Genomic DNA, 72,089 nt, shown 5'->3' with positions numbered 1-72,089 from the left:
ACTGACACTGGAGGGCTTGAGTGAGGGGAGGTAAGGCTCTCCTCTCTGGGGTGGCTGCTGTAACAAATGACCACAAACGACCACAAACTTGGGGACTTAAAACACAGAAAGTAATCCTGTCACAGCTCTGGAGGCCAGAAGCCCAAAATCAGTCTCAATGGGCTGAAGTCAAGGTTCAGCAGAGCTGTGCTCTCTCCCAAGACTCCAAGGGGCAATCCATCCTGGCCTCTTCGAGCTTCTGCTGACGGCCGGCATTTCTTGGTGTGCGGCTATCACTCCCATCTCCAAGGCCAGCATCCTCAAATCTCTCTCCGCTCTGCCTCCACATTGTGTTCTCCTCTTGTGTGTGTGTTACATCTTGCTCTGCTTCTGTCTTAAAAAATTACATGTGATTGCATTTAGGGCCCACCTGGATAACGTGGGATAATTTCCTCATCTTAAGATCCTCAATTTCATCACATTTTTTACCATATAAGATAATATTCACGAGTCCGGGGGTGAGGACCTATTATCTTTGGGGGCCATTATTCAGCCTACTACAAAGGGAAACAACGTTCTCCTCCACCTGAAACGTCCAGTTGTACCTGTCTCTCTCTTCTGGCCTTGACTGATGTTGCACAACAGTGGTATAGGGTCACAAACCCTTGTCCACAGTTCTGAAATCCTAAAAACTCTGAAAGCTGAAATATTTTTCCATAAATTTGGTACGAATTCAGTGGCAGTGAAAGCTGATGTAAACTGATGTGAGACTCTTTATGCTCTCTGTTTATCCCCTTAGCACGACTATTCATACATTCACTATGGAAATATTAATTTCTTGTGTTACTGGATGTACTACTAGGGATATTATGTAATTTACATTATTACTATTCTAAAATCTAAGAAGATCTGAACTCTGAAATATCTTTGATCCCAAGAGTTTTAGATAAGGGATTGAGAACCTATGGTAAGATAGGAGCTAGAAATAACCCCAAAGGGTTTCAGAAATGGTGGAACCTGTAAGACAAACTGAAAATTTCTTAAGGACCCTAGAGTACAGCAGGAGCCTTCAGGGACGCAGGGAACCAACACATTTAGGAAGCCCTAAGGAAGCGGTTAAAAAATGATTTCTAGGAAGATAATAAGTGTCATAGATAAATATGCGAGTAATGGAAAGAAAGACAAGGTATTCAGAGTGTAACCCTTTCATCCCTTTATCTCCCAAATTGTTCGGATCTCCCAGACTCTCCCCAAGTACCAGGGTTGGAGCCCCAGTCCCTGACTCATAGGCAACATCTCCTGCTGTGCCCATGAGAGAAGGTGCCAACAACGGGGTGGCAGCTGGTCTGCCTGGCTTATGTCCTGAAACACCAGTGAGGCCACTGCCTCAGGCTCTGCACAAAGCCCATCAGAGAAGGGCTTCCCCTTGTCCACTTGAAGAGCCTCTTCCAAGCTCATAATGAGATCATGGTTGTTAGGGCCAGGAGAATCTCAGATTTTTACCACCTGATGGACTCATCCTTTCCCTGCTGCCATCACTACCACCACCGCCATCACCACCGCCACCACCAGCACCATTCTTTCCCTCTTGAATATTGTTCAGTCTCCCTTATACCTTCTAAAAATAGGCCCCAGTACACCTAGTTCCTTGCCTCCAAAACACACACACCTTGGAGAGGAGATGCCCTCAGCACCTTTGAGAGGATGGTCTCCTTGTAGATAATCACACAATCAAACACCCTCACTCACATTTACCTTCCTTGGAATAATCTAAATACAGACCCTTAAAGGTTATTACCAACAAAAAAAACCCTCTCATTTTTAATCTCTAGTGAGCTCCCTAACATTCTCTTCTTGGGTCAGCCATTTTGAAAATGCATAACCTTAGTCAAGGAGAACTTAGATGGCTGAAGAGAACGAATCCATCATGTCAGAAAGAAAAGAATCAGTCAAAAAATGTGAACTACTTTGGAAAGATGAAAAAAATCTAGTAGCATCATTTCCCTTTGGAAAAGATAATATATTGTTTATGGAGATATCCAGAAGGAAATTATACTATCTCACTTGGTGATTCACTCAAGTTTGTCATAAACATTCTTCTCCTTCTGTTTCCACTTATCATCAATATAAATGACATCCCTTCATGGTCTGGATGTGATTTTAAGTTGGCCTCCAAACTCTTTATTGGTATTATAAAGGAATGAGAGATTCCACACAAGTAAAATTTTCAAAGAAGTGAAACATACTTTTGTAAAAGTCAAAAGTGGAAATAAAATTGTACTCGTGTTAATGGAAATATTTGAGGTCCCTTTCACTGCTTTCATAAGGAAGGGATAGGTGGTGCTGGCTTCTGGTGATCTGACGTGCAGCAACTCCTAGTAATGGAGCTAGCTTGCTACACCCATAGGATCAGCCATTAGCAGAAAGAGCAGGACAGTGACAAACAAGTGGCCCCAAGTGATTCCAGCAGCAACCTAAGAGGCTTCACAAGAGTTCCCTGAGTCTAGACTGAGACTCACACTCTGGCTCACGTATCCACAGACTCCCCCTGCAGATCTGCAACAGACAACAGATAGCAGCACTGAGCCCTTAGGGTCTGAGAGGAAGACCGTGGAGCTCAAAGTAACGAGAAAAGGTGGAAAATGTTGAGACCAAGGTTTCAGTGTGACTGAGAAAACACACCTAAAAACAAATTTTTGAAAAACGTTTTGAGCAATTACACCAACATTTGAATAAGTGTACAGCATCCCAAGGGAATGGAGACTGCTCATTAGAAGGGACAGCCTCTTGGGAAGAGCATCAGCTTAGGAGTTAGAGGACCTTGGTTCTTGTCCCTAGTTCTGTCCTTATTAACTGGATCTGTTGTTCAGGGAAAGACAGTCAGTCTCATTGATCCTCAATCTTCAGCTGTAACAGTTAAAAAATAATAATAATAGCCCTGCTATTATATATGACAGCACTTTGAAACTACAATGAGTTAATATATAGGAAGTGTTTTATACATTCCAAAGTACGACACACATAAATCTTTGCTATTATAAATAAGAAATGCTCATTGTGTATTAAAACAGCAGTCTCATTTCTTTACGATTGTATAGGACACACCTTCTCTAAAGTTTCCATTGGAAGGATCAAACCTCTAGTGATTGTTGAGATTCACTAAAACTTGCCACAGACCTGGATCAAATTTAATTTTGATAGAGTTTCCTACCATTTAAGTAATGCTTTGAGCCTCTGCTGACATTGTGAAGAGTAGCAAGATGAGAGAATCCACATTTTTAAATGTAACTTATATGTGGGTCAAAGTTCGTATTCCTTGAATAACCTCAGGGTGGAAGGGAAGGGTGAGATGGCAGGTCAGGAAAACAGAAAGCCTTTATTCTCGATGGTGGCTGGAAAGGCAACATCTTGGCCTCCATGACTTACTATGGAAACCATGATAAGAAAAAGAGGAGAACAAAAACATGGTCCATGAGCTCTTCGTAAAGACGGCACGCCACCCCACCAGCCTCCAAAGTCTTCTCAGAATGTCTGTGGAAACTTTTCCAAAGGATTCCTCCTGATTCTGTGACGCCAAAATTCCCCTCACTTGCCAATGCGAAAAAATGTCAAGAAATAAATTAATAACTTTGTTTAATATTTATGCTATTCCCTCATATTAAATATAATTTATGTGATTGGTTTTTGTATTGTCCCGTTTAATTATGTATACTTGAAGAGGCTTTATATTATACATGGTTATCATTTATAATTAATTAATTCAATATGGAGTTTGTGTTCATGCCTATAAAACATTGGGCACAAGGCCCTGTGTCAAGAGCGTAATTCTCCTCTATATCATTCTCGCTGCAAGAAAATCAGGCTTAATTTACAGCATATTTTCTGGAAATATCTAATCCTAAATGCAAGCATACTTTCTTTGTTCTGAACATAATTTAATGTTTTCTTGATGAATTGGGGAGTTAGGAAAGAGCAGGTAAAATGTGGATAGGGTGTCACCAGTGCTGATTTTTGTAAGTCAGGCTACCTGAGGTTAGTTTTCTCATCAAACTGATGTCCTAAAGGTCACTAGTAAACTTCAAATTACGAAAACCAAGATTTTACTTCTTTTCTCATTCTGCTTAAGATTTCTATGATAACCTCTTCCTTCTTAAAAATATTCCCTCCCTTGCTCATGATACTGCTTGCTCATAGTCTTATGGGTATCCCTCTGGCTGCTCCTCCTCACTCTCCCACATTGGCTTTTCTTCCATCACTCACTCTTTCCTGTACCATGCTGGGCCAACCTGGGCCTGGTTCTCTTCTTACACTACATAATGTCTTTGAAAACTCCCAACCACTGTCATGGATTCAAGTATTCTCTATATGATAGCACCCAAAACTCTAGCTCTATCCTTAACAGCTCTCCACATACCCTTATTTGCACATCAGTAGGATATTTCAACCCAAATTTTCGATTTATCTAAAACACAAGCAATTAATCTCTCTCTTCCTGTGAACCACGGTTAACAGCTTCATTATCCCTTCCCTCCCAAGTGTCATCAACTTTGAAGTCTTCCTTATCCAATCAAATCCCAGTCGTCCCATGCCTATAATATTTCATAGCATACTCTTCATTCCACTACTATTTCCTTTGTTCAGTCTCTTACCTATCAACTGAGAGAAGAGAAGGAACATTTTCAAGTGCTCACTAGACACTCTATATACATTTTCTATTCATTCCTTCAAGAACCATATAACACTGCTATTATTTTCATCATCATTTTTCTGTGGAAAAACTGAGTCTCAGAGAGATCCAAATGTTTGCTAAAGTTTACAGAGCTAAAATGGAACTGGAATGTAGGTCTGACTAGAAATCTCAGTGTCTCCCTACCTCCCATCTTGGCATTTCTTCATCTCAACCAGACTCCCCACCATTGGTCTCTCTTCTCCCCTAGACCAGTCTTTTCAAGCACTGGTCTCCAACCATTTTCGATGGAGCAGCTCAGTAGTCCAGAGGCCAGGTATAACTTTTATGCCCTCACAGTGTTTTGGTCAACATTCTAAAATTTACAAATCCTACCACTCCAACAAAAAACCCATAGTCTCTCTTTTATTTAAAATGTCAGACAGTCCTGGAATGCTAGGCCCAGTTTCTCACACAGTAATAATCGATTGATTCAACCTAAGTGCTGGCCTCAACCTTTTGACCTGGCTGTCACTCTCCAGTTCACCAGGCTCCATCACTCCCAGCTATCTGTCAAACATGGCCAGTATCAGTTTATTACTGAGTTTTCTTCATTAAGTTTATATTATTGCATTTCTAAGAACAAGTTGTTTCATTTAACGATGTTACTTCTGTCATTTGAGTTAGGAATCCCTAGTCTGTAAGTGTAGTAGTCAGCTCGAGCTGCCATAGCAAAATATCCCAGACTGGGTGGCTTAAACAACAGGAATTGATTTTCTCACAGTGCTGGAGGTTGGAAGCCCAAGACTGGGATGCCAGCATGGTCAGGTTCTGGTGAGAGCTCTCTTCCTAGCTTACAGATGGCCACCTTCTGGCTGCGTGCTCACACGGCCTGTCCTCAGTGCATGAATGTGGAGAGAGAGAGAGCTTTCTCTTCCTTTTCTTACAAGGTCACCAATCCTATTGAACTAGGACCCCACCCTTATAACCTTATCCAACCTTAATTACCTCCCAAATACCTTATCTCCAAATAGTTACTTTAAGAGTAAGGAGTTTAACATATGAATTGGGGGCAGATAATTCAGTCCATATCAAAAAACTTAATAACAATAATTGTTGAGTACCTACTATGTACCAGACAGTGTTCTAAGTACTTCACATGTATTACTTCATTTAATCCTCACAATAATTCTATGAGATGGGTATTGTATATCATTTCCTCCATTTTCCAAATGGAGAGGAAGGAGGGAGAGGTCATGTAATTTCCCCAAATCCCAAAACTAGTAGATGGCAGAGCCAGAATTTGAACCCAGCTAGTCGTATTCTTAACTTCTATTTAGCGTTGCTTTTTTTAAACTCCCCAGACTTTAAAAGTGGAGCTTTCCTTCTCAACCCCAGCATTAACTGACTCCTCAGGTAAATGAAACGCTAGTCGTTTTCTGGTTGATCCTTATGGTTGTCATCCCTTCTCTTAGCTCATGCCCGTCCCTTCCCTGAGACCCTTCCCTCCCCTTCCCCTGAGGTTGTACAGACTTTTCCTCACCCTCCAAGATCCTCATCAAGTTCCATCTCCGCTGTGACCTTTACCTGACTTCTGAAACCTCTGACATATCTGCACTCTCTCCTCTCACTGCTCGCCAACCCTTGATTCTTTATTCCTGCTGTGTTACAACCCTGTTAATTCATAAGGGGTGTGTGTGTATGTTTCCAATCAATGGAAATGTATATGTATGTGAAAGCGAATCCAATGACTTTTCATCTTTGTCTCCCCAAGACTGACACACAGGGAGGGTTCGAGACATGTTTGTTATAGTAAATTGTATTGAAGTGTTTTTACATTTTCCCCCAGTTTTACTGAGACATAATTGACATACAACACTGTATTCATTTAAGGTGTTCAACACAATGATTTGATGTATGCAGTCACCAGATGACCCCTGAAATGCCCTCCAGTCTAAACCCTGTCCTTTTCAGATACATGTATATGAGGCATACGCCCCTCTGCTCAAAATGCCCTCATTCTGTTGAACTTTTATATGTCATTCTTTTTATCAATTTTTTTGATTTTTAAGTTGTTGTTTCTCCTCCTTTATAATCAGGGGAATCATTTTTCCATTTGATGTGGTTTTGATTTTGGGGGAGGATGGAGGTAGGCCTAAATAGGGCTCCTTTTTTCTGGATACTCTCATAATCTAGGTGCTTGAGCTTTCTGGAAGTCTTACTTTCACCTAGATGAGATATTGCTTGTCCTTAATTTTTTCTCATATCACTTTGGATTTTTCTTTTTTCACCTGTAATGGAAACAGAAGGCCAGAGCTGGCCTGGAGTGGATGCACTTACTGCAGAGACCTCACTCAATAAGGAGTATTATCCCGGCTGAGACAAAGTCCCATATTAAATAAACTAAGTCTATTTTGTTCAACAGTATCTAATGAATCAGCTTGTAAAGCGTGTTGGGCTGAAGGCTTCATGTAATGGAGTGCTTACCTGCCCTGGTCACAATTTCATATGTATTTCTCTCAGGGGGCGGATATGAGTATGCAATGAAAGGAGAGAAATCAGTATCTGGGGAGGAGGTAGAACAGCAGAAAAAAGGGAAAAGCCAAAGGTTTGTGCAATGTGTCAGCCATTTGTTTTAACTTGCAATTTCACCAAATGTCTCATCACATAATAACTGATGTTGGGTAACACTGCATTTTTCAGAGCGCTATCATGTACACTATGTAATTTCATCCTCAGTGTGAGTTTATAAAGTATCATTATTCTTATTAACGTCCTCATTTTATAGAATCTCAGAGAGGTTTAAAGACCCACCTGAGGTCACAGAGCCAATAAATAGTGGAGTCAGGATTTGAATCCAGATCCACGAACCTCAAACCCTAGACCTTACCATGAGACTACAGCGTCTCAGATATACTCAGTCAGCTGGTTGGCATTTCATTGTCAGTTACACCCCTTGCTCTCCTACTGGCAGCAGGCCAACAGGACGAGCAACAGAAAGATTCAGATCATCCCCAAGCTGAAAAAAACCAGCATCTGAGGAATCCAGAGCTAACTGGGTAATAATCAGGGACAGTGGTGGCGACAACCAGAGAATTTTCCATTACAGTCTTACATGCTAGCATACTGGGATCTCTGCCCCTTTGAGAAGCCATCATTTGGATAATTCCTTTAATCCCACCCTGGTCATTGCACCTGGTGCTCTTGTAGGAGGATTTACACTGCCCACGACCTATGCATGCTCATGGACATGTGTAAAATCCAGTTGGAACATAGTATGTGAAGATGAAATGTGGTGCTTACTGGGTCAAACGATATCCTACAAGAAATATTAGCCTTCCACACTGACAAACTAGTCACTCAGTGCTGTGCCCCCTCCTGGCCCTTTTGTGTATCTCTTATCTCCATTAGCTTTCACTACATTGTATTAAAACAAATATCTCAAGGCCTCTATTCTTCTCATGTGGTTTTTGATATCAGGGACTCATATTCATTTTTGTATTTCCATTGCCCAATTCACCACCTGCTATTGGAAAGAACCTTTATGTCTCCATACCTCCGGTTCCTATCAGGAGGAACGGCCATGAGTGCAGCACTCCAGGCTTCTGTCTGGCTCCTCATTGACTGCTTTTCCTCCTCCACGCCCACCTGGAAGAAGAGGGGTAACTTCTCTAGTTGGCAAGTGTGATGGGTCATTTTATGTACCGACTTGACTGGGCCATGGGGTGCCCAGACATTTGGTCACACATTACTCTGAGTGTCTGTGCGAGCGTTTCTGGGTGAGATTGACATCTGGATCTCTAGACTGAGAAAAGCAGATTGCGCCCCCTAATGTGGGTGGGCCTCATCTTGTCAGCTGAAGAACTGAATAGAACAAAAGGCTGAGTGAAAAAGAACGCCTTCTGTCTGACTGTTGAGCTCGGACATTGGTCTTTTCCAGCCTTTAGACTCATTCTGAAATGTTGGCTCTTTTTGGGTCTCAGGCCCACTGGCGCTCATACTACCACTACACATCTGCTCTCCTGGGTATCCAGCTTGCCAACTGTAGATCTTGGGACTTCTTAGCCTCCATAATCATGTGAGCCAATTTCTTATAATGTCTTTTTATATGATTATGTATATGTATATGTATATATACATACGTATATATATACACATCTCATAGCTTCTGTTCCTCTGGAGAACCCTGACTAACACAGCAAGTCTGGCAGACAATCATGGAATGCTTGGGAAGGAGTCAGCCTGCCTTCAGGAATCGATATTCTCTCTCTATGGTGTCGAAAGCTTAGTGAGCAAATTGGGCAACAAATTTAACTCAGAGAGTGGTGATTATGTTAGCAAGTCTATATGTCCATTTCTGCAATCAGCTTTCTCAGTAATAACGTTGATGTTTTGATCTGCATCTCTCTGACCGTGCATCTATCTTTGAAATGTTCTAAACAAGAAGCAGGGAAGGGGGGTATTATTTATGGAGACTCTAAAACTCCAATGAAGGTGCTTAAGAAATGTTTCTGGATGAAAGAAATGAATGACTGTATAATAGAATGTCTGATCCATACCCTTCGTAAGGGTACATCTTTCATAGAGAAGATGGGTTTGCCTAGTGCTCCATGGGTACTGTCCTTAATGGTCAAGAACTTGTACGTTTGAGTCTCACAAGCATATATGTGGCATGTAGCTCTGTTAAAAACCCTTAGTGGGAGAAATAGAGGAGGCTTTGACCTTTAATGGGTAAGCATTACAGGCTATTCCATACGTATCCACACCTTTACTTTTCTGTATGTGTCAACGCTTGACTTATAGGTAGTCTTAGTCTATTATTTAATTATAAAATTTCCTTTGGAATGGCCATCTAGAAAAAATAGCCCTGCTTCTCCAGGAATGTGCTCTGACTTAGTAACGTTATTTTTCGGTATATGTGTTTATGAGCAGGGAGAATGGAAAAGAAAAGAAAGAAAGAATATGCGCATGTAATCAGAAAACGTGAAAGTTTCCTGTGGATTCTTAGAGAGAGCTTAGTAGCTGACTCTGAGATAGAATTACAGTAATTCTTGTTATCTGTCAGTTCCATTATAAAAAGGACAGTGATGGATATAAGGGGACCAAAACTCCCCTTCACCAAAAAATTTCCAGAATATGAGAGCTAAAGGATATCAGTGCCCCCCAGGAGCCAATGAGGATAGGGTACTGTAATGACAGTTTTTGGTTTACATCATCTGACCAGAAGGGAAAAGGAGGAAGGGAGATTGTGAAGGAAGCAGGGTGGGGCTACGTAAAACATACACATTACAGATAAAATCACTCTGCGCTATGAACACTTCACTCCCGGCTATTGAAATGGAATTTTAAGAATGATCGTTAAAGACTGTGACTCAAGAGTAAGGCTCCTTCCTTGCGTTGAAATGCAGGCTTCTCCTCCAGCGAGTCCCCACTGACAGGCCTTGCCCCCCAGCACTAATGACAGCTTCCTCACCACGAGCATTAAAGGTCAAAGCCTCCTCTATTTCTCCCACTAAGGGTTTTTAACAGAGCTACATGCCACATATATGCTTGTGAGACAACTACAGCCGCTGCCAGAAATGTCTGGCACCAGATTCCTCTCCAACTCAGCTCCTAATGCCATTACATCTTCTACAACAGCTGCACTGATACCTCAGTGAGCCATTGGAGCACTTCGGAACGGATAAAGAACTGCCATTTACTTGTGCCCAACACTAATCCAAACATGGTCTTTCACAAAATGATCTAAAGAAAACAGCCAACTGGGCTGCTAACAAAAAGTTTACCAATGAGGCTTTCAAGCAGAACGTCTTCCCACCACCATGTGCAAAGATATGCTCCAGATATCACACGTGGAGGGGAGAACGGAGAGCAAGATGTCCTTACAGGTTCTCCCCCAGGCACAATATAGAGGGTTTGCTTTCTTTCTCGTCTATGTGGTGACCTTCAGCTCAGTTCTTTCTAGTGGATAATCTGTGATTGAATGGTCAAACACAGTCACATACTCTCATCCACGAGCCGTCAGTATAACCTCCTCACCAACTACCTGGAGGACAGAGATAAATAGTAATATGCCCCTTCCTCTTCTTTAACAGTCTAGTTGGCAGTGAGATATTTACACGAAAACATGCAAACACACGTTTTAGACGCTCCGCCTGACCTCCGCTTGGGGCAAAGTGGGGTTTCAAAGGAGAAAGCAGGCATCTGCGTTTGGGAAGAGGCAGGGAAGGGAATGGTATGGATATCACCTTAAAGATGACCTGGTCCAGTGGTTTTGCAGCTGTGCTTCTCTGGGTGCTAGGGTGCCTCAGCAAAGGAGATGCTGGGCCTCGCTCGGGCAACTTCAAACAGAAAGCATCACTCTTTGGCAATTCTATATATTGAAATGCTAAATGAGGCACTGTTAAAAAAAGTTATTGTCAACACCTGGCATACAAATTCTGCAAGATGGATATTTTATTAGGAAAAGTACAGGATTTGCTGTTTGGGAGGGAAAGTGAGACTGAAAGCTGGAGTCTGGAAGGCCGCAAAGAGAGGGCTCAGTCTCTGCGTAAGAAATAGAAATCTGTGATGGTCAGAGAGGGAAAGAAGGGGCAGGGAGGGAGGAGTGCAGGGAGAAGAGGCAACATGACCAGAAGCTTAAGTGCAAGTTTTTTAAAAAGGACAAAACCGTTTAGCAGCATGAATAGCTAATAGGACATTTATTTGTTTGTGAACACCTTCATCTTCCCAAAATCATCATGAAATCTTCTATCCACTCAAAGAGTCATGTAACTGTTGTTGCTGTTGTTTTTAGTGGAAATGAAGATGAAGAGCTAAATTTTATGCTCGAGTCAATGAAGCACAGAACAGGCAAAGCACGACCCCCCCGCCGTGGCCGTGGGGCCCACAGGAGGAGGTCCAGGATTGTACTCCCACATAGTGTGGGCTGAAGCTTGAGTCATCTTTTCTAGATCTTAAAGGCCTAGGAGATCCTAACGTTGGAGCTGAATTTTTCCAAAATTTCATTGGAAAAAAAAAAAAAAAGTATGTTAGGTTTGCAGCTAAAACAGGTTTGAAATCCATTTATTTAAAGCAATCCCTGATTTAATGATGCAAGACCACAGGCTCCAGTGAGCTGAAGGGGTCCGTGTGAGGTCAAGCTCCAGGCTCTTACAAGCAGAGCCGGGACTGGAACCCAGTTCCTCTGACCCAGGGGAAGCCAGGCCTCTGTCCGCTACTGTGTTGGCTTCAAGTTCAGCAATCTGCTTGCTGTGACCTCAGTGTTTCGAGGCAGCAGAAAGGTTAAATGCCAACAAGTCCTGGGCTCAATCCAGCAGCACAGCGTGGCATGGCAAAAAGAACACGGGCTTAGACTCAGAGAGGCTCCATGGATTTTGCTGTGCAATCTTGGGCGAGTGCTTTCATCTTGCTGAGCCTCCGGTTATCACCCATAAATGGAACAATAACGCTTCTCATGCAGGCGGGAGTTTTAAAAAATTTAATAAAGCTGTATATGTAAAGTATATGCCACATAGTAAGCAATGGATAAATGGAAGCAATTATTATTGCTATCAAATGGAGACCTTTACAAATGTACCACAAGATTTATTTTTAAACGCTTCTTGCTTAATTATAAGGCTAATACATTTTCATTATCAATAATTGAGAAAATATAAGGGAAATAAACTTTTTTAAAAAAAAGGCCTTTCCACATTCCTACTACCCTGTTAGCATGCTGGTGTGTTTCAACAGGAATGATTTAGAATGTGCCGTTTCTTGTGCCTTGTAACCTTCCAAGAGCACTCAATTTAGAATAAAAAATTGGCAGGAACGCAGTCTGTTCTAAAACCAATTTCTTGTTTGTTTTTTATTTTAAGGGGTAGTGGGAGGAGAGAAATTATACACAGATATAAACTATGTCAATACAAACATTATCACATTTTAAAATCATATTTTCATCCTTTTTTACAACTAGATTTGCAGAGTGCTTTATGGTCCATTAAAAAAGTGCTCATATCACATCTTTTTTGATGCTCTTAACAGCCCAGGGCAGTAGGAACTATTATTATACACATTTTACAGATGAGGAAATTGAGGATCAGGAAAGTTAAATGATTGACTCCACGTCTTTCAGGTGGTGAGAGCTTGGACCGAAGCCGAGGATTTCTGACTCAAAGCTGGTACCTCTCTGCTAATTATCCATACCAAAGAGAACTTTCTCTAATTAGCCTTACTCATCTGAATGGCCTCAAAGATAAACTAGGAAAGATCACAGAGAGCAAGTGAAAGCATGGAAGTGCAACTCAGGAGGTCTCCGTGAAGTGCCATTTTCATATCGGCAAATCGCTCACCCTTTCTCGTTTAAGCGTTCCTCAATGGTCCAATGAGAGGACGTGGCCTCTTGGGGGAAGGGCTGTACCTTCTAATGTTAAATTTTATCATTTTAAGGCACATGAAAAACTTACATCTTTCTAACTTGTGAAAACATGTTTGATATGATGCTTAAAAAAATATATCCCCTCTAAAAATCTAAAAGACTACAATAAGACACCTTCCACTTAAAATATTAAGAATCTCCAATCCGGCCCAAGTAACAGGATGTACCAGTTCAAGTCCCAGGCCTGGATCGCCCATAGCCCCTGGGGGGGGAGCTCTTTTTGAGAATCTACTGGGCTGTGGGCCCCAACTGGGCAGTGAGAACTCAGCCAAATATGAGGATCTCAAGTGGAATTCCAAATGCGCATAACTTTCTCCAAGAGTGTGATGCTCGCCCCATTGAGTCCTGAAGACTGTTTGGTGATGTGCTGTCTTGTTATTAGCCAGATATCAATTTGGGATTTTCAGAACATATATACTTTGGGGACCAGATTTTACGAGAGATGCTGAGATTGTCTAAATACCTTTTGTGGGGAGCTGGGGGAAGAATCACTGAATTTAGCTGGATTCTCTGGATCTTAACATGGGAGGCTGAATTCTTAATCCAAGAAACTCGTGTGTTGATGTAGTCGCCGGTATCCAGGACTGCCAGCCAGGTAAACTCAGACACCAGCCCCTGTTAAATACAGATGAACTGCCGCTCATGTCCTCCTGATCCTAAGACTTTGCTGACCTCAGGCTGTAGCAGCTTCTCCATTCCCAGAAGTCCCAGGAAGGACGTGGGCCCAGCTGTTGCATTGCAAAGGGAGGGGGATGTTGTAGCTCTCTGCTGTGCTGAAACAGCAAGGCCCTTCTTCTGACCACGTTCCATTTTCTAGAATGTTGAACACACTCAAAGAAGACGATTTTCTAAGCCACACACTAAACCAAATAACCATATTTTTCCTTTGGGTTGTATTTATATTTCTCAGGCGGCTTTCAAGGCCCCCACCCATCTAGATAACCTCTCCTACCATTCGTTTGCCCGGGATTGCCTATCCTGCCAGGTGAACTCTATTCCCCCCTCTTCACCCTCCTCACAATGGAAATAACTCGCACCTCTTTACCACCTAAAGGCCTTTACAGACTTCAAATCTCAAAAACAGTCACGTCTTCTCCAGGAAGTCTTCCCTGGTTAGCACGCTAACATCCATCGAGAGCTGCCACCTTAGATGCTTACAGCACCTATCATCGGTGCCATGCCTTGGTTCTTAATCATATTCATTACCCAGCTGTATCCTGTGTGTGCTGTGCAGCTCATCAGCTCAACCAGATTATCGTTTCCTTAAGAACAAGCACTCTGTCATTGAGTGATCCAGTGCACATTGAGAGAGGCATAAGGCTATGGAGTGGAGAGGCCAGGCTTTGTTGACAGATGCCTTGGTGTGAATCCAGCCATATCCCTTACTGGTATGTGACCTTGGTCAGGGACCTAATATCTCTGTGTACCCCTGTTTTCTCATCTGCAAAGTGGGGAATATGACAGTACCTGCCTCACAAGGTTGTCAGCAGGATTTTAGGAGTGTTTTCAGGTAACACGCTCAGAATAAGACCTGGCATGTCTTAAAGCATTCAGTGTTAGCCGTGGCATGTAGGAAGGGCTCAACCTACCTCCTGCTCCATGCTGTGGGCCAGGGTACACATACGCACAAATTCCATCAAGGAATGGGGAGTGGAGACGGAGGGCAGACCTGGACTCAAATAATGAGACTACAACATGATCAGCACGATCGTAGAGGAAAGTACCAGAAACTGAGCATCCCCCAGTGCCTGACCCAGGGCGTTGCTGCATTAGGTGCACAGTCCACGAGGAACGATGATTTGATTTGAGCGGTGCTGCTGGAAATCTATTAAGTTAGTAATCACATACACAGTACCTCAAAAGAGTCCTTTAGTGGCTTTATAATGCAGAAACCACAGACGGGTTCAATTTGGCAGTGTTATTAAGCAAATAAATGGATTTTTAGATATTTAACTTCTAATCATATGTGAACTTCAGGAAGCTAAATGCTCCAATGACACTGCTAAATACCTCTTTGTTACGAAGCCACGGTTTGACTTTTGAGGCAAAGTTGAGGGCCTAAATCCAGCCCCATTAGTTCATATTTTGTCCAAAATGCAGTTTATAATGAAGCCAGCAAATTAGGTCCCTTGACCATAAACCTCACAGAAGGAAAGCAAACAGAGCATGAATCAAAAAAGGCTTTAGACAGCGGTTGGCTATTAGTAACATATAAATTCAGTGTAAAATCAAAGGCAGGGCTGGGGGGAGTAAATTCAGTGGTAACAGCGGCCACGTAACAACACCGGCAAGCTGAATACAAATAATCATCATCATCATAATAATGTACTCTTTCATTATGTTTTTGACAAAATGACAAGCTCAGGAAGTTTGAGTGAGCCTCATTTTTAACTCACTGCCACTGTCCTTAACACGTCAGCAGCAGCTTGTACCGAGTTGTTACGGGCCGGGCCGTATGGTGTGGAAACATCACAAGCGCTCCGAGACCCCGTCTGTATTTCGGAACAATGGGGTGAGTCACGGTTAGCCACAAGTGCGATTCTGTTACCACTGGCGGTTTGTATGGCCAAACTTGCACAACTCTGCCTGAATCATGTTAATTAAGTTTTGAGTGCTGCTATTTAAAGGTATTTAATTCTCCCCTGGAGTTACATCAGTGGGAACTTGGCCCATGGCTTTCAAAGGAGTTTGAAAACTCACAGGCCGGCCCAACTGTTTTCCTACATATTTCGAGAGTGTTAGAACACACTGCTGTTTCTCCACGAATGTGGAAGCTTCTTCCCGGCCTCTGCGGTCTATTGGCTAAATTCATATTGACAGATACTTCAGAGCATGGATTATTGAGCTAATAGACCACAACGACTCACTATTGTGTACGTCAGCACTGTCACGCCCGTTTATAGGGCAGATCTGTTTCGTGTGACTGAAGAGAAAGAGATAACAGAGACTTCGTTCGAAAAGCCACCTTCCAAAACGCCGAGGGTGTTAGTCTCAGAGAATCGTCTGTCTAGAAAACCTGCAGTGCTCCAAGAACACTCATGCCTCATAATGGCCTATAAATGTTTTTGTAAGAGTTCCAAAAAAGTACACAACCAGTGCATTTCTGTTTTCTATTTTGGTGCCTTAAAAAAAAGAGCAAAAATAGCCAAAGGGCTGGGGTTTTTTTTCCCCTTTGACAATTTGTGAAAAAAAAAGAAAAAGTTCACTCTAAGGCTGAAACTTCGCATGCCAAGTTTTTGCTTGGAACTAATTTTTATGGCAAAGTTATAAAGCCCCTGAAAAGGGGGGTTTCAAATGGAAATGCTGACACAGCTTTACTCTCTCGGTGGCAAGAGGGGGGGGGGGTGGTAATGCCTGTTTGTACTTTGTTGACTTTGTCTCTTCAGAAGAGGAGCTGGCTGGCCCAGCTCCGGGCGTTATACACTGCTGACAAATGTATGCCTATTCACACCTTCTGACTATCTGGGTTTTGCAAAAAGTGTGCAAGGAACCCTCCTTTGAAATGAATCTGTCACCCATTGTGGGAGAGGACAGACTTTCTCCTACTTTTAATGGATTTTATTGTCCCAGAGACACACTTTCCCTGGATTTAACAGCAGTAACCACCAACAGAAAGCGGGGAGCGGTCCAAGCTTCCTCTTTAATTCTTCTTTAAATCTTCGTTTTTGACCATTGTCTGCAGGTAAAACTAGAAAAGCTGGTGATGAGTTGGTCGTGCAGCTTCAATGACCACGTGCATTACTTGGGGACAGGGATGTGGGAGGATCCGCACTACCTTTAGTCCCCATCGCTGCTAGTGTCTTAAGGTGGACGTCTAATGAACTTATTTTGATTTGAAGTAGAAAGGCTATAGCTGGGAGCTGTTGAGAGAAGCAAGATTCTTTTCATTTTTACCACCTGAGGGATGCTGTTCAAAAAAACACTCAGTTACCACTATAAAAAAACGGAACTTCAGACCCCTACAACCTGCTCATATTCTAAAAGAACAGCAACAGCAAGAAATTATTCATTAATGTCAAGAAGACCCATGAAATCTGTGGCAACTGCTGTCCAATGTTCCTGTGGATTCCATGTCATCATTCAAAATTCCTAAGTGTGGGCAGTACGGCCTTGTGTTATAATGATGTTGCTAAGCTAAGGCAACCCAGTGGGTTCCTTAGATCCAGGTGCATTATGACTTTGCTAGGTAGGTTAAAACTACTAAACCACAGCTCACAAAAGTGTCATATTTAAAAAAAAAAAGGAAAAGTCTTGTTTCATTTAATTTTTCCGGCGAGTCTCTATTCCATTAAATAAAAGAAGGGAAAAGGTTTCTCTGAACTTTAGTGTTTTGTAGCTTGGGCTTTATTTCCACCTTAAAATCTTTACCTGGCCATGATCTGTTGTTCCATTACTGGAGGGCAAAAATGGGAGGAATTGTCTGGGCTAAATTGCAATTAGGCAGCCCTGAGTGCGGCTGGCACCAGTTAACTTGGGATATTGGAGTGAAAAGGCCCGTAATCAGCCTTCGGTCATGTAGAACAATGCATAAAATTAAATTGACATTAATGAATAATTGTGTAATGAAAATGGAAGAGGAGAGTTAATTGCATGTTACAGTGAGTGTAATGCCTAGATAACCTTGCATTTAATGCTATTCTTAGCCCTGCTGCCAAGACTGCTACAGAACCTCTCTCAGCAGGAAGTCATTAAAGCTGTGAGTAGATAATGCAGGCTCAGTGAAACCTAAGTGGCAACAATATAACAAGAGTTTCTTTCAGACCTTAGTGTTTTCTGAAAAAAAGGGCATGTTGAGGTAATTTGTACACATCTGAATGAAAACAGGAAACTCCGAGCAATCTATTTGCAGTTTGTCCACTCCCGCAGATTTCCCAACTATCGTGGAGACCAAGGTCAGCTCCTATAATCAAAGACAAGCCTAAACCGCCAGGGCTTACAAGGCAATAAGCACCCAGCTGTCCACCAGCTACAACTTAGTTTTGATAATCACTTAGTGTGGCAGAGTCTGTGAAACGTTTGACCTCAGTCTTAAAAGACCAGGGGAATATGTCCTCGGGACCAGTTCATGGACGCCACCTGCTCAAACAGAGAATCATTTCAGGAGCCCTAATGTTCTCAAATACCCACTCTAAAAACTTTCATTTAAAGCTATGTGTACTTTGACTGACGGTGGCAAACAGATCTTTCTGGACCTGCATCTTAGGAGAAGAAAAGATTTCTCAAAATTTGCAAGAAGAAAAGCCACAAAATTTTGCTCCCCATTGTTTCTTTTTACTCTGGTATTTTCTATCTTTTAATCATTGCAAGGTATTTGTGGGTTTTATTTGTAGTACTTTTCTGCCTAATCTATGGACTGTCAAGAGAGAGTGTACTCTAACAAAAGGGCGCTTTTTCAGCCTGAAGGACGTGAAGTGAACAGCTTGCTGCTCTGTTGATCACTGTGGACTCACCCCTGGTCAGTGGTCCTGGGTGAAATGTACATGCAGCGAGCGGACAGTGAAAAAGACTAGGTCAGGGCAGATCCCAGGACCGTGTTAGGAGGAGCTGGAAGAGTTTAAATATCTGCCATTTTGCATTTTTACAAAATGTAGCTTTAAACCTCGTTTGGAAAACAAAACTGAGTGTTAGCAACAGTGGCCAAGATTTATTAATTGAAAGGGGACTCTCACTCTTTTTCAGTATCATATTTCTGTTTGCAAAGCCAAGTGTCAGTACATGTTTCAACCAAAGTGATTTTTGATTGAGGAATTATTTTGTCCTTAGGGCTTTGTTTAGTTATTTTTTCATTTGTGCTGGAACCTGTTTTTCTCACATCGTTCAGGATAGATCTTCAGTGTAGCTTGATGGATGCCTTTTACTCCACAGTCTTCTGCTCATGTTCCCAAGTCTTGCTGGGCATGGACAGCATGTACAGCCTATGCTCTTAAGGACTCAAACAGTAAAAGATGTTTCTTCCATCAAGAAATTCTCAGAGAGGCTGGCCCCGTGGTCGAGGGGGTAAGTTCCCGTGCCCTGCTTTGGCAGCGAAGGGTTCGCTGGTTCAGATCCAAGGCATGGACAGATGCACCACTCACCAAGCCATCCTGTGGTGGCATCCCACATGGAGGAACTAGAATGACTTGCAACTAGAATATACAACTATGTACTGGGGCTTTGGGGAGAAGGAAATTAAAAAAAAGAGGAAGATTGGCAACAGATGTTAGCTCAGAGCCAATCTTCCTCACAAAAAAAGAAAGACAGAAATTCTTAGAAATACTGAATCTCTGAGAAAAGGATAATCAGCCCAAATGGACCAGGTCCTAAGTATTGGGTAATGTTACACTATATGTAACATCAAATTCTATTGACCAAGTTAACACTCAAACACTTAACATTTTCAAATTAAAAATAAGAAGAAGAAACAGGAGAATCAGAAAGGGATGGGAAAGAAGGAAAAGAACCAGAAGAATTCTGTCTTAGAATAGACTCAAGCCATTGGCATTTTTGTTTTCAGAGCTTAATCTGTCAGAGAGTTCTGTCCCTTGCTTGCTCTGTGATTTTGGTGAATTCTTATCCTCTCTAAGGCCTTACCTCTAAGATAGTAATAACAGCATTTATATTACATATACAGGCATACCTGGGAGATATCACTGGTCAGTTCCAGACTACCACAGTAAAACAAGTCACACAAACATTTTGGTCTCCCCGTGCATGTAAAAGCTATATTTACACTAGTCTGTAGTCTATTAAGTACACAATAGCATGACATCTAAAAAACAATGTACATACCTTAATTTAAAATACTTTATTGATAAAAAATACTAACTGTCATCTGAGCCTTCAGTGAATCATGATCTTTTTTGCTGGGGGAGGGTATTATTGCTTTGTTGTTGATAGCTGCTGACTGCTCAGTGTGGTGGTTGATCAAGGTGAAGGCTGGGGTGGCGGTGGCAATTTCTTAAAATAAGACAATGATGGAGTTTGCTGCATTGATTGACTCTTCCTTTCATGAATGATTTCCCTGTAGCATGTGATGCTGTTTGATAGCATGTTACCTACAGTAGAACTTCTTTCAGAATTGGAGTCAATCCTCTCAAACCCTGCTGCTGCTTGATCAACTGAGTTTATGTCATATTCTAAATCCTTTGTTGTCATTTCAACAATCTTCACAGCATCTTCACCAGCAGTAGATTCCATCTTAAGACTCCATTTTCTTTACTCATCCACAAGAAGCAACTCCTCATCCATTAAAGTTTTATCATGAGATTGCAGCATTTCAGTCACATCTTCAGTCTCCACTGCTAATTCTAGCTCTCTTGCTATTTCCACCACCTCTGCAGTTGCTTCCTCCACTGAAGTCTTGAACCCCTCAAAGTCATCCATGAGGGTTAGAACAAACTCCCATTAATGTTGATATTTTGACCTCTTCCCACAAATCACGAATGTTCTTGATGGCATCTACAATGGTGAATCCTTTCCAGAAAATTTTCAGTTTACTTTGTCCAGATCCATCAGAGGAATTACTATCTATGGCAGCTATAACCTTGTGAAATATTTTTCTTAAATAATAAGATTTGAAAGTTGAAATTACTCATTATCCGTGGACTGCGGAATGGATGTTGTGTTAGCAGGCATGAAAACAACATCAATCTCATTGTGCATCTCCATCAGAGCTCTTGGGTGACCAGGTGCATTGTCAATGAGCAGTAATATTTTGAAAGGAATCTTTTTTTTCTGAGCTATAGGTCTCCACGGTGGGCTTAAAATATCCAGTAAACCACATTGTGAACAGAGGTGCTGTCATCCAGGCTTTGTTGTTTAACGTATAGAGCACAGGCAGAGCAGATTTAACATAATTCTTAAGGGCCCCAGGATTTTCAGAAGGTAAATGAGCGTTGGCTTCAACTAAAAGTCACCAACTGCATTAGCTCCTAACAAGAGAGCCAGGGTGTCCTTTGAAGCATTGAAGCCAGGCATTGACTGCTCCTCTTGAGCTATGAAAGTCCTAGATGCCATCTTCTTCCAATAGAAGGCTGTTTTGTCTACACTGAAAATCTGTTGTTTGGTGTAGCCAATAAAATAATTCATGAATTATTTTAGCTGGATCTTCTGGAGAACTTGCTGCAGCTTCTCCATCAGCACTTGCTGCTTCATCTTGACTTTCATGTTATGGAGACGGCTTCTTTCCTTAAACCTCGTGAACCAACCTCTGCTAGCTTCAGACTTTTCTTCTGCAGCTTCCTCACCTCTCTCAGCCTTCATAGAATTGAAGAGAGTTAGGGCCTTCCTCTGGATTAGGCTTTGGTTCAAGGGAATGTTGTGGCTGGTTTGATCTTCTGTCCAGACCACTAAAACTTTCTCCATATCAGCAATAAGGCTATTTCACTTTCTTATCATTCTTGTGTTCAGTGGAGAAGCACTTTTGACTTCCTTCGAGAACTTTTCCTTTGCATGCACAGCTTGGCTATTCAAGGCAAGAGGCTTAACTTTGGGCCTATCTTGGCTTTCAACGTGCCTTCCTCACTAAGCCTAATCATTTCTATCTTTTGATTTACAGTGAGAGATGTGCGACTCTTCCTTTCACTTGAACACCTAGAGGCCATTGTAGGGTTTTTAATTGGCCTAATTTCAATATTGTTGTTTCTCAGGGAACAGGGAGGCCTGAGGAGATGGAATGGCCAGTCGGTGGAGCAGTCAGAATACACACAAGTTTATTGCTTATGTTTGTCATCTTACGTCGGTGCAATTCATGACTCCCAAAAACAATTACAATAATAGTATCAAAGATCACTGATCACAGATCACCATAACAAATATGGTAGTAATGAAAAGTTTGAAATATTGTGAGAATTACCAAAATGTGACACAGAGACACAAAGTGAGCAAATGCTGTTGGAAAAATGGCACCAATAGATTTGATCAATGCAACAATTTGTAAAAAGTATAATATCAGCAAAGTGCAATAAAGCAAAACACAGTAAAACAAGGTATGCCTGTTATCTTTTTAATGAATTAATGTTACATAAATGTTAATATTACAAACAAGTGGTTACGGTTTAATTGTGGTCAAAAAGAAGAAGCTGGGGAGAGGTGGAGAAAAAATGAGAAGGGGGAGGAAGAGAAAGAAAAAGGAGGAGGAGGAGAAAAAGAAGAAAAATGATCTGTATTCTTCAGAAGGAAGGTGAGAAGGACACCCATCTACGTCCCTCTTTTATGATGGCATTTCAATGCAGTTGAAGCTCACACAGAGCTTAGTTTCTAAAGTCTGTTATGCAAAATTATAATATTTCTAATTTCTCTTTGTACACTATACATGGTCTGGGGTTCACTAGCTCTTAATAAGTTCTAAATAGTTTCCCTCTCAGTGTTGGAAAAGATTACTGTTATTGTTGTTTCAGAAGAGCATCAAGTGAATTTTGTGGTTTTCCTCTAGGAGCCAAATTACGTGAAGTAAATATGTTTTTAATTTTGTGTTTGTTAAACACCTATAGTTGAACCCACATAAGTTAAACGCCTATGTGATGTCATTCAACCGTACTTTATTGGTATAGGCAAGCTGGAATTCTAATCTAGCATACTGATAATTTCAACATTTACATGTTGTTGTTAATTGGGTGATCTGATCTTTCTCAGGAATATGAAATGTTAGTTCCAGAAGGGATTACAAACACATGGTATGTGCAACAAATATTTGCTGAGAGGAGAAAAAGATTCAGATGGGATCTTAGATATTATTAAGTCCAGTGGCTTTTGAGCATTTTTATTGCAATGCACAGTAAGAAATATATTTTATATTATATCCCACTAAACAAACACACACACACACACACACAGAGTACACCACTGAAACAAAAGTTATACAAAAGAGTACTTACCCTTACTACATACAATTAACTCTGATGGTTTCCATTCTAATCTATTCTACCCTGAGTTTTAAAAATTGCTAGTTGTTACCTACTAGGTTAATCTCATGACCCTCAAAAAGGCCATAAAACATAGTTTGAGCAACACTCATCTACTCCACCCCTCAGATTTCATAATGAGGTAATTGAGCTTCGAACGGGACTAGAGAGAATTATTTTGAAACGTAGTATGTGTTCATGTGTCTAGAATAAACGAACATGAAGCTAGTTTTAAATGTACCTTGTCATTGGCATCTCCTTATATATTTTATCTTTACTCCTTCTCCTCAAACACCCACAGCCCATCATTTGTCAGGTATGTCACTCTGTCTAAAGAGATCAGATTAATCCAGTGGAATTTATTCCGAATAAGCTACATCGAGCAGTAGCTAATATCTTCTCCTTGTTTGCAAATCAATCTCTTGATGACTTTTCAAATTTTTTCTAGGTATTAAAGTTAAATCTACATAGCTATCTTTTTTTTAATGTTGTCATAAAGCAACCAGCTACACAAAGCCGTCCCTGGATCTGTGAGTTTGCACATTTATTTCATTACCTAAGCTAGAATTGAAAAATGCTTTGATGTCTAAACAAAAGTTTGTGTTTGCGTTCTCTGATGAAGCCCATAACATATTGGCAAAACATCAGTTAAAAGAAAAAAAAACACCTAAACTCCATTTTTATATATTTATTTTTTACTTCCCACATGCATCTTTCCAGATCTGTGTCTAGATGGTTAGATTAACGGTTCACCACTCTTTCTAAAGAGTATCCAAAATACATTACTCTATGCTTAGCTTCTGAGATGATTTTTAGTTTAAATCCATATGTGAATCGAAATAACTCACCAATGGATTCTTTTTTTGTTACTGTTCTCATTAACATGATTATTATCAGCTATTATACTGCTATTTTTAATCAAATATAGATTAATTCTTTGCTTTCCAACTGCTTCAAAGAGTACAGAGCAAACGTGTAGTTTGTCACAGAGAAGGGAGGGAAATGTTCGCTGTTTGGAGACCTGCATGGCACCCGGGGTCCATTGATCCAGGGAAAAGGCATATCGCTGTTCCTCGACACTCTTGCACCAGAAGGAATGGCCACATCTAAAGGAAACAGTTCATGACTTGAAGAACTTTCAGTACTTGGCTCCCAAGGTAGGTCTTTTTTGAGGACAGGTACTGTTTTAGCATTTCTGTATCTTGTAAGATAACACATGCATAGTTATGTGCTTTCCACATAGTAGATGCTCAATAAATGTGTATTTAATTTTGCAACAACCTCAGAATACAGCCCAGAATTTAATATTTATTCTTTCCTAATCTCTTTGAGTCTCTTTTTTTACATCTATGTATCTCTAAACAATATTTTTTTGATTTGAGTTGTATGGACTTTTATGAAAATGGCACTGGTATAATGCAGCCTGATTTTGTCACTCAAGTATGTTTGACAATTTATGCACGCAGCTAGAGTTCATCCATTTCGAATGCTGTATAATATTTCAGTTTATGGCTATACCACAAGTAATTTAATCATCCTCTGTGAGCTCACCCTCTACAAGCTGTATGAATGCCCTTTAAATATCTCCTGCTGCACATATGCCAGAAGTTCTCTCGGATGGTGCTTCCCAGTCTTCTCATCATGGCACTGTCAGACTGCACTGGCCTGACCTCACTTGAGACTAGTTTAAGGACTGCAGCTACTCTGGCCCCACTCAACAACCCCAACAGCACATCTGTGGCTTCTTAAGTCTACCACCACACACGGGCTAAAACTTCTACTGTAGAGTATATTTTGTCTAGGTAAAGGATTGCCAGGTCTTAGGGTATGAGAACGTTTGATTTTACAATATAGTTTTCCAAAGCCGTCATGCCAATTTTAGTCTGAATAGCAAAATATGTCCATTGTGCCACATCTCACTAATGGTTGATATTATTAAAATTAAAATCACTAAAATTAAACTTCTTTAAAATATCCCTTCTATTTTAAATCCAAAAAAACAAAAATTTTGTCAAAAAAATAAATTAAAATAAGCTTATTAATTTTTGCCAGTTTAGTGTTATATCTGATCATGTTCTTAATTTGTATTACTAATGATTTTCAGCATTTTTTATATAATATTTGCCTTATGTGTTCCTTCTTTGTAATATGCCTTCAAATATTTTATCCGTTTTTAATTTGGTTGACTTTTTTCCTTGCTGACTTGTAAGAGTTCTTGATGTATTCAGGATGTTAATACTTTGTTGGTTATATGTGTCTTAGCCAGCTTGGGCTGTCATAACAAAATACCATAAACTGGCTAAAACAACAGAAAATTATTTCTCCCAGTTCTGGAGGCTGGCAGTCTGAGGTCAGGGGCCAGCACAGTCAGGTTCTGGTGAGAGCTGGCTTCCTGGGTTGCAGACAGTCACCTTCTCACCGTGTCCTCATGTGGCAGAGCAAGAGCACTTCTGCTGTGTTTTCAAGTATGGTAATTGTCTCAGGGAAAAGCACTTCTGTGGTTGTTGGAGTTGCCAGCTCAACTAGCCATTTCATCATAGAACAACATTTTAACTTTAAAAAACTAGACAAACCATGGGTACTCAGCATTGAATATTTAGCAGATCCTTTTTTCAAAGATGAATGAAATGAGCCTGAAAGTATTTATTACCAATGTTAAAATTTAAGCTTCCAAGTAAGGTTAGAATTTAGTATTGTATCTGTCACTGTGAGCTTGACAGCTTCCCGATACTTAAAGGCTGTTCTAATCAGATCAGTGGTGATATTAACAAGTATATTATTTTCATATAATATAATAAAAGATGTCAACATTTAGAAGATCTCTGTAATTCAGCGTACCCATAGTTTCCAGATTATCAATACATGATATATAAAATCATGCATGGGTAAAAGATCCATTCAAAGTGCAAGTCATGCCAATGGATCTTAGTGTAACAGACCATGGAAGATTCATTGATGTGGTTTCAGATTCCACATTGCAACTAACCTTTAAAAGATTAGCACTAGTGGAGATTTGGCATAACATCAAAGAAAAATTTTCACAATTATATAAAAAGGCTGTTAAAATGCTCTCCTTTTCCCAGTACATGTCTGTGTGAGGCCAGATAGCTTCACATACTTCAACGAAATGTATCATAGCAGATTGAATGCAGAAGCAGATATGAGATTCCAGCTCTCTTCTGTTAAGTCAGAAATTAAAGAGATTTGCAATAATGTAAAACAATTCCATGCTTCTCACTAAATTCCTTAGCTTAGGAAAATATTTTATATTAAAATGAAAGGTTAATATATAATGGGTTTATTATTATTTTTTAATTAACAAATATCTCAAAAATGTAATTTCTTATTCTGTAAATATTGGCAGTTATAACTCACATAAATAGAAACTTTTTGAGGCCCTTGGTAATTTTTAAGAGTATTACATGGTCCTACAATTTAAATGTTTGAGAATAATTGGTTCCTATTTATACAAAATTTATTATTATACTTCATTCAGGATTACAAGTCACAAGGAGGTCAACAACACAACAACAAGCACAAAATAAAGGAAAAAAGGGCCCAGTGGCTGAATGTCACCAGCCTGTCTGCAGGGGTAAAAGGCTGCAGCCCTTGGGGCATCTGAAGCAGGGGGCGGTGAGGAAAGAACGAGGCATAGAGCTCCTCTCGGTCTGCAGAGTAGATCTCACTCTCCTGCAGGAGGGCAAAGTTGAGGAAGTGGCATATGTGCAGCAGGAGGTCTGTGCACCTCGGGGTAGAAGTCTGTGGGGTTTGCCAGCTGCAGCTCATACTTCAGGCTGGGATCATGCTGGATACCCATAAAGTTGTAGTTCCATGAGAACGGGACAGGGACCATAAAGTAGACGAGGAAATGGTCTAACAAAAGCATCCGGATCCTCTTGTAGTGTGAGAGTAGGTAGCCCTTGGGGTTATTGCCCTCGCCTGTGTTCTGGTGGCCCCCTTCATAGCCACTCAGGGGCAGCTTGTAGGCTATCAATGTACAGGAGCCTAGTGTGAAGATGCAGTGATGATAATGGTCTTCTCACCATCCCAAGATGGGTTTTCAGCCATGATCTTGGTATGAGTGGGCAGATCTTGGGGTGATAACTGGAGAGACTCATTGGGCTGAGGGTGGATCCAACTTAAGGGTTCCATCTCCTTGAGGTCCTTATGCTGGGGCAGCTGGCTAGGCAGGTGCATGGTCTGGTGAGTGCCCCACTGTGGTACCATCACATTGCAGTGAATTGCCTTCACCTGGGTGTTGCCTGGTGGCCTCACCCTGTACATGTATCTTACTATTTGGGCCCAAAGATCAGATATGCAGATGAACTTCTTAAGCACGTTCTTGGGAAGGATATAGGTATAACCAGTATCCTTGATGTCATCAGATGAAACATAGATGAGAGTCGTCCTTAGGTGTAGGTTGGCCTCTTCAAAGACAGAGGTCTCTGTTTCCTGCCCTGAGATCCAAGGACTATATGTCTGTTTCTAATGGTGCCTGAGGCATTTTCTCATCCAGTGTACCGATGGTAGGCCTAAGCAAATGATCACCTATTAGGAGCAATTATTGCTCTTTCAAAAACTACACCGCACGATTTACTCCTCAATTTACTCCACAATTTCACCCTCACAATTTACTATCATCTTTATCTGCTTTGCCTCATTTTCCAAATCACTAACAAAGTCAAATGAATAAACAAATAAGGACTTACTACTGACTTTGAAACACATCTATAAAAAGCCTTCCTTTCCCCCTCCCAGTCAGATTTTCATTTATAAACGCTGACTGACATTTTGTTATGAGACAGACTGTGTGCTGGAAGCTTTCAGATACATTGTTTTATTGAGTCTTCACATCAACTCTTTGAAGATGTTTTGTTTTTCATATGTGTAACTGGGGCTCAGAGAAATAAATAAACTACGTAAGGTCACAGAGCCAATAAATGGTAGGCTCAGGATTTGAACTCGGTTTTTCTAGCTCCAAATCTAGCTCTTATTCCATTGTACAATCTGTACATATTAATTCCTGTTGTTTATTTTTAGCTTAGCTTCTTCAAATAGCCATATCTAAATCCTAGTTGAATTTGTTTTTTATCTACAATATGCCATCTATTGTCTTAGCTATGATACATAAGAATTTTTAATCACTTATCCTATTCTAAATGGAAGCGAATGAGCTTAGTTTAGGTTGTCTGGTTTTTCATCTTTTTAATCTTTCATTATTTTTTTTAACAAAGTCTATTTATTTAACACTCTGCTTATCTGGTGAGGTAGAATTTTAGAAACGATTTCGGCTGCTTCTCTGCCCACAGATGAAAACATCGAATAATTTGGGGACAGATTTTCAGCATCGTGAGAGGCTTCACTTGAGTGGGCCCCTCTTATTAAGAAGTGGGAGGGAGGAGTAAAGACTTATCACCACAGGGAAAAGCCCATCGTAGAACCCTAGAGTGACTTGAAAAAGATGGCACCTTCTGGGATCCTTTAGTATAAAGAGTTCTGGGAATGGAGTTGACCAATTTTTATAGGGAGATCTGGGCTCTCTGGTTCTCTAAGATTCAAGGTAATGGGTAGCTCTCATATTGGACGTAGTGCCCTGTCCAAGGTCCACTGATGGCAGAGTTCTCCAAAGACCCCCCCCCCCCAAAAAAACCTGCCATTGAGTCCAGGGGGGCCTGGCTGGTGACTTAAAGTCAACACAGACACCTAAGGGTTTGGGTTGGAGAACTGGTTCCAGCGCACCCTGTCCCCTTGTCTGGAAAGCCCTCTGGATCCAGCCACCCTGGAACGCTGTTGGAGTTTGAAGAAAAAAATGGCGAAGCAAATGAAGTTGAATTAAAAAGCTGCGATTTTGATTTCCCAGGAAAGGCATGCATGCCCCACTGCAGCCCTGCAAATGCAGGACCAGTCTTCAACAGCGACCTCTTGTGGCTGAGATGTGGAATAGTTCTGTCATTCTTCAGACAGTTCAACCTCCCACAGTTCCTGGACAATTCAGCAAGGGGTGGACCTCAAAAGTAAAATACTGAACTTCCTGAAGATAAATGCACATGGGATTTCAAGCAATTGATTGAAAAGTTAAAATGGATTTGTTATTGTACCCTAAGCTTGGAAAACGGTATTTCATGCAGGCACTGACTGTATTCTTGCTTCATTTTCATAGCTGCTTCTTAATGAGTCTCTTTGCCCCTCTTCTCTCCCTCTCTTTTCCAATTCTTTCTGCACACTTCTACAGAGTTAATCTTTCTAAACATCACTTTTACCCCAAAAGTCTGCAATGGCTTCTTATTGCCTACAAAACAGAATCCACACTCTTTACCCTGTCATTCAACGTGCTCAACAGTCTGACCTCTAAGCCCTCAAGGGATGTGGGAAGGAATAAATATTTGTTATCTATTACATGAGATACTTTATGTATGTTTGTCTCATTTAATTTCCTCTTCAACTTTACTTTCCACTACCCTCCTTTTAAGTGAGGCATGAATTACATACAGTAAAGTGTAGAAATCTAAGTGTATAACTTAAGTGTACAAAAAAAGCATAAATTTTTACATATGTATCTACCCAAGAAACCATTAGTGAAGTCAAGTTGCAGAACATTATCAGTCCTCCAGAAAGTTCTCTCATTCCTTTCCCAGAGTATAGTCTCCAAAGATTACCACTATCCTGACCAGGATCACCATAGATTCGTTCTGCCTGTTCTGAACTTCATATAAATGCAATCACACAGTGCATCTTTTTTGTGTCCAACTTCCTTCACTCAACACTATTCTTTCACTCAACATAAGGCGACACCACTATAGAGCTGACTGTTGCTTTTCAATGCACATAGTATTCCATCATGTGAATATACATAATTTGCTTACTCATTATTTTATTGAAGGATAAATGATTTCCCTTTTTTCCTGGCTATTATGAATAAAACTGCAATGAACATTCTTGTGCATGTCTTTTTGTAAACATAAGCACTCATTTCTCTTGGATATACTCCTAGGAGCAAAATTTCTGGGTTATAGGGTGTGTGAATATTCAGATGCACAGAAACTACCCAACAGTTCTCCAAAGTACTTGAAACAATTTATATTCCCACCAGTAAGTAACGTATGAGAATTCCATTTGTTCCACACATTTGCCAACACTTGATATTGTAAGACCTTTTAATTTTAGCTGTTCTGGAAGTGTGTAGTAGGATCTCAACATGATTTTCATTTTCCTGCCGCCTAATCATATTGACCACCTTTTCGTATGTATATTAAGCATTTGGATATTATTTTTTATGAAGTGCTCATTCAGGTCTTTTGATCATTTCTTTTATCGGGCAATTGTCTTTTTCGTATGTTTTGTAAAAGCTCTTTATATATTCTGGATACAAGTTTTTTCCCAGAATTTTACATATACTTTCAGTCTGCAGCTTGTCTTTTTAATGTCTTAATAACATCTTTTTTGATTGACAGAAGTAGTTCAATTTATCAGTCTTAAATGGCTTGAACTTTTTGCATCCTATTTAAGAATTCTTTCCCTTCCCCAAGATCATGACAATATGACGATATTTTCTCATGTTTTCATTTAGAAGTTTCATTACTTTATATTTCACTTTCAGGCTTATAATCTATCTTAAATTAATATCTTCTATTTGTGAGATCTCAGTACTCAGTTTTGCATTTCTCTACTCTAGGCAGATTTATAACCTCATTGCTATCTCCTAACCCCTCCTTTAAAAAAAGTAATAATATTGCACTATCCTACCTCTCTGCTCCTGCCTGGAATTCTCTGGCCTCCTATAACTGAGTCTTCAACTCTGGTCCCATCTGTGCTCTAGTCTCCTGAGCCTAAAGCACACTCAGCATTTACTGCTTTACACTGTTATCTATTTTTAGATATGTGTGCCCTTGCTTCCAACTAGGTTGCATACTTCTTGAGGGTAGGAATTGCCCACGAAGGTTAACCAACGCTCTGCACATCATGGCTGCCCCACAAATATGAGAGGGCAGATGAGAACATGTGCACCTTCTTTGAACTGTCAGGTGGACCTGCTGAGGCCTGTCTGCCATTTCCGTGAGTGAGGCTGCTGTCATGATGACAAATGTGTTGAGTTGAATCGGACAATTTTTAATTTCATTAAGGTGGTATTGCCAGGCCTTTCGAGGAGTATTTTCCAGTTTTATCTCCATAGTCTTATAGATATTCACTATCTTGTTTCCACATTTAACATTTTTGCTTATTTGTGAAATTCCTCAGTTTTCATTAATGGCTTAACCAGTCTGTTTTATTTTATTTTGTCATTACAGTAGAAAGTACAGATAATTTTTTTATGTAATTCTTTAAAAAGAAAAAAAAGAACGTAAAGGAAGAGAAAGGATCAAACAGATTCAAAGCCTTCTCCACACTCCCTTTCTCACTCCTTACAGAGAGAAAGAATCCGTGGGTCTAAATTTGCCATCTGCCTTTTTTGACAGCCATCCTGTGTCTGTCATCTCGATCTGTTGATTTCCAAATGCGTCAATGTACCTGTTCAAAATTATTTTTCCTGCTTTGTGACTTTAACAGAGGTGTCAGTATTTTCGCATGCCCCTCATTTTAAAAGAGCTTACAAACAGAGTCTTCGCTCACTGATTCAGGTTCTAATATATTAGTGGCCTCGCTTGCTTCGCTTCCCACGTGAGGTACAATGCCTCTTCTTCAACTTAGCTGCTTTATTCAGCTTATTCATTCCGGTTTTTGTCATAATTATCATTTCCTCTTAAAAAAAAAAAAGAATAGGTATTATGAGAAATTTCTCTAGGGTTCCCTCCCAATTTCCTCACTGCCGTTCTGGAGCCTCTGTCCCGTCAGTCGTGATCAGGCGGGGTGGATATTCTCACTCTTTGCGTGCTTCTTTTCTCAGAGCAATTGTAATCTGCTTTAATTATGGTGGATACTCCAGCAGCCCGCTCTTCTCCTGGGTTTTAGTATTCCCTCCTTCAATACCATACTCACTAGATTTTTTTTTTTAATTCCCCCAAATTAGCTCTCTTGAATTCTAATGCCCTGATAGGGCTGCTTGCATTCTGGTTAGGAGCACAATCCCACCAGGTTTCAGAAATGCCGACGAGGGCAAAGCTCTCTGCATTTCTACGTACCTCTGGCTGCTTGCCTTTATTTCTCAGACTCCTTACAGGCCTCAGGCTTTGCCTTTCACTCTGCTTAAATTGCTGTGGCAGACGCTTTCCTCAGAGAAGAGGAGAAATCTTGTTTTAGATGTCGGAGATATGAGATGCCCCTTGATCCTCTTGTCTTTTTAAAAATCTCTCCAGTGAAAGAGATTTTTTAAATAGCTATTTATCTTTAAATATAATTTTTTAAAAAAATTTTTAATCCCACACACTCTAGTTTTTACTTAATTCTTCAACATAACTCAGATCCCCAATTAGTTGATCTTAAACTTCTGGCCAGGGCTGTAACCTTGGAAGCTTCCTCTCTGCTGCCCATTGGAATTTCACACGGTGAGGAATGGGTGGAGGCCAATGGCACATACTCACTCCAGCTCACCATGCCCTCCTCCGCCAGTATTTGTGTACACACACACCCCCCAGTGAACAGCTCTTCTTTCCCACAAAAACATTGGCTTTAATCATCTCAATACAACAAAACAAAAAAATATTTATACTCGTTCTTATGAGGGTAGAGATTTCAGACTCCATGTTTATCTCTGAGAATAAAGCTGAGGATATCCACCCCCGGGTGAGGGAGATACCCCAGTTAATGCCATGCTCATGGTAAATTCACAGTTGACTCCCAGTCCCCTCTCCTACTCTATGACCACTCTGCCTTCTAGCTCTTATTACTGTATCAGTTGGGATGCATTCAATTATAGTTAAAGAAAACACAACTCAAACTGATCTAAACAAAAAAGAGAGATTTATAATCCAGAAATATGGCAACTATTCAGTGAGGCTTGATCCAGTCACTCAACACTGTCACTAAGTCCCCCTTTCTTTTTCTCAGTTCTGCCTTCTGTGATGTCACTTCATCCTAAAGGTGACTTCTATTTGTGGTGCTAAAATGATACCACCAATCTGCTGGGCCTGCATGCTTCCTCTTTCCGGTCCAGGAAGGAAAAGAGTGTTATTTCAGCATTTCTAGCAAGTCCTGATACTCCTCTGATTGGACCAGCTTTGGTCACATGGCCCCTCCAAGATCCCTGAGGCTGGTCAAAGGAATGCATTGACAGGCTTGGCCTGGATCACATCCTCTAACCCTACAGTCAGCAAAGGAGTGTGTTTCCTAAGAAACACGTTTCACCGAATTGAAATTATAGCTACTCAGGAGGGAGAAGAGGAGGATGCATTCTGGAGTCAATGCAGATACTTGAATTCTAAAAACATCCTACCCCAAAACGTGTTGAGTTTACCAGATCTACACTGCAGCCCTGTTATAATAATGACAACAGAAAAGCCCTTCCTAATGTCTGCTCTCACCTTAAAAAGAGTCAGCACCCAAACAGGGCAAAAGATACCTCCTGGCTTCTAATACTTGGGCAAGTGGCTTAAAGTTTTTCTGCTTTTATTTCTCAAAGATTGAAAAGAAGATTGTTTCAGAGACAAATCCAGGTGATACAAAAAGTTGTCCAATTGTGGCCATATTTAGGCAGGGTTTGTTTTGTTTTGTTTTTTTAACTTCTACATCACAAAGAAAAGAGTTCCAAATATTTTGGTCAGATTAAGACAATGTCTGCACATGACCGTGGAGGCAAATGCTTTCCTGCTACGATGAGGAAACTTTCTTCTTTGGGATAATAAATTTATATAAATGCATAGCCTTCAAGGGGTTAAGAAGCAGGATGCAACCTGTTTGTCTTGCCTTGGATTATTAGTTCTTTGAAGTCCAGTTACAGGAGATGCAACCTTAGGAGCCCCTGCCAAACAAGAATGAGAAAGCTCAGGTGAGAACAAGGGTGGGAGAGGTGAGCTGTTCCATGGGGCGCGCTTCCCTCCCCAGGAAGATGAGTGCTGGGGAAATGGATACCACGTGGAGCCCTAGGGAGTCTGTAAATAAACAATTTTCTCTTTCTCTTTCTTTCTTTTTTTCTTCCTTCCTTCCTTCCTTTCTTTCTTTCTTTCCTCTTCTTTCTTTCTTCCTTCCTTTCTTCCTTCCTTCCTTTCCTTCTTTCTTTCTTTCGTCTCTCTTTCTCTCTTTCTCTCTGCCCGCCTGCCCGCCTGCCTGCCTTCCCGCCTTCCTTCTTCTTTTATTCCTTTATCTGGAAAAGAGTTGCTTTTTCTTTCCTTTCTAAATCTCTCTATCTTACCTTAGACATTTTGAGTCCAGCCAGAGGATATGACTATCTAAGGCCCACACTAAGCCACACAGGGGCCTTGGAGACACTTTCTAGAGTCAACTGAGGCTCAAAGAAGTGGAGTGCCTTGCCTGGGTCACTCGAGTAAGACAGTAAGACGCTAGCTCGATGAACTCTGCCGTCAGGCCCCAGCTGGAGGAGCAGCACCTGTGAGTTCTCACTGACGTCACAAAGCTTGCTGAAAGTGAAGAGGCAGATGAAGTGAAACAAAAACTTCCCAGAGCTTAACAAGTGGTTTCTCTAAGAAGGACATGAATTTTCCTGAGCGCTTTTCAGAATTCTTCAGAATGTCAGCTATACCTCGCTGCTCTTTTTTTCCAGTTCGGTGTCCGAGATTGACTAGAACATTGACAAGGAGCTGTGCATATTTGCCCGACCTCCAGGGAGGAACTGCAGAAATGTTCTTTGGTTTTGTGACTCCTCCAAAGTCTCTCACTGGATAGCATTAATGTCAAATTTTTACCCTTCCCCAAAAGCTTATTATGAGATTTTCCTATCTATTAGATTTTGAGCTAGGACAAAAAGAATTAACTAGCAATTTTTGAGAAGTTACCTGCATTTTCCTACGTACATTATAAATCATTCAAGATCGCTTACAGATGTCAATCTGAATGAACAGTTTACATTCTTCTAGTTCCTTCAAATGTATCCTAATACAGAAGGATTTTCCTTGGTAATCTCTAAAGAAGATATAGACATTCAGCCAAAAGTCTGGCACTCTCCAGTTCTGAATGTCCACAGGAAACTGTTTACTTTTCTATCTTGAAATTGAAAATAAAATCTATGTCCTTCTTGGTTCTTTACCACAAAGAGATTAACTAATAATAAAGAAATATTTGTTCTGAATATACTGTAATTTCTTATTCAGAGTGCAGTGCTTGGGATTTTTATGAGTTGCAAGACCAGTTGTGACCTACCTTCTGCCAGCAATCACTAGCAAATCCTTTGTTAGGGACTCTCGTTTCCAAGGAGCTAAGTGTGGCTTTGACATTTTTTGAAGAATCTTGGGGCAGAGTCTTGTAACAGAGGTCTTGACAACACAAAGTTTTCTAGTAAAAAAAAAAAAAAAAAACCTCTGTAAAAAGAATCTTGTAGAATTCCTCAGGGTAACTTGAAAGGAGTGGTAAGTCATGTGACCTTGCTGCAATTAACCTTGACTCTAAGGCCAGAGGTCAGGGCTAAGTCCTCCAGGTGTGGGGCTAGGAGGAAAAAGGTGACAATTTGGAGGACAATTTACAAGCCAGATATAATCATCTGAAGTGTTGATTCTGTGTCATCCTAAGAATTTACGGCAGCCGGAAGGAAAGCAAATATGTTGTGCTAATTCAAGCAGTTACAGCTTCCTTCCCTGTTACCCTGTACAGGAAAACTCCTACAGAAGTTGTAAATCTCACCTTTCTGCAAAACTAATGAGATGGTGTCACTATGTGGGGGCAATGACCTGGGGGCCCTATTAACAGGAGGCAGTATTAAAAGGGGCTTCCAAAAGTCTCACCTGGAAGCAGAAGAACTAACCAGAAAACTAGAACCAACCCCACGTCAATGAGTTATCCTTCATCAATGGAGGTAATACCTGAAACCACAACTGGGAAAGGGAAAGTTGACGGATTTTCACACTACTAGTTTGTCTAATTATTTTGTAATAGATTTGGCTTGAGCCAGGAACAGATTTTTGTCTCTTTTTCTTTGTCTTTCACTGATTCATTTATTCGATAAACAATTATTGACCATCTAGACACTGTACCAGGCTCTAAGGAAACAAAAACAAGTGATACACAATCCCAAGGAGTCCATAGGTTGGTAAATACAGGAGCTATAAAAACAAATAAAACCAAGGCAATGAGACAAGAGCTAGAAGAGAGAAATGATGGCCTCACGACCGGTGGCAGGGTTTGCGAAATGGCTAATTGGAGTTCAGAACTTAAACTGTGTCCATGAAGCAGAATGATGCTGAGGGCCCCAAAAGTGATTAGACTGAAGACTATGACCTCATGTCTATAAAACTCAACTAACCACAGAGAAAACAGTTTAGGTGGTAAAAGAAAACCCTTCAGACCCACGCCCCTCTGGCCTAGGCCTGCTTTTCAAGGTCGTCTTGCCTGTGGTTGAATTACATTGACAAAAGCACTTGTCTAGATGTAAGCTACTTACTTCACATGAAAACTGAACCCCTGGGGGCTTCCTTGAACATATTGTTAATTAATTAATTTCTTCTTTCATTAAGCAATAGATCATAGATGAGGACTTCAGGATAACCAGAGAATGACACTTTTGGATCAATTATAAATACTCAACTTGGGATGCTGGGTCATTGGGTGTGTGCACCACGGCTGGCCCACTCCCTCATCCCCCACCTACATATACGATCTCTGATGGCAACTATGTCCCTGCCATACTCAGACTCATCCGTAAGGAATGTTTGTCTTTGGAGGAAAATCACTACAGTATTTTCATAGAGAGAAAAGCAGGTGAAACTTCACTTTAGGGGCAATGTTGAAGGTTAAAAATTGATGTGGGTGGAATTGGAGTGGGTTGTTAGCAGCACATCACCCGCCATTACCTTGACAAAGATAACAGAGTTCCTGGCACGTGGAAGGACCTATACAAATATTAGATGAATAAAGAGACAAATAATAGCAGGGGCTAGATTGGGGAAAGAGATGTCCTTTTTGATTACTTATGTTTTACCTGGAACTACAAAAGGCAAACTATAAGAATGCTTTGCATATGTTATCTTATATAATATTGCCTATTTTGCGCAGATGTGGAAACAAGTTGAAGAAGTTTAAAACTTTCCAAAGGCTGTCCTCAAGACAACCTTGTTAGTAGCTACTGGGGCCAGACTTCAAATTCAGGTCTGAACTGATTTTTTTTCTGATATTTTTATTATGTCATGGTAAGACCTCACCACTTACAGTTCCTGCTCAATGTGTGCAGGCTTTCTTTTGGGGATGATGAAAATGATCTGGATTTAGATGGTAGTGATGGTTGCATCACTCCGTGAACATACTGAAAACCACTGAGTTGTACTTTAAAATGGTTAAAATGGTGAGTTTTATGTTGTGTGAATTTTATCTCAAAGAAATTTGTTTTAATCCATAGAAAACTGAAAATAATTTGCCCAAAAGTTACAGTGATTGTGTTATGGCTATGAGATATTAGGGATTTTTTTCCCTCTTTTTTGCAAATTTATGCTAATGTGGCTATAGGACTTATTCAACAAAAATAATTTTTCAAATAAAAATTTTAAATACAATTAAAAGATTTCCCTTTATCGTATTGTTCTTCCCAGTGTAGATAAAATGACTTTATGTTTGAGCACCCTTTTCCACCTGATATTGATGCATGAATAAGGAAAGGGAATGGATATTAGTGCGTGAGCAAGAAAGAAGGTGTCACTCTAGCTAAATGTGGCAAATGGCCATTTCTCCCCTGTACAGCTCCCCAGAAGTGAAATGCCCCCAATCCCTGAGGGTATGCTCCTTGAGAGTAACAGTGCACTTTCCGTATCCCCCTGGGTCTCTGTGGGAACACCTCAGCAGAGAGTGAGCACTGATTGCCCATTAGTGAAAGCAGTGTTGTTTAAGTTGTTGTCCTCAGATATCTTTAATTCTTAATGGAAATCTTAAGAAATCCCAGATTTTCTGGAAGCAGATTGAATATAATGCTATTGGGGGCTATTTGGGAATGGACAAAATTGTGATCTAGACTCACCTTTTCTGGGTTAGTCATGACCTTATCCTTGTCTTTGAGTTTTCCTGAGGTATTTATGCATCCTACAGAATAGTCTATCAGTTCTTCCCTTTATTGCATGGGAGTTAGTGGTTGATGTTGGAAGCCTCAGTCAGGGGTGATGTTCAAAATATTTGTCAATTATTTCTTAATATTTATTGATACACATTGGATCCAATTGGAATGGCTCACAGCTATGGACATCCAATACCGCTGTACCAGGACCTACCTCCTGAATGCCAGCTCTTCCTGAACTTAGAGGCAGATCAGTGTTCCCTCATTTCTGTGGAACGGAGATTAATCACAATGTAATAAGACACACACACACATGCACACACACACACTCACCAGCCTGAACAAATACCTGAATTTTGTCCTTCAAATGAAACAATCACCTCAGGAGGATAATACATTTATTTAATGTGCTGTCATTGCTTGAAACACTTTTAAAACTCCTCTTGGAATTGCCTTCAGGGTCAGTTTATGAACCACAAAAGATAATTTCTCTCTCTTTTTTATAGTCACACCTCATTTTTGACAAATTTATAATATCTACCTTCATTACCCTTAATCAGAAATGACTCGAAATAACTTCTGGCTGTTTCCAAAAATCAACGCAACTTTCAAAAGACCAAGATTTTTTCCCAATTATGTCTCAACATGCAAATAAATGTGATACAGGCTATGGAAGAAACTAAAAAAGAGAGTAAAATCATATTTTTTCGTGTAAAATTTGGTTTCTCTTTAAATACATATACATAAGTATATATATATAGCAAATGTTCCATAAAAAATGGTGGTCTTTTATTGCTCACCCTTTGAATTGATGTGTCTCCCTCACAGTCCCATCCACAGGAAAGCCTGTCCGTAGCCCATCTTACTTAGGCCACCACGTTTTGGACCATGTGACTGGACTACCCACACCCACCCCTCATGTACAGACCATTGGACCAGCGGTGTAAGCCTGATTCAAGACAACCAATCTGCAAGCTGGCCAATACATGTGGCCTGGTTCAAAAAGATGAGCTGGGCCAATCAGAATCTCAATGCTAACATATGAATTAGGAAAGATGAAATTAAATTACCAGCACTATGGAAACTGAAAGGGGAAAGTCATAATATGGATAGGTGGAAGTGGGAAGTAAGCAGATAGAGGTCATGACTGCCAAGTACAAAAGTTATGAAGGAAAGTAAACGTGGTAAACAAGAGAACAGACCAGTGGAGACAGGAGAACAGAGCAGGTGGCCAAGGAGAAGCAGATGTGCTTTGGGAGACCACAGTGAATACTCCTAGTTGTCTTCCCAGCATTGATTCTCTCCTTGGCAATGCTGATTTTGGTTTTGGCAACTACATGATTCGAGCATGTTAACATGGTAAAATAGTGACCCAAGCCAAGCCAAGAAGCATGTATACCAAACAACCACAGTGATTGGTTTAGGGTTGGGAATATGGTCCAAGCAATTATGATGCATATTAGGATGTTTGTTATGAATGCTAGAAAAGATATATTTCCCAGCTAGAAATAAGAAAGGTGTATTTCTGAGACCATTTTGGAATCACAAAGTTGGCCAACCTTAGAATAAATCTGATACCACAGAAAGAATAGCAGAGACATAGATAAAAAGATACTGGATCTTTGGTGGTATTTAGGTTCTGCTGGATCAAGCCTCATCTGAAGCTATAGATCTGCCTCTTCTTTCTTTTTGAACTTAAACCACTCAGTCCTCTTCCTAGTTTAAGCTAGTTTGATTGTCTTTTTCTTACTTGCAAACAAAAGCATGCTGACACAGTGAGAAGACAAAAACCTGTCTCAGGAAACTCCTCAATTCCTAAAATTTCAGTTTAAATTCTAGTCTATGTTTATCTTCCAAGATAAACCCTCTTTTAAAAGCTGACCTAAGTGAATTTCTGCTTGTTTAACCCCAAGAGCAAATCTAGATGCATAATATGATTGATAAATCATTATAAAAGGATTACCTATATGGTTTCTAAGTGGGTTCTATTCTTATATTCAAATGTCTTAGATTGCTCATTTTAATCCAGAATCTAATAATCTGAATGTCCTTTACTTTAGTAATTGGCACTTTTTTCATTATTTAAAATCTTATATCCTACGGCTAATGATATCAGAGACTTTAAAACTACAGGTTCCCATTGAATTTATTCTGTAAATCCTGAAAAATAAATATTTTTAATAGTAAGCAGCACTCATTAAACAAAATCACTCAATACGAAAGGGTATAAAGTTGGAAAGGAAGTTCACTCCTCGGACCCTCCCTACCCACTTCACAGGTATTGTAACGTAAGTTTGTATTCTTCAATGCCTTTTGTCAATGCACACATGTAAATTTTAAACTAAAGTGAAAAGAGACTGTGCATGCTGTTCTTCAATTTGTTTTTTTTCACTCAGCAGTATATTTTGGGAATCTTTCCACATCATTCTCATTCATTTCCATGGCTGCCTTGTATTTCATGGCTGTGCCATACTTTATTTAACTTTTCTCCTATTGATGAACATTTGGGTTGTCTCCAATATTTTTGTCATATAAATCATAGTACAGTGAGCATTCGGCACACATTTTCTTATATACTTGTGCAAATATCTTTGGCAGAATAATTCTTAAAAGGGAGGATTGTTGGTTCAAAAATATTCATATTTTACATCTTGATAGATTCTGCCTAATTGCCCTTCCAAAAAAGTCATGGCAATTCACACTCTCACCAATGGGATATGAGAATGTCCTCTTTGCCACACTCTCACTAACATTAATATTATCGATTCATCATTAGATCTCAGTCTTAAGGTGCAATAACAAGAGCAACATCTTGAATTGTAGGGAGAATCCCATAATGAATATGATAATATTAACCAAATAATTTTTTTCATGAAGTAAGAGAGATGTAATGGTTTTCTAGGGATTTTGGACAACATGTCAGAAACAATAATAAAAAGACAGTTATGGATACTCAAAGATGCCCTAATAAAAATTAGACAAATAATGCTAAAATAAGGTCTAGCTTTATAACAGACACTTGTCGTTCCTTCTATAAATTATCAAAGCCCTGGACGCTGCTGCCAATCTAAACCCAAAAGGTATTTATTTTAAATTCTACTTCCTTCTCTGGAAAAGTTTGGGAGTTCCAGTAGAAAAAATACTTTGCATGTAAAGTAGTTCTTTCAAAGGTGGATATTCTAATTAATGTAAAATGAAATCAGTAACACCAAATGAAGCAAATATTAATTGAAAGAATTTTAGGAGCACAAAACACTGTAATAGCTGTTCCAAATTGGGAGCATCTTGTAGTTCACGAATTCTCAAGGCAACGATGAGGATCAACAGGATATCAAAAAGACATTATTTTGCCTCTAAGCAAGGATTATACTGTACTGACTGTTTAACTCCAGTGCCTTCAGTTTGAAAATGAAATAACTAATTGTGAGTAGATTCACTCTTGAAATCTTTATAGAGTTTATTCCCCACCCCAAGGCCCCAACAGCTGGGGAATGCCGGTATTTGGTGGAGTGGGCGAATGGGACACAGAAACTTATCTAATGCCATAACTTGATAAGGTAGCCAGAAGCTACAGCACTAACATACTTCTTTCTCTTGGTACCTACTGAGTCTGTCTTTCTTAATCATCTCCCCCTGCTAGAAGGTTTAAAGCCAATCTTCAGGTCTTATGAATGTAACATGTCAGAACATCACCAATTTACGTGTCTTCCTTGATGCCTTGGCTTGGAAGACCTGAATCCCATCAAATATTGGCTGTTTATTGGAGACACCTGGGTGATATTATTTCACATAAACAAAGGAAGACAGAAGCACTAGAGTTTAGAAGCCAGACAAAACACTAAACTAGAAACTACAGGAAAAATGGTGTAAAAATCTTAGTGGAAGCAGCACTCTGGGAAATCTCTGCTTGCTTTTGACTTCAAAGGCTCATCTTAGTTCTTTTCTCACTCAGAGAATACAACATTCTGCAGAATACAACATACTAAGGTTCTTAGCCTGTATGGTATAAACCTGACTAGTATATGCTGGTGGTGACTGCTTGAGATTTTGGTAGAATGTGGCTGTCTTAAATAGAAGGCAAAAATAAAACCCCCCAAATCCTTTCAATGACCCTGATTATCCTATATTTCACCTATAGTGCATTTTATAGAGGGGCTAATCAAAAATCTAAATTCTCTATTTCATGTTTAAGTTGTAACTTTACATAGATAAGTGTAAATAAAAACAGTCTTAAAGCTCTAGTAATACTAGTTACATTCTTGTTTCTCAAAAAAATTAAATATCTAAAAGGGAACTGCCCCATTTTTATTTGAATCTCAAATATGTAACTTCATCTTTCCCTCTTTATAAAAGTACAAAAAAATCTAACAGAGAATATGATAGAACAATCCAAATTAGAATGAGGCAATCATGGCTTGGCAGTATGAAAGAAAATAAAGAAGAAAGGATTAGCATGATAAATTCGGTTTTGGAGTCCCATATCCTTTCTGATGACAGAAAGCGAGGAGTGGAGTACTATTGAAGCAAAAGCCTTGAATTAGTAACGGAGAAAATCTCTCTGGCTACTCCACTCCCATGACCCTGCCTCCAGCCCCCAGTGCACCCGCACTTCCCACCCAACACCACCCTTATCCTCTGCGCACAGCCAGACTTCAATGGGGAGAGCCACTGGATTATGAGCATTGATACACCGTCCAATGGAGGACGTTTCACTCTGACACAAAACCAGAGTTGAAGGTGATGTGAGGGAGGAGAGGGAGATGTGTCATTCAGAAAGACATAGTTTAGATGTAAGCCCGTTTGAACCAATAGAACAATTACAATGAAAGATGAACAAGAATATATCCCTTTACTCTGTTAAATCAGTAAGTCCCAGAAATATGGACTCCGTTGATGTGCTAAACATTGTCACGTGTACTGCTAAAGAATGTCTACGTCCTAGGCAAACTATACTCTTGTTATGTATTGTTTATGACAGCACAATGAAATCTTGAAATACTTGAAATTTGAGCCCTTCAAAGCAAATAAGTAAAATCAAAGTCAATATGATTATTACTTTCGATAAAACACAACTTTGTTTCATTAAGGCACTTTAATGATACTTTATACCACAGTTTTCAAAAGATTGGTAGACTTTCCTCACAACTCATTTAGTCATTTGAAAAAATTTAAGAAAACAAAGTTCAATGTGTTTGTTTCTAAGGCAATTTTTTGAAAGCACCAGAATTTGAATTTGATACCTTTGGGATTTTATTTGTGGTGGAGAAACAAAAAAAAATTTAGATTTCGTATGAAACTGCATCCAAACTTAGAAGATTTCCCAAATTATCTGAACTTTGAAGGCATGGAAATGTAACAGGATCCAACTTTCTTGTAAGGTTTTCAGTATTTTCTGCTGGGCTTTGGGGGTCGCGGGGGAGGCTAGATTTATTTATTGAATGTTGACTAAGCTCAAAGAACCTTTGTACTTTAGTAGTCTTGTTTCTGTCTTTGATGAAAACAAAGTCTCTATTGTTATGTTTTTAAAAATATTATGTTTATGCAACTTCATTGTTTTTCAGAAATGCTGCAAGTGAGACCTGCGAGGAGTTTGAGTCAGGTTCCAGTGGGCCTGATTTATTTCTCTGTCCACCTGATCACACTTTGCCCAGATCTCTGAAACTCGACCACCCAGGTGACTGATGTCACTGGGCTTGGGATAATCTCTTCTTTGGCTTTATGTCCTCCAATGAAGGCATTTAGAAGAAATATTTGAAGGCATTTAGAACAAATTATATTCTCCCAAACTTGCCCTCTCCTAGAAAATAAATAATAAAATGCATCCAGACCAAAGCAGGAGGGGGCAGTGAAGGAGAGTAAATGAAACACTCAATGTGGAAGTTTTATTGAAAGATCCTTGCGGTATTTTGCTTTTGAAATGTGTTTAGCACAGACTTTAAGGGTTGGCAATTTGTTTAAAGAAATGGGTAAAATATTTAAAACCACCACTTTATTTAAACTATTGTGCCTCCTTCAGTAAACATTCAGTACATGATTGAACCCTGTATGAACTTGTGCTTGTGCTGGTTAAATAGAATCTAAGCTTAAAATGAAAGGGGGCTGCTATTGAGAAAGGGACAAAAAACTTACATGTGCATTTTTTTTTTTTGCCCACACACAAGCACTTACCCCCCAAAAATATCACGTGAGTGGGATCCTTTATTAAAATTCCCTAGTTTCCCCCCCCCCCCCTTGGCCTCAAAGTGCTAAACTGAAAGCAAGCTGTTAACAGAAATGAGTAATTATTGAAGCTCTAACAGGCAGCTTTCATTGAAGTTGATTACAGCAGCCATATAATCACTTTTACGGATGCTGTAATCACAGTAGCAGGGAATGCTTCACTTGGTTCTTATTGTTTTCACTGAGGGTGGAGGTAGGGGGCCTGCAAGAAGCCCGTTTTACCACCTCAGTACAATTTCTGCTGTAAAAGAAATCTACACAGCCCTGAATGGAGTCGGGAATCATTTATTCTTTCTTTATTAGCATTTTCCCCTCCCTCACACAAGAGGCGGTTGGAGTCAGGAAATTGCTGTTATTCAATATGCAAGCCAGAGGTTGTAATGACCGCTTGGAAGGGTATGACCAACAATTACAGCCCCTAATGAATAGGGGTAATCTAGTTGAGACTAAACACTAGTAGCAACTCTGGGCTGTCTCTGGTTAAATTAAAAGAACAGCAATGCAAAGGAAGTTAACAAGAATTAATTAGTTAGATCGAACTGAAAACCTACTCATTAGAGATGTTATAGGCAAAGGAAAAGCCTATCTTCAGTGCAATTAGGTAGACAAATGAATTGTACAACTGACTGACTCACACCTGCTAACAGCTAAGGGCTATGGCGCTATGTACGGGATCCACTTTTTCCAGTTCATGCATACTTGCATAGTTTAATGGATCTTACATTCTCGAATTAGACTCCATTCCTTCAGATTTTTACTTGGATGTTTGATCTAAATATGGGCAGGTTCACTGTGGCAGGAATTTAACAAGCGCTGACTCAAGAGGGGAGAGGATGTGTTTTGAGCTTCCTAAAGCAGAGTTGCCTTGCTTAAAAACAGCTCAGAGCAGGGGCTTCTCCTGACCACTTATCAAAGAAAAGAACTGCATCTTAAAGGGCATCTGTTTTCAGATAGGTCTGTGAGCTAATTATTTCATCTTAAATCATTAGAAGAAAGTCTATGGTCTCTGCATGTTAGAAGCAAATAAGTATTAAAAATAGGAGAGTCACTCCAGAAAGATTTATAACCCAGTTGTCTTTTTTAATGACACGCAGGGTTGGGAGTTGTCATGATTGGGGGGAGACGCCAGGGCAAAGTGGTCTGCTTTGCTTTTTGGGGGTGTACCACAGATAAGGGAAAAGAATCCCTAGAAATCTTAAGCCAAGACCTTTCTGGGAGTTGTTATCATAATTATGCACTCTGGTATTTTTTCCAGATGTTTCTCTGGTTTTTTTCTACCTATTGCGTTTTGGCTTCCTTGCTTTCTTGCACAAAGTCCCTGAAAGCTTTCACTGCCTGACATATTTGCTCCTGCACTCTAGTTTGAGATGGACATTCAGTTAAAGTAGGAGGAGTAGGCAAAGGAATTCTGGAAGTGGGGTCATCTGCTTATATTTATGTGTGGGGTGACAGGCTAGGGGTAACTTGGTTCATCCCAGTATGGCGTTGTAGATCAGGAATCAGGAGTCACAAGTTTATTTTCCAGTACTGCCCCGGTGTCTCAGGATGAACTTGGAATAACCTCTTTGTGGCCCATATTTTTGCCTTTTTAATAGAGGTGATCACCAAGGTTTCCAAAATTTATGGATCAGTCACAGGGGGAAAATTTCTACTAGTCCCCCTTTCACCACCTCTTAATCACTTCCCCACTACCAGCCAGATTGCTCTTTGCAGTGGTACCAGGAAGCTGTTTTGGCACCAGCCTCCTTTTCAATTTTCTTTCTTGTCAGTAGGGGCAGAGGACAGATCAGGCAAGCAGGAGTCCAGAACTGCTCCTCAACCCCTCTTCCCTCTCCACTTTAGTCCCTGTTAGGATGCCCCCTACTGGTGTGACAAAGAAAGAGGACTCCAGACAGGCTCTTAGAAGGCAAGAGTTAAGCAACTGCTGAAAGCAATTAGGTGAGTGGGTTTCTGAAGTCTTGGCCGTTGCTTCTAATTACCTTCTGAGAAGGGTGGGTCCATTTAGATTCACTACTTTGAGTTTCTAGAATGGGAGGGTCATGAATGCATGAGTTGCAGCCTTCCACTTGCATTATTTTGTGCTAATAGCAGTCACAAAACCCAGTGTAACTCAAGTGCCCTCCCGAGCCACCCTAACCTTTAACCCTCCACAGTGAAAGCCATTGAGCCAAAGCTTCTTTGACATTGTAGCCACTTCTGCTCATACACAATAAGCACGCAAGTAATTAGAGACTAGTTGAGTTTATTTAACACAACTCCTCCTTGCTCTGGGCCAAAGAAAGCCCTTATGATGCTGCCCAATTATAGGTCAGAAATAAATGACTAAGGCAACAATGTGGGGGAAAGGCTACAGAAAGACAAAGAAAAGAAATGCCCTCTTCAACTGAGAGCAAAGAGAACAAACCATGAACATGCTTAGAGGGTCAGAATACAAAGCAAGCTTGGAAACGTTCCCAGTCTTATGTGAGAGCCAGGCAGCAGGGGCAAGACAGTTGAGAGCATTTAGGGTTCTCACCCACAGGCAACTTGGAGACCCATGGGAGAATCCCCTTGGGACAGGAGTGACAGTGTTGGATGCCCCACCAACTCTTTGTCCCATTATGTCATTCCCCTTTCTACAGCAGTTGGACTTCTGACAGCTTTGGTCTTTTCTATGTGGTTCATTCTCTTCAACTTATCTAGGTCTTAAATTAACCCTCTCGTGAGTAACTTTCCATTCCTCCACAGCAGTCCCAGCAAGGATGGCTGAACACTCGACCAACTGTTCACCAGACAGCAAGCTTCCATTTCCAGATCTATCAGGCCACTCATATTTGCATATATCTAGATGGAGGGCACTCTCAGTTCTGGTTTACTGGCGGGACTTATAGTAGTTTCCTAGGGCTGCAGCAGGAACCAGTTCTGGGGGCTACAAGTCCAGAGGCTCTGGTGGAGAGTCCTCCCTTGCCTCTTCCAGCTTCTGTTGGCTCTCGCTTGCCTTGGCTCTTAGCAACATGGCTCCAACCTCTACTTCCACCTTCACAGAGCCTTCTTCTGTGTGTCTCAGTGTCTCAAATCTCCCTCTGCCTTCTCTTACAAGGGCACTAGTCATTGGATTTAGGGCCCACCCTAAGTCCAGGATGATCTCATTTTAAGATCCTTACCTTAATTACATCTACATTTGGGTAGGTTCCAGATAAGGTCACATTCTGAAGTTCTGGGTAGACATATTTTTTGAGGACCACAGTTCAACCCACTACAGGACTATCATCAATGAAGTTGGTTCTTTAATCCAAGGTCTCACTTCACAAATGTGTTCTGTGAAAGCATTAGCCCCTTGAGATTCTTTGGACAACAACAACAAAAAAGAGGTAAGATGTTCTGTGATCAAGAAAGTTTGAAAAAGCTGCATTCCCTCTTAGAGGGAGTCACATATCACAGTGGCTCATTAAAGGTTTGAGATGTCCTGCAGTTAGGAAGCTGTTTAACTGTGTCAAAGTCATTGTTTCCCCAAACTTAATTGACCAAAAAGAGCTTCTTCTTGGCTTTTTTTTTTAAGTAACACATTATTAATGGCCCATGGAATGCACTGAGAAATGCAGGACTAACAATATTTCAGTAAACAAACATGAGCCTCAGACCTCGAATCTCTATTATCTAGTCTTTCCTGGAGTTTTTCTTAGTATTCAACCGTAGTCCATGGCTAGCACCTTCCATCTCTTTTGTTTACCAAATTATAAACAAGCCCAATTATAGCACAACCTTGTATCACATGGATTCAGGGAGACTGTAGGACTCCTGAAGCTGAACAAGTTTCACAACAATATGACCTTCTAAAGTCTTTTCAAGTGGTTTGGTCCAGTCTGAGTTTTATGAAAGAAAATAATTTTTCCATTATTTTTTGGTTTAAGGTTTTCTCTCTTTTGGTGTTTAAGCTTTGTGATACATGCCACCCTTTCACTTGAAATAGGATTAAGTGTCAAGGGAGTGAAGTTCTGATTTTGGTTCTACCAATAAAGACTTGAAAAGCTTTATGCAAATCACTTGATTTTACAGTGGGACCTCAGGTCCTCAATCTGAAAAATGGGTTTCATTTAGTCTAACAACCTCATAGGATTATTTTGAAGATCATATTTGAAAATAGATATGAAAACACTTTACCAGCTTTAAAAAACCATCTTCTCAGGGCTGGCCCTACAGTGTGGTGCTTGAGTTCAGTGTGCTTCACTTTGACAACTCAGGTTCGTGGGTTCGGATCCTGGGCATGGACATACACCACTTGTCAGCCATGCTGTGGCGGTAACCCACACACAAAATAGAGGAGGACTGGCACAGATCTTAGCTCAGGGATATCTTCCTCGAGCAAAAAACATAAAGAGGAGGATCGACAACAGATGTTAGCTCAGGGTGAATCTTCCTCAGCTAAAAAAAGCGAAAAACAAACCATCTTCTCTTAAGTGTTTTAATTGGTGTTATCAAATAGCTTTTAGAAGGAAAATTGGGAATATCTATATTTTGTGAATGAATTAAGACAAAACTTCTTAAAATAACAGTGTTCATGGGTAAATTTTACTTCAGCCAGTAATACCCATGAACAGTGCTTTAGAAACAGCAAAATTCTTAGTATACCTTGAGATATACATAGAAAGAAAGAGAAAAAGAAAGAAATAGAGAAAGAGAGAGGGAGAGAGCAAGAGGAGAGAGAGAGAAGAGAAGAGAAAAGAAGAAGAAAGGAAGGAAGGAAGAAAGGAAGAAAGAACAGGCTCTCTGGGCCTGGCTTCATGGTCATGCAGCCTATGCAGTGACACAGGGCCCTTTGCTTAATGCTCTGCTGTAACCATCTTGAAGTTCTTAATTTTTGAACAAGGGGCCCTGCATTTTTGCTTTGCACTGGGCCCCTCAAATTACGTAGCCTGTCCTAGGCCCAACCCTTCTTCCCTCATAACCCTGTGAGAAAGTTATAGAGAGACACCCTCCCAGCTGAAGCTAGATGACATTCCAACTAAACTGATCCTGCAATTTCATTTCTGCAAGTAAAGCTTACCATTAAGGAACCTCATTCCAGTTCACCAAACACTAAAAACCAATCTTTGGAACTGCTCCAAGTCCTGAGTCCCTTCATATTTTAAGTTTATGCAATTTGAAAAAATCCAGGCCACAAAGCCAGCTAGAACATTTTAAATTATGGGTGTGGCCCAAGTGTTATTTTTAAGCCATTAAATGAATCCTTTCAAAGTTTGAACTCTCGCAAAGTTACTTCTGTGTCGAAAGCTTTTTAATGATCAGAAAATGGGAATTTGCAATAAAAATGTTGACACAAGCCCACTCCAGGGGCAGAGTTGCTCTGCTCTAAGCAGAGCATGTAGGCAATATGGTAATATGAGCAAGAATACAGAACTGACAAGAAGCAGAGTCTGCGAGGCACAGAGGTCAGAGTTGGTGAGTCTGTGAAGCTGGGATGGATTTTGTCACTGGACTTTGCTGAGAATTCTTGCCAATTCTCTTGGCCAGGACTGCCACATATTTATAACAACTAGGTATCTGCAAATTTTACTTATTTTATTATATTTACTTCAAGGTGTGAAAAAGAGTGTTGTTGGCTCTAACTTCTGTTTGCTCAGAGAAAGATAAAGCTTAAGAAAGAATACTGAGTGGATAGGCACTGATGTCCAGCAATCGTCATTTGTTTGCATAATAGAGTTTGTTCAGTCATTTTTAGGGACCACTGAGTTCTCTCTCTTTCCTTTTCCCTCTCTCATTGTTCCTTTTAATATTTAATATCTTGCAAATTTGGATGTGACTTTAATATTTTTTATGATTTTGTTCTTTCAGATTCGGAAAGCAAGTGCTGAGTGCTTTTCTCCCATTTCCAGCTTTGCATGGAGTTGAAATGGCATTGGTGCTTTCCTTTAATGGCAACAACAATGACTTAATTTATGTGGCACTGCATGTTGCCAAGCCATCTCAGTTTGTACCCCATCCACATCACCAATGATGGCACATCTCACAACAATACTTGTTAGCGCCTGGGACTGATTCAACAGATGGAGTCCAAAACAGTGTTTACACCAGTTCTATAAAAATAGTGGTTTTAACAACACATTGGCAATTTTATGGTAGATTGAAGAAGAAAAAAGAACCTACTTATCATTTAGATTAGTTTTCCCCATAAGATTGTGAAAATGTTAAGAGAGATTAATCTCAGACCAAAAAAGAAAAAAAAGGAAAGAAATATCTGATATGGATTAGAAAAAGTGGATATTCAAATGGAGAACTTCTCAGATAGATACAGAAGGTTGAATATGAGACGTTGGTTTAACCAAACTACACAGATTTACAGTAAAATCATAATGCTTCTTAGACACTAATTGACATCCTTGCCATCCATAAGAATTAGATAAGAACTATATCACCATTCTAATTTAAAAGGCAATTGAAAAAATTCACTATGGTTCAGGCCCACTGTATTTCAGAAGTTGAGCAGGTCCTGCATGTGACCACAAAAATCCTGGAATTTTAAAATTAAGGAAACTTAGGGGTCTTCTAGCCCAGCACTATTCCATTGAGCTTTCTGCAAAGCTGGGTATGCTCTAAATCTGCGCTAATACGATTGCCATTAGCCTCATGTGGCTAGTAGGCATTTGAAATGTGGCTAGTGCAACTAAGGAATTAAATTTTTAATTTCATTTAATTTAAATTAATTTAAACTTAAATGGCCGCATGTGGCTAGTGGCTACCATAGGCGCAAGCACAGCACGGATTCTAGTCCAACCCTCTAGTTTGCAAAGAGGAAGGGAGCCTGGAGAGCTTCAGGCCTTGTACAAAGTCTCACACCAACGCAATGGAAAATAATTAGTGTCGGAGCAAGGCTGACTCCCAGGCAGCTGCTCTGTCTGCTCAACAGTGGCTCCCAGTTCCTGGTCTGTGACAAAGCAGAGTAGCTCAAAGTGAAGAGAGGAAGATCAGGGCAGCATCTCATGTCTTCCATAAAGCTCAAATGAGTCAAGTTTTAACTTTTCATAGTTTTGTTATTGAGGTTGTACTTTTCCATGCTATTCTGCACAACTTCCAAATATAGTTTTTAAACTATTGAGTAGATGAGACAAGTTAAAAATTGACAACTCTGTGTTGGTCTCCCAATTTGTTTTCTTTTTTTAATTTTACTGGTCTGTGAAGCTAGTTTCAAAGTCTTAAAACCAGGTATTAAATTCCAAGTAGGCAGCTCGGCTGACAGGTGTACCCTCTAATTATGTCATAATTTCTCAGGAAGCAATCATTTCTTATACCTCTTTCAAAACCTCCACAATGTATACAAAATTGCTAGACACATAATAGACATTGAATAATTCTTCACTGAACAGAATTAAATTTAAAAAATGATGTCTTCTCTCATAATGCAAGCGTGCAAGTTATCCGAGAAGAGTAATATTTTAAGTGATTATCAGCCATTAACTCAAAACAGATTTTACTACAAGAAGTACTCTAAGTATATAGCATTTTCTAATTCATGAACCCACAGACCCACGTTCTCTCATTTAATCGTAACAATATCATGAGACATAGAATAAAAAATTGCTACAGTTCTTGTGTTGCAGTCAGAAACCAGATTCAGAAAGGTGAAGTGACTTGCTCATGGGGTCACAGGTAGTAAGTGTGGGTCCAGGGCTATCACAGCGTCCTCACTCTGTGGCCATTGTCTTTCTAGTGCATCTCAGAAAGAATGAGTGAGGAGATGAAAGCTGGGGATAGGACAGCAATGCAATTTCAATCAACTCAAATTTAATAAGCACACTCATTGAGTACTTTCTGTGTCCAGGTTCCAGATAGTGTAGAGAACACAAATATAAAAAAGTCAGAAATGCAGCTGTCAAAGAAATTCACCTGAAAAGCAGGCACTGAGGAGAGAGGACTGGGACTGGCAAATTTGGGTCAGGGGTGGAAGGAGAGGCGCAATGAGTGGAGGCGTTCAGGGCATGAGGGGCTGTCCCAAGAGGAAAAGCCACAATGATGGGGAGGAAAAGCCACAATGATGGAGAGGAAAGCGGGTCTGATGTGCCCAAGGAAACAGGAAGGCATTGAATTCTGTTTTTTCCAGATATATTGAGATATAATTGACACAACATCGTGTAAGTTTAAGGTGTACAGTGTGACGATTTGACATACAGTCATGCATCACTTAACCACAGGGATACGTTCTGAGAAATGTGTTGTTAGGTGATTTCGTCATTGTGGGAACATCAGAGTGCATTTACACAAACCTAGATGGTATAGCCTACTACGCACCTAGGCTATACGGTACTAATTTGATGGGACCACTGTCGTATATGTGGTCCATCATTGACCAAAACATTGTTTTGCAGTGCATGACTGTACATATATCACAAAATGATTATCACAAAAAGATCAGTTAACACATCACCTCACATATTTGCCTTTTTTTTGGTGAGAACTTTTAAGATGTACTCTCTTAGCAACTTGCAAGTATATAATACTGGACTTTTGACTATAGTCACCATGTTCTCTATCAGATCCCCAGAACTTATTTATCTTATAACTGGAAGTTTGTACCCTTTGACCAACATTTTCCCATTTCCTCCACCCCTTCACCCCTGACAATCACCAGTCTACTCTCTGTTTCTATGAGTTCAGGTTTTTTTAGATTCTACATATAAGTGAGATTATACAGTATTAGTCCTACTCTGACTGACTTATTTCACTTAGCATAATGCCCTCAAGTTTCATCCATCTTATCACAAATGGCAAGATCTCCTTCTTTCTCGTACTGAATAATATTCCATTGTATATATATGCCACATTTCCTTTATCCGTTCATCCATGATGGACACTTAGGTCATTTCCACATCTTGGCTATTATAAATAATGCTGCAATGAACACAGGAGTGCAGATATCTCTTCAAGATAGTGATTTCATTTCTTTCAGATATATACCCAAAACTGAGATTGCTGAATCATATGGTAGTTTCATTTTTAATTTTTTGAGGAACCTCCACAGGTTTCTCCACCATCTTCCATACTGGCTGCACCAATTTACATTCCTGGCATTGAATTCTTAAGAGTGGGGAGTGACAGCAGAAGGGGCCTAGGGGCACCAGTGGAGAATGCAAACTGAAGTCAACATCTCCTGTTGCCCAGATACTCCCTTGGTTTCCATTGCTCAACTGTGGGAACTATGCTTATGCGTGCAAACAATGGAAGCAGCCCATTTCGCCTCCAGTCATTGTCTGAGTTGGTAGATGTCCCCCTCTAGGGAAGCTTCCACGTTGGGTGTGGCCCTCCCTAGCTGGTTAGCTCCTCCTGTGCTGCCAGCTCCTTCTGGGCTGTACCTGCCAAAGCCAAACCCAGGGTGGTACTCCAGTCCTGGGCTGAGCAGACTGCTTGAGACACTTTTCACAAGCTCCATTGGTGAGCTGAGGCTGGGGCTGGTGTCCAGGCACAATGAGCCCAATTGCTGCATTCCCCCAAACAGCTGCCAAAGAATAAGGGTCTGGGGATACATATGAAAGAAATGGGAAGGTCAGACACATGCCAAGAGTGAGAAGGAAGAGAAAGAACAAAAATAAAGGTGAGGCTGTGGGGCAGGAAGCAAGCGACAAGAAGCCATAGATGATTCACAGAGCACTCCAAGAGGTCTTGAGAAACTCTAGATAGAGTACACCCACGTCCTGCCTCCAGGCTACAAAGATAAAAAAAATGCTTCGGAATTGATGAGACCTTTTCTCCTCTTTAAAATATTCGTAGATGGTGGGTACCATCTCCCTTAGCCAGTTGCTATGTCTTATCAAACTAATGGTTGAAGAAGTGCTTCCTTGTACTAATCAAAAGCCCTTTGTTTTAATGTTTCCTCCAGCTTAGTCATCTGGGGAACATGGGGCCACTGATGAGTGATAAAGCAGGCTCCCACCCTAAGATTAGTGGGCTCTTCCTAGTGATTTGTGACACACAGCATTTGCCGTGGTTCATTAATTCTTTCAACAAGCACTCAATAATTGCCTATGATATTTAAGTCACTCCTACTCAAAGTCAATGTTAATACTTCTCTCTTAGGCCAGTTGTTTGTAATATAACAAAGTATGTTACAAACAGAACTGCTTCTTACAGAACCAATGTTATACAGGTGAGTAACTAACATGAAAAGCACACACATGGACTCTGTCCTGCTAAAAGTAAGATGCCCTTTTTAGAGAATCTGTGTTCCAGATTCCTTGTGACCGTCCCTCTGGATCTAGTCTATCCCTGGACTGAGGACGTCTTTCCCCAAGTTCCTCTGTGACTCCACTAGATTATTCCTTATTCAAACAAAGCTTGCTTTCCTACAAACTCTACCAGGCACCTAAGAAAAAAAGAGGGTTTTGTTTTTTTTTTGTTTTCACTGCCCATCCTTTGCCTTCTCCCACCAGGTCCCATGTTCTGCCCGAGCTGAGCCCCATTCCTTTCTGAAGTGTTCTGACATCCCAAACAAGATGCCATTTCTGGTGCCCAGCTCCTGCAAGAACTAATTCTTTTCTTGGTTTCTATACCTGGCCTTCGTCTCCCACAGAGACATCAAGGTGTCTGTTTCCTGTGCTTCACGGTTTCATTCCAGACCCTGAAGCCAGCCTGTCCCCTGATGGAACCAAAGGCATCTCTTGTCTGTCCATTGCCAATGAGCTCTTAGCAGCAAGACCTAGTCAGTTTATAATTGTTCATTCATTCCTTCAAAAATATTTGTTGGGGACAGCCCCATGGCCTAGTGGTTAAGTTCCGTGTGCTCTGCTTCAGCAGCAGGATTCGGTTCCTGGGCACGGACCTACAGCACTTGGTGGCAGCCATGCTATGGCAGCAACCCCCATACAAAATAAAGGAAGACTGGCACAGATGTTAGGTCAGGGTGAATCTTCTTCAGAAAAAAAAATAAATTTGTTGATTATCTCCTCTGTATCAGACACTATAGATACTAGGGCAATAAAAGAAGGAAGGGAGGGAAAGAGGAGGAAAATATTGAGTCCTTGTACGCTAGGAGTTTACAGTCCAGTGGAAGACAAAGGAACAGGTATTTCTAATACACCATGATTAGTACTATAATAAGAGAAAACACGGCTTGCCAAACAAGCGTGAAGACCATCCAACCCACACTCAGATCCCACCCAAGAGATAACACACAGAGGCCGATGGGGTTGAAATGTCAATATTAACAGAATCTTTTTATCCCACAGTATTTTTTTAAAACGTCCTTATTTCCTTCCTCTTGAGTTTGGGCCATAATGCACCAAAATGATCATACCTATTGGTAAATCGCCACTTCCCTGATTGCCCCATGCCTTTCCTGCTCTGCCACACTGTACCCTTCCCAAGGCACCATCGATCCTTTGCTCCCTAAGCTGGTGCCTGGCATGGCAGGGACTCCACATCCTGCTCTGTACTGGTTGTTCAACATGCTCAGTGTCACCTTTGTGCTGTCATGTTTATCGCTCTTCTCTGAATCTTTCTACACAAGTGACAGAGATCACACTGAGAATAAATTGATGGAGAGATACATGCAATATTTGCTTTAAGAGTAATTTTAAATTTGTATTACAAATTCTCTTTTTACAATACAGAAATTTCACATTGGAGTCAATGTTCTAATATTTGGGGGGTTGGTGATCTCCAACTAGTGTATAAAATCTGATTTGCTAAACCTCCCTTTGTCCACCCAAACACGTCCAGCGAGCCTACCGTGGTATAAAAGGGATCCACTCCATGCTTGTACTGCTAGCTTCAGTACGGTTAGAAAGGGAATTGAGCAGAATTGGGGTTGAAGGGTTTGCATTGATACCTTAACAAGAAAAAAGTTGCAAGAGACCCTGTTTGTTGTTTTTCTGCAGAAAAACTCTGGGAAGTTGGCTAGGGCTGTTCCTGGGCCACCACTACTTAAACCCAGAGTGTACACAGAGGAAAATTTTAAAGTGAAAAATCAAGCCCTCAAAATACAAATTTGTATTTGATGTAAAGACCTTTTCAAATTAGGATATCTGATCCTAAGACTGTGCCTGAGACCAAAGGTATGGAACTTGTACCTTGGCCCCAAGGCTTAAACCTTCTGAAGAAGATCCTATTTGGTTTGGCCCTCTCATCAGGTCAGGTTACCCCAGGAGTCCTGCTTGGTTCTTATAATAGTGCTTCTTAAACTTCAGCGTGAATCAGAATCATCTGGAAGCCTTGTTAGGTTATAGCTTGCTGGGCTCCACACTCAGAGTTCCTGATTCAGTACGTCTGTGGTGGAGCCCATGGAATTCATTTCGAATATGTTCCCAGGTGCAGATACTGTTGGTCCAGGGACCACACTTTGATGACCACTGCCTTACAAAAGCCACAGTACAACTCATTGCCAGTTTACAATGCCCATCATTTTTATTGTCATATATTGAGTTTTTCTAGACTGTGTAGAACTTAACCGAGTAAATCAAAGAGAAAATATAATTTGGCAGTGACACAATTACTAAAAGGTTTACAATTCTATATATCCTTCCAACAGCTGTGTTCTGTATCCTCTTCCTTCCCGATGGATTTGAAAAATTCCATAAACATCCTTAAAGTCTTACTGATCCTCGATGTTTGCATGGGCCTCACCACCCCATGTTTCATTGTGGTCACCCCGGCCTAAACCATCACTTCCTGTAAATGCTCTCACAATAAAGGAGTACATATGTCAGCCTCGCAGGAGTCTAACTCAGAACTTCTCCGTCAACACAGACTTTTGAAGGAGAAGAAAACTAAGAGAAGCAAAGTAGAACATCTCTTTTGGATGGATTGCCTGATTCCCTCTAAGCCCAGAAGAATTTTTTGCAGCCTGGGGCTTATGAAAATCTGCTTATTTGCATGATTTTACTGGGCAAGCTTTTGAAAGCACATCCTTTCCTGACGAAGCCATCCCTTTGTCCGCCTTCTCTCATCTTACGAGTGCTTGCTCTCTCAGTGAAATTCAAAACACTTGACAAGCTTTATATGTTCACTGGCTTTAAGGGCTGAAGGCACAAATATTTGACTTCTGCATGTGCTTGTTTATTAATTATAGGTTAATTTTTATTTGAATCACGATCTATCTGCCTACACAACGAGCATGTACATTCATTGTGATCACTGTTTGCATCAGAGAGCTATTAATCAATCATTAAAAGTTGCTTCATATCATGCACAGAAGATTATTAATGTCTTAGTGTTGAAAAGCTTACCTGAGCTGATGTTTTCAAAGCTGAAACAGTTCATCACATTTGGCATATTTTGGGTTTTGCTTAATACACAAGGCTATCTTGTCCAAATGAAAGTATCAATGACAAAGATCATGCCAGGAATATACTGATGGAGAGATAGATGCACAGAGAACGCGTCTGGTTGAAAGCATCCAAATATGTTTTCATCGGAGAGAATCAGTAATGAAGACGTGTATTTAAAAGAAGCTGGGATAGTTTCATTTTCAAATTTAGTGTTTAAGCCAAGATATTTCTATTTTTAAAAATCCCTATGAATATTTTTCATTTCCTATTTTGCTGTTTGTTCATAGTTTCACAGCTTTTCAGTGTCTTGGATGGTTCCAGGTGGGAGATATTTTCCAAGTTCTAACAATATGCAGCATTCAACCTTCTAAGGAAGACTTATTAAATTTTTTTCATCCGTCTGTCTCTTCAGCAGTCTCTCTGTGCCATAAAAATAAAATAAACCATCATTTTAAAAACCGTGAGCCACGTCCACAGCCTCAGAGGAAGCCTTATCTGGTTGTTAGAGCAGGAGACTGGCTCTCCAGAGCCCTGGGTGCAACGTTTTGCTCCACCACACGCTCTGAATTTGTCACCTACACTTCCTGTGCCCCACTTTTCCCATCAGCAAAATGAGGACAATATTATTTCTTAAAAGTGCGACAGGAATGAATATGTGTTGGTAAAGTGTTTTGAAGTCCTCTGATGAAAACAGATAATGTGGAACCAGCTCTTTGGCCAGATCCCTGTTCCCTGGAGCCCACTGGGGATTAAGGAAGTATCTGCTTTCAGAGGACTGTGAAGGGCGAGACCCTGGCCTCTTATTATGATATTTCTCCTGCAAAAGGAAACAGATCCTTAAGTCTTTGTGTTGTGTTGTTTTTCTTTGTGTTTGTTTTTACCTCACTAGCAAAAAGGAAAATTCTGGAAGATCTATGGGCTGCAATTATATACTCTCTGGTCAAGAAAGTAAAGCACACTAGCATATCATCTCTGCCACACAGTGGGAGAATTTCCAGATCTTGTCAATTTGTTAACATGGGAACATAGTCTTTTATAAAGAATTGAGCAGCATAAGGAAGGTCTGGAAGAATTAAGTTGAAAAAAATCTTTTCCATTTCCCCATTGAGAATATTGGGGCTGCAGAAATACGCTCAAGACTGAAGGGGATTGGAGAGCACGTAGCTTATTCTAGATACACACACATGCACATCTATACTCATGGAAGTAAAGGAAATAAGAATTAGGAAAAAGAGAAGCACTCTTACTGTGAAAATCTGTTTTCTATGATGTTTTTGGAAATAGGGAAGGCAAAGACCTTCAGGAAACATTTTAATGTTAAACAATATCCTATCTATTGTCTAGAGGCAATTTGACAGCTGGGAATTGAAAAGGCCCAAGTTCAATTCCTCATGCACTGTCCTTACTGATGACAGTCAGCGAGCGTCATGACCCAGTTTATCCTGCAAACCTAAGATTGTAATGATTTAATGAGTAGATATCAGCAAAAGTGTTATTTTTGTTAACCTTTGTTCCACAAAAAATAGGCAGTGAGAAACTTGGAAAGAGGGTAAATCTTTAAAAGTCTTGGTATATGGAGGGAAAAAAGGCAAAAGTTTATGAAATACTCACTAAAGCCGTAGAAGTTGAAAGAAAAAAATAATAGTTCTACTACAGAGCATAAGTAACGTACAAAATATTGATTTAGGATTCTCCTAATTGTCAATATATCATAATGTAGAAAAACAAAACAAAGTCAGTGAATCACAAACTGTTAGCTTTTGGATGGAACCCTAGCAATCATCTAATTTAATGCTCTAATTTTACCAATGAAAAAAATAAAGCCCAGAAAGTGACTTGCCTAAGGTCACTCAAGTAATTAGTAGCAGATGGGAGAAAACAATTCAGATTTTATGAATCTGGATCTATTGCTTTTCCCACCATACCACACCACCCCTTTAAAGATCATTCCTTCTAAGAGAGTCAGAAAACATAACTACATAGTCTTAGCTCTGAAATTCTGGTGTGCCACGAATACAGGAATGTTCACTCTCAGATCTTCTATTAAAGTTTTTTCATTAAAGAGTTCCTGTTATTTACTTTGATGTAACAAAAAATAAGCACAGTTACCTTTAATAAAAAGGCTGTCCTTGTTCTTCAGGGCACAAAGCTCGGAGACATTTCCCATCCGTCCTTGCAGTTACACATGCCCACGTGCTTGACTTCCAGCCGACAAAATGTGATAAGTGATGCATGCCAGCTCCCAGCCTGATCTGCAAAACCTCCCACTAGCTGTCCGTCATGTTCTTGCAACATTCACCACCTTGATGCAAGTGAGGATTGTGACCTTAACAATCACAAGTTGAAGGTGGTAGAGCCACAAGATACACGGAGTCTGGATCCCTGAAGCCTGACTATGAGAGAGCCACCTCACTCATCATCAACATTCATTTTAGACTTCACATAGGAGAGCAATTAACTCCCTTCAGGATTAGCCACTTAGATATGGGGATGTGTGCACTGTATCAGCTAATGGTACCTTCACTAATATACAAACTCAAGCACAACATATTTACCCAGTTTGCAAGTGCTTGGATAGCCTTCTTCCATCTGCGGTGGGCATGTGGCATTCTTCATAAAACCGTGATAAAAGCCATATAGATTTAACATTATCTTTTAAGAGAGCTCAGCACAACATGAAAATAATTCTATTGTTGATGGCAATGAGATACATATCTAAATATAAGACATGGATGATTCAAATGAAAGGAGTAAAAGTTTTAGGATGTGTAGATAGTTTTAAATCAGCTAGAGCTGCCGTATGGTTGCCTCATGCTTTGTATTTCTAATTACATTTACAAGGAAATTTGGTCGTCGAATTAGGTTTTGATCTGACAATTCCAAAGTCAGATGAATTAGTGGACTAAGCAAGAGTTCACAGCATCTGGATGATTTGAAATGATGTGTGCTGCAAACGGAAATATGCCATTTGCCAATGCCCATTTGAATAAAAAGCTCTATATCTTCTACAATCAAAGATATTGCAAAGATAAGCCTAAATATAGAAATACAGAGACATATGTGTGACTTCAGACACAGGAGGGTGGATTTTTGTGACATGTGTGAATTGTCTGTTGGAAGCCTTTTTGTTTTCTTTTTCTTACTTTTATCTTCTGCCTTCCCTGTGGCAGCTCTGCTGTTGGGATATGAACAGTAGCCATGTTTCTCACTCTTTAGACATGTTTTCTTTGGGTCCAAGGTTCATTCTTCAGCCTTAATAACTGGGAGAATTCTTAACCTAGACCACAAAATTGTATTATTATCCTATGAGGTTAAAGTCCCCTTGTAGCTATGCAGACTTAACTTCTGACCTTAAAGAGATTTTACATATGTAAAACTCTCGACAGGGGAGTCTGAAATCATCCTCAAACTAATCTATGCTGTATTAACAAATTGGAATAGATATTTAGAAAGTACAGTGGCAAAATTTCAACTCTGTGGCTATTAAACCTAATTTGTCCTAAATCCCTGCTGGTGGATTTACATCTCCTGTCTCTTTGGAATCAAAAGCTTCTCCAGAGGATAAACTAAAAGAAGCTGAATAAACATCACCAGACTGAATGGATGGCCTGTTGCAATTCTGTCCTTACTGAGGTATCAAGCAGAAGGCAAACTTTGAGAATGAAAAGTGCATCACCAAGAATTACTTCAGGGAAGCTTATAATAAATTCACTGTGGTGTCTCCTTATAGTTATTTTATGACAGTAAGAATCACATCATACAAACATACTGTGGCGAATTAGCGTCTTCTTTAGTATTTAGTGGGATGCTTTATTTGAAGACATGAGGTGAGTTCACCTAAATAGAAAATTGGCCCTGTGTCAAATGGATGAGAATCTCAAGGACTGAGTTTTCAGTGCTTCTGTTCAGTATCTCCTAGGAAGCTGTGGGACTTTATTTAGGAAACCCTGATTGCTCCTAACTTTGGTCTTCCTTTGCAAGGTGAGTACCTGATTACATTTCAGAGAAGAATGTGGCAAAAAATTCAAGCTTGTTTGGAACAGACAATTTTACTTTCTCAACCAAAGGTTTATATTCCCCCCAAAAAAGGTTTCTGAAGGTCCAAGTGTCTTTGAGGCATACACAACCTATAAACAAAGGATTCTTCTACAAGGGAGCCCCAAAATTGCCCACGATGAGAATATCAGAAATACCATGACCACAGAGTTAATTTTCCATAAAGAGTTGTTGGGCCTTATCAGAATTTCTCCTTGTGGTTCATTGTTTATCAAATCTTCATTTAATCTATTGGAAAAATAAAAAAGCACAGCTGCATACTCTGGCTACCCAGAAACTGTATATCCGTAGCTATTTACTAGAAGTTTTAGATGATTATATTCGGTATACTTTCTGCTGCTTAAAAACTGAATCTGTCACAAAAACACACGGCACCATGATGGTATTTTTGGTCAAGGAGCTAGACCACTGGGCTGGACGGCTGCCCACATGGACAGTTACGTGTGACTGATGAAAGCACAGCTTTCCTGCTGTTCTGAGTGTCAGAAACAGGATCCCAGACAGGAGCCATCCTGAAAGGATATATCAGAGCTGATACTGGGTACTCTGGGGAAAAGGAAGAATGTCTACTTCACTGAAAGAAAGGGGTATTCATTCCTACTGTCTAGAATTTATAAGTTAAGAACTGTGTGGCTACCTCAGTCTAATTCTAAAGAGATGGATGTAAAATCAACTGCCTTTTTTCTCATTTGCTAGACATTATCAAGTCCTTCTAAGTCAAGTTTTCATAGCCAAGTCTACCTTCAGCAATGCCCCCTTAAGAGAAGGAATATATGAAAATCCACTGTATTTATATATATTTTAGAAGCAAAAAACTAGAACATCAACTTTAAAATTACATTTAAAATAACATTACGACCTAAAATACTTGGGAATAAATTTAACAAAAGATCTGCAAGAACACTATTCTGAAAATTATAAAATATTGCTGAGGGAAACTAAAGAAGACCTAAATAAATGAAGAGATATAACCTAGTAGCTGGGAACTGAATTATGTCCTCCCAAAATTCAAATGTTAAAGGCCTAACATCCAATACGACTGTATTTGGAAATAGGGCCCATAGGAGGTAATTAAGGTTAAATAAGCCATAGAGGTGGGGCCCTAATCTGGTAGGGTAGGTGCCTCAAAAGAAGAGAAAGAGACAGTGGAGTTCTCTCTCTCTGCCATGTGAGGACACAGCAACAGTAGCCTTCCCCAAACCAAGAAGACAGACTTCAGCCAACACCTTAATGTTGGACTTCCCAGCCTCCAGCACTGTGAGAAAATACATTTGTATTGTTTAAGCCACCCAGTCTGTGGTATTTTGCTGTGGCAGCTTGAGCTGACTAAGACAGTAGTCTTGAATTTAAAAATTCAATATTATTTTCAATACTATCAATATTATTATATTGAATATTAATATTACAAGATGTCAATTCTCCCCAAAATCTCTTAGAAGTTCTGTGAAATCACAGTCAAATACGTTTTCATTGGCAAGAAAAGGATTTTTTTCCAGAAGTTGACAAGTTGATCTAAAATTTACCTGATGACAGAACCTAGAAAAGACCGAGTGATCTTGAAAAAGAAGAGCAAGTTGAAGGACTCCCCTTCTCTACTGATTTAAAGATTTTCTCTAAAGTTACAGCAATCAAGACAGGGTGGTATTGATGAAAGGGTGGACAAGTAGGTCAATGCTACAAAATAGAGAGCCCAGAAGTAGATCCGCAGATACCGGGTCAATTGGGTTTTGACAAAGGTGGTAAAGCAACTCAGTGGGTAAAGAAAATTGGTGCTAGAACACCTGAATACCACACGAAAGCAAAAAATGGACATTGACCACTACTTCACACCACACACATTAGTGATTTGAGATGGATCATAGACCTAACCATGAAAACCAAAACCATAAATTTTCTAGAAGCAAATGTAGGAGAGTATCTTCATGACCTTCATATCTAGAAAACAACTTTTTAGAAAGGACACAAAAAGCACCAATCAGGAAAGAAAAGAATTATAAATTGGACTTCATCAAAAATAAAAACATCTGCTCATTAAAAGGCACTGTTAAAAAAATTATTCTCTCAACAGTCTCTCCTTCCCCCAATCCCACCGTATGTGTGTGTGTGTGTGTGTGTGTGTGTATCTGGCAACATTTATCCAGCATATATAAAAAATTCTTACAACTCAATAACAGGCAAACCATTCAATTAAAAAAAAACAGAAAAAAAGATTTGACCAGATACTTCACAAAAATTCAGTAAGCACATGAAAAGGTGTTCAACATCACTCACTAGTCATCAAAGCAATGCAAGTTAAATCTCAATGAGATTCCTCTTCATACCCACTACAATGGCTAAATTAAAAAGACTGATAACACTAAATGTTGGCAAGAATGTGGTATAACTCAAATTCTCATACATTGCTGATGAGAGTATAAAATGGTACAATCATTTTGGGAAAATGTGTGGGAGTCCTTATAGAGTTAAACATAAACTTACCTAGCAATTCCATTCTTAGAAATTTGCCAAAGAGAAATAAAAGCATATGCTTGCAAAGAGACTTGTACATGAATGTTTATAGCTGATTTACTCATAACAACTGAAAATTGTAAACAACCCAAATGTCATCACATAAGAGAATAGATAAACAAATTGTTGTATATTCATACAGGATAATTGTATGCAGCAATTAGAAGGAACAAACTACTGATGCATACAATAATGTGGATGAATTGCATAACCATTATGTTGACTCACAAGCAAGACACAAATGAATACATACTGGATAGTTCCATTTATATGAAGTTCAGGAAGAGACCAAACTAATCTATGGTATCAGAAATCAGAACAGTGGTTGCTTATGGGGATGAGGATTGATTGGAAAAGAACACAAGGGAAATTTCTGGAATGTTAGAAACATTCTATTTCTTGATAAGGATGTTTGTTGCATGTGTGTGTATATTTGTCAAAATTCATAGAATTGTGCACTTAAGATCTGTGAATTCCAATGCACATATATTTTATCTCAAAATAAATGCAAAAGAGAAAAATAGTGAAGGAAATGTACACTAGAGAAGACCTAAGCTGCTCCAAACTGTAAAATATGTCAATTCTGCCCTGTAAATATCCTCTGAGCTCACTAAATATTTCTTCTTCCCCTTCATCTCAGGGGTCTATGTAGTCCCCCAAAAGCAAGCCTATCTATGACACATTAAGGTTACAGAGAAAAAACACAAAGGCCAGGAAGAGAGGAAATATTTCGTTCTAACATTGGTCCCTCCTCCTTGCAAATATTTAACATTTTTCAGGATTAGAGGTATCTCTTACCAGGTGATGATGACTAATGATGATGATAAGTCATTAATATTTGTATAGTGATTTATAATTGACATAGTATTTCTAGCATGTGAGAGTAAGTATGCCTCAGTGCTGTACTAAAATCTACACCCTTCATTCATTCATGCTCTTCTCTAGGTGTTTTAGCCTGGTTGGACTGCTAATATTTCCAGCTAATGAGTGAACATTAAAGAATGATTTAAGAATGATTTGCTTATCCATATACTTGTATCTAAGAATCGAAAGAATTATTTCCACTTTCACTTTTACAATCACAAAAATCAATTCTTCCTCAGTTCTTGGATTCTAAACTTTAGAATTCGGTGAGTTGAATCATACCAGATGGTTCGGTACTTTAGGCTCCTTTTTGTTACTCATTTATTCATTGAACAATTATGTGTCCACCAAGTACTGTGTGCTGGGCATTTTCTAGATGTTGGAGTGTCATAGTAAATAAATCCAGAGTCCTTGCTCTCAAGGACAGTCTTGTAACAGAAATTTAAATAATGCAATACAAGGACAAAAGTGTAAATACGAGCATTTCAAAACGTCATGAGAGTCCAAATGAAGGAGGTGTTAACTGGCCATACCTACCTTGAATCTCTTTGGAATGAAGTAAGGCTTAAATAAACAAGGAAAATTACACATATTGAGGTAGGGCATCATAGAAAGCATCAGAGACATTACATTCAAGTCATTCTTGAAGAAAAGCATAAGTTAGCCAGGATAAGGGTTATGTAAGATAGGAAGGAGATTAGGGTAAAAAAACTACAGGCAGAAGAAGGGACATGAGCAAAGGCACGGTAGCATAAAGGACTAGGGGAAGTCCATTCTCCAAAAGCACTGGGTGAATAGTGGCAAAGTGCTCAGTGTAAGAGAGTATATGCCAAGAAAAGGAATGGGGTTGAAGCATGAGGGACTTAAATGCCAGGCAAAAGAGCCTGGAAGTTATTCTGCAAGCTAAGAGGAGCTGCTGCGAGTTTAAGCAGGATACTGATGTGATCAGAGGAGCACATTAAAAAGATGCCACTGGCCTCAGCATACAGCAGTGATTCTCAGTCAAGGTGTTTCTGCACAGAAGTTGCATCAAAAACAACTTTTGTTAATTGCAGTCACATTGATGCAGTTTTGAGTGACATACTATTTTTATATATGTATTAGAATAAACTTAAGATTATCACTCATTCACTTGTTTCTCATTCATTCAGCTTTATAACATGGATGCTGAGATCTTCCATGCTCTCCACCCTTCTCCACCCTACTCTGTGCCCTGCAAGGCTGATCTTTGTGGACTGTAGACCACGTTCATGTGCTCCCTTGTTTTCTGGCTTTCAGCTGGGTTAGCACAATAGGGGCATGGGCAGGGAATTGGAGAGCAAGATGAGAACGAGGTCAGGATGTTTTTTTCCCTCCCACCCTTCCGTGCCAGGTTGGTTGCCAGCGCAGGCTGGCTGCATCCCTCTACTGAAGGCCTCAGCTCCTGTCAGGTGGTTCTCTCACACAGCTTTCCTTCCAAGTTCCAGCCACTGTTCCAGTAATTGTTCCCTCCTTTACCCACTCAGCCAAAGGGTGGTAAGTGTTCCCAATTCTTGCCAGTCTGAGATCCCATTTGACCCTTTGCTCCTTTTCCTAAATTTTACCCACACCCTAGTAAATAGTCCCTTTTTTAAATCTTCCTAACTCACTCAGTTTAAGTGTGCCTTCTATTTCTGCAAGGATGCTGACTAATACACACACATTTCACACTTAATATGAGCCAAGAAGTCTTCTCAGCCTTGTGAAACAGCAGTGAAGAAGACACAGTCTCTCATGTCTTGAAGCTTAAATAGAAAAGACATTCAGTGAAAACTAAACACATAAACATAACTTAATGCTTAGAGATTTACGTTCTGAAAAGAAAGGTAAAAAGAGTAAGCAGTTGTGAACCACAGGGGTTGGGTTTAGGGACTGGCTTGGGGTCCTTCTTTGGATGGAGACCTGAGTCAAGTTGATGTTTTTCCCTACTAATCTTAAACCCGCCCATATTCCTGGCACGCTTTCATGATTGAGGGTGGAAAATAAAGAGAAAGGAACAGACACAGGATATAATTAGAATGCAAATCTCACAGAGCTTGAGACCTACCTCTGTCGAAAGCTGATTTCTAGTCAGGATTGTTGGATGGTGGCATTGTTAATTCAGGGAGAAAGCAAATGGAAAAGTTGATTTGGTGGGAAGATGATAAGTTCAGTTTGGGATATAATTGAGTTCAAGTTTGATAGTCCAATGAATATATCCATTTGTCAGTTGAAACTATAGACATGGAGCTAAGGGGGGAAATTGGGACCAATGGTATGAATATGCATTCATCTTCAGCAATAAGTGGTAGGTGACTCTTTGAAAGGAAAGAAGACTGTACTGGGAGAGTGCTCCAAGGAGAAATGGGCCGAAACCAAAGTAACATTTAAATGTGTGAAGAAAAAGAATGAACCAGTAAAACAGAGTGAGAAAGAATGCCATGAGATGCAGGAGGAGAAAGAGGAAAGAAAAGAGTCTCTGGAAACACAGAAGAAATTTCAAAGGTGTCAAAACTGTCTGGAGATATGGTAACGTAAAGAAAGAACAGTGTCCATCAGATTGAATATCTGGAAGAGTTCTTGTTGCACTAATCAGAGCAATTTCAACAGAAAGATGGGAACAGAAGTTGGGTTACTTTTTAACCTGAGACTGAGAATTTGAAAGTAAAAGTTTGTCCCTGTAATTTGAAGAGCTGTGGCATTGGAGTCAGATAGCTGGCTTTGAGTTCCTATCCTATCTGTCCTCTCAGTGAGTGGTTTAAGCAAGTCACTTAATCCCCCAGGGTCTAAGCTCCTTCCTCAGCTGAAAAACAGAAGACAGACATTTTCCCCCACCCACCTCGTGTAGTTTCAGAGTCAAATGAGTTAGGTTGGTAAAAGCACATTGTTAACTGTAAATTGTGTTCTGTAATGGGAGTTGTCTCATTTTTTGCAGTGAGCGATTTCCTCAAAAGTTGCACAAGTCAAATAGTAGTCAATGTTTCAAATTAGTTTGCTATTTAAAGAAACCTATGGTGAATCTTTTGGAAAGTAACAAACCCTTTTTAATGTGAACAATCATTCTGCAATATTTTCTTTCTTTCTCTCTTTCTTCTTCTTTCCTGTCCTTTTTTCATTCTTCCTTCCTTCCTTTCTTTCTCTGTTTCCTTCTCTTTTTCTTCATTTTACCTGTATGGTTTCTTATCTTAGGAAATGCAGAACACAAATAATACAAAGAACTAGTGTCTCTTAGAAAGGAAATTGTAATAAATCGAGATGGGATAGGACAAAGAATACAGACTGAGACAAGCTTAGAAAAAGAGAGAATACCTACAACTATAAAGAGAAATAAACTGTTCTTCAATTGTCACCCCTACCAATGCCACAGTGGCACACAAGGGTAACAGCCTTTGAAGTGAGGGGCCATGAACTGGCTAAGAAACAGTCATAGGCATCAGTAGGGGACCTCAAATATCAATAAGGGAAAAGTAGAAAAACAGAGGAAAGAGTCTGAAAAGAAAATCAGATAATAGAAACATAAATGGGAAAGAGATTGGAAGAAAAGGAGAGGAAAAGTGAAGAAAACACAGCGAATGAAATTGGAAGAGGAAGCCATAAACTTTGGAGGTCAACTGGAATGGGAATCGTGACTCTGCCACCTCCCAGATTTTTGTCCTTGAACAAATTATGCAACCATTCTGAGCTTCTTTCCTCGTCCCTTAATGTAGATAGACATACACACTTTATCATGTGGTTGTGAGAATCAAACGAGAAAGTCAGTGCCTAGGAGATGGTCTGAGACACCGTACGGATGCACAAACAAGTAGATGTTAAGATTTTCTGATTAGAGGTCTTTGTTTCCCCAGTCTCACGTTGCACACTGAACAGATACACCAGAATGAAAGAAGTCTTATGGATGCAATGCAGCCAGCAGCGTGCCTTACACTACAACTCTTGGGGTATTTGCCCAGCCGTGAGGGGGACTCATTCAAATATCTAGCATTCGTTTTCTTCTAGTCCCCTTCTCTACCTTTACTAGAAATCAGCAACTCTTTCCACTGCATCTGGTTTAGAGACTGAATACTGTATGCACTGAAAGCTACAGTCATAAACCGCTAAAAATTACCACATTATTTATTCAGAATCATCAGCTTCCCTGCCTCTGATGACCCCACATTATCACACTCTGAAATTAGAAACCTGCATTTGCAATTTGACTGTGTTGGATCTGGGTTTTCACAACATGTAGTTTGCACTGTAATAATACTTATAGATCTTTCATTTTTCTACAGAAATTAATTGCCTAAACCACAATGATTTATAGTCACACTGAACATGATTATTAATTTTCCTGATGATTATACCTGTGGGCGGCAACAAATCTACTTGTGATAGACCTGCCTTTGAATTGCTGCTAAAACTAAAATGTCCATAAGGTAATAACAACTAATTTTTACCTTAATCAACTTACACTTAAAAGAATTTAATATAGGGCACTTGTGCCTTGTGGGGAAACTTGTTTGAAATATAAGGTGCTGAGTTATTTATGAGAATAATTATATATTTGTTACTCTAGTTTGTACTGGGAAATCAGGATCTGAAATGAGTCTGAGATACATTAAAAAATATAATGAACTCAGAGGAGTTGTACACGGTAAAGAGCTTTTGCACTAAGGTAAGTCTATAACCTGGCATAGCTACTCTGGTTATGAAGAAAAAGATTATTAAAGTTCTCGGAACTATGCTGTCTTTTTTTTCTTCTCTTATCCTACTAGTATCTTGAAGTGCTATCACTGTTAACAAGAAAAGTAAGACATATTATACCTAAGAAAACAGTCTTGTTCTTCCTTCCTCATTATTCATCCTAAAATTATTTTCAAAAGGCCTTGCTCCTGTATTCCAATGAGCACAGGTTCCCATCAATTACTCACAATGCAGGAAAAGAGCATTGGTTTGAGGAAATTGAACCCAGATCATGCAGCCTTGTGTCTTACAAGCACACCCTGCTTCATTTCACAGTACTGGGGTGGTTCATTAATTTCTGTAGATTTGTTTCTCTCTATTGGGATACAAGTTACAAAAAAGAGAAGGCGCTGATTATTGGTTGATATGCATACCCTATATACTTCTGTATGTTCAGATCCCAGAAATATTTAAGGCTTTTTTCCTGATTGGTGGCATTATGCAGTTATGCAAATAATCTGTTATATCTAGGCACATTATGCCGTTATGTAAATGATCTATTTCATTTATATTTCTCACAGAGTAATGGGGTAAAGAAGAAGTGCTCTCCTGCATTTCCCCTGGTTTTTAATGAGTTGTTCAGCTATATTCAGCTGGTGAGCAGTCTTGGGATTTCTGGGCCCGTGTGGTTAGCCTTTCTGTCAGATCACCACGACCTGTCTCAAACTTTCCTATTCAATTCAGCAAATATTTCTTGAATGCTTGTTGTGTGCAAGGTAGTTTGTGTAGGTAAGGATGACCCACAGGGGCTCAGGTCTTGCTCAGTTAGACTCTGGGAGTGATATTCCCTCTCTGACCACCAGGACACATGATGATGGTCAGTTTAGCTCCATCTATTTCAGAACTTCTTATCCATATCGGAAAAGATTTTTAAAATTCAAAAAATATTTTTTAATAAAAAGGAACAATTTAGAATGGCTAATTTCTTGTTGTGCAATGAAATATGCAGAGTAAGCTAAATAATTTAAATATATATATGACCAGACACAACAGGCCACAAATAAGATACTAATTTAACTACAATATGGACCTAAGATGAACTAAAGTTTCTTTGCATTCAGAAGCTGAGTTAAATGTACGTTTATTTGCCTGATACCCCACCTTGAGAGTCTTGCAATATCATACATAGTAGTCTACTACAGTCCACAGGAGCTTAGACCAGGTTGATCATTTCCTTTTATCAGGACTGATATGCTAATTGTAAAGAATTTTCAGCTTCTCTGTCAGCAACCGTTCAACATTTATTGATTCATTTTCTTTTCTTTTTTTCTCCCCAAAGCCCCAGTGTATAGTTGTATATCCTAGTTGTCTGTCCTTCTAGTCCTTCTACGTGGGACACTGCTGCAGCATGGCTTGATGAGCAGAGCACTCAAATTTAACCGCTACTCCAGCGGGCTGGCCCCTATTGAATCATTTAACAAAACGTCTTGAGCACCTACCCTGCACTGGGGTGCCGGCCTTCATGGAGAAGAAAGATTAATCCCAAAACACATGTGCAAACTGTCCTAGGAGCCAGGAAAGAGAAGGATCTGGGCTATAGAGTGTCCTTGTTAGGGAAGTCAGACAAGTTCCAGACTTCGAGGTTCCAAGTGTTTTTCAACAACGTTTAGCTGTAACAATATGCTTTGATATCTGCCACACCTATCTGTGCAAAGACTGGCACCTATCTCTCAGGATAGACAATCTTTAAAATCATCCTGTTTCTTCCCTCCGTGGTGGTTGGAGTGAATGGGATTTTTAAAAACTCCTCTGGCTGTGGGCAGAAGTAGAGCAATTTCTTGTGTGAGTACTCCACCAAAAATCTTTCCTGTTCTTAAAAAAATAATAACTCTAGCGTTTCTTCTTATGTAATATTATCTTTGTTGTTTAACCATTTCATGAGCACTCATATCTGTTGAATCAATTCTAAATAGTCAATTTGATGATGTTACTCAACTCCCCTTGTAAGTGGAGGATCGTACCTAGGAAGATAAACAAAGAAAAGATAATTCTTAAACTTCTCTTGAGTCTACACATTCTCAGTAGAATACATTGGTCATTAACTGCTTCTGACTATAATTCAATTCAATAGCATTTGTTATGTATGGAAATTGTATTATTGTTCCCAGCTATTCACTCCCCCGTCCCTGTAAGAATATTCTATGTCCAATCTATTGCCATAAACTTACAATGCCTTCCTTGAGAGAAGTAAACTCCTCCCACCTAGTATCAGGCTTGGTCACGTGACTTGCTTTGGCCAATGAAATGAGAGTAAATGTCAGCTATACCTGTTCTGAGAAAAAGTTTTGGGGTCTTACCTGTTTTCTTCATCTCTCTTTTGTTCTTTTTCCTCTACCAGAAGAATGGCGTAGCCCAGAGGAGGCTTGCTACTTCTGATTCTGGATTCTGAAATGCAAAAGTCTTAGGAAGCAGAGCAGAGCCACAGCCAAGTGAGAAACAAGCTTGTGTGGTGATAGCCTAAGTGAGTGAA

The 72,089-nt window shown here is 39.9% G+C and overlaps 1 long non-coding RNA gene across 1 annotated transcript; it reads right to left on the bottom strand.

Moving 5' to 3' along the window:
* Positions 1–34,344: 34,344 nt before the first annotated feature.
* Positions 34,345–59,637, bottom strand: LOC124230129 (uncharacterized). Its single transcript, XR_006886073.1, has 4 exons — positions 59,582–59,637; positions 57,431–57,892; positions 35,192–35,323; positions 34,345–34,452 (listed from the first exon to the last, which is right to left on the bottom strand). It is a non-coding gene; the product is annotated as an uncharacterized LOC124230129 (long non-coding RNA).
* Between the last annotated feature and the right edge of the window lie 12,452 nt (positions 59,638–72,089).

This window comes from Equus quagga, chromosome 18 (genome assembly GCF_021613505.1).
Source record: "Equus quagga isolate Etosha38 chromosome 18, UCLA_HA_Equagga_1.0, whole genome shotgun sequence".
NCBI lineage: Eukaryota > Metazoa > Chordata > Mammalia > Perissodactyla > Equidae > Equus > Equus quagga.
Note: the sequence above shows the minus strand (reverse complement) of the source record. Positions and strands in the feature narration are given on the sequence as shown.